Raw genomic sequence first — 72,089 nt, forward strand, 5'->3', positions numbered from 1 at the left:
TATCTTGGTGGCTATGCCCACCCACACCTAAGATTGTAACACAGCACCTTGAGCTTAGAGGCCACGAGCTGCTGACGGGAAGCCAGATGGTGACTGGGGCCCTCCACAATGAAGATTAGAGAATTATCTCATATAAGAAATTCTGTTATAACACGCAAACACACAATTATTATAGGATATATACATTCCAACATTTAATACTTTCTACATCTGTAACTCTAACCTATAAACATGAGCACCCAAGTAAAGTTCAGAATGATGACCTTGAGATACTTTTTTAAATCTCACTTTTTGTACATATTAAAGGGAAAAAATATGTAACCAATAGATGAAGGCTCAACCCCTCCTAGCCCTGGGCATTGTGGGTAAGGGCAGTTTGGCCACCTTAAAGACACAGCATGCAATTCAAAAAGGAATCAGGAGTCAGTCACTTGTAGCCACATGTGACACAGCAATCATTTTTGCTGTTTCTTTTCTTTAAGAGACTTTCTTTAAAAGGACTTTATGGGCACCACCAGAAAGAATCTCTCTGTACCCTTGAGGAAACTCTAAAACACTGAAGGGCAAAGCAACTAGGCTTTTCTCTTTCCTACTGGAAATTATTTCCCAAAAGGACCCATTTCTACTATACCAATTTTGTTTATATTTCCTGAACCAGGACAAAGAGGCAGGCCCTCACACCCACACAGCATTTATAGGCATTACTGTGGGCAGTTTTGGGGGGTTTTGTGTTGTTTTTTTTATGTGTGTGTTTTTTGCCTCTTTTCATTTCTGTTGAGAAGAAAACCCTAAATTCCAACTTCTCTTGATGGTTTTCATCCTAGGCCACACAATTGGCTATGCCTTGAGTTCCAAGGCCTCCCAAAAACACAGAGAGGCATGAGAATCTGAAACAGGTACCACTGATTATTTTAGCAGCAGAGGGCTTTTGTTTCCATTTGCCACTGTTACTTAAACAATTCTTTAAACTTGACTTTTAAGTCCCTCACTTGATCTTTTTTTCCACTGACGGATTTACCCTGATTCTCAACTCCTCTTCTCAGGCTTTGGCTCTTGACATCTCTGCTAGAATTGATATCAACACCCTGGTTGTGTTTATGTCTCCCCTCACTGCCAGGCCCACTGATGTGGTGAGTGGAGCTCTGGGAAGTGGAGCCGGGACGGCTGAGTCATCAGTCATCAGCTCTTGTCTCCCTGGGTCTGACCAAAATGACAGAGGGTCCTCTCACTAAAGTGTCACTGGGAGACCACAGCAGAAAGGAGGTGGAGGACTTCTCCCATTTGACTCTAACCACTTTAAGAAAGGACGCATTTTTGGCAGAGCTTTGGGGAGATGTTAGTATAGAAATCTCAGCACAGCTTCCATTCCCTTTTGTCCTTCAGGCCACAGCTTAAATGTGACCTTTTCTAAATGGATAAACCACTTTGGAAAGCTACAAAAGCCAAACAGAGACATACTCTGTGACCCAGCATTTCTACTTCTGAATATATATGTAAATGCATATATATATATATATATATATATGAAATACATTCATATTCTATACCATATATTTAATACAGAAGGCACCAAAAAATGTATACACATTTTAAGAAAGGAAAAAACTGTATTAAAATTGTAATACTCAATATATACTGACAACAAAAGATGAATACAAGTCATGTTTATACATTTTTGGCACCCCTGGTATATGCATATAGATAATACATAACATAGGTAATATAAATGCATTCATGTGTTCACCAAAAGACATGTACAGGAGTGTTCTGAGCAGCACTACTCATAATAACTAAAAACAGAAACTATCCAAGTACCTACCAACAGAATGGGATAAATAAATTGTGGTATATTCACATGGTAGAATACCACACAGCAGTGAGAATGAACGATATATAACTATACACAACAATACTGATGAATGCCACAAACATAAAACCGAGCAAACGAAAACAGAGAGAAAGAGAGTAAACACTGTATGGCTTCATTTATATAAAGTTAAAAACTAGGCAAAACTAATCTATGCTGTTAGAAGGTCGGGATGGAAGTTACTCCTGGGGGCTGTGACTGGAAGGGAATATTAGGGGGTCTTCTGTGGTGCTGGTAAGTTTACTTATCAAGGTGCTGCCTCCCCACAATGTGTTCAGGTTGTGAACGAGTCATGCACTTTCTCTTTGTGTGTTATATTTCAATTAAAAGCTTTTTTGAAAGTCATCTTCTCATACATGCTAATACAACAGGGATGAACCTTGAAGACATTGTGCTAAATGAAATAAGCCAGACACAGATGGACAAATACTGCATGATTCCACTTTGATGAGGAATATAGTCAAATTCATAGAGACAGAAATGGGATAGTGGTTCCCAGGAGCTGGGGGAGAGGGAGGGGTGAACAGTTATTGTTTAACGGGTATGGAGTTTCAGTGTATGATGATGAAAAAGTTCTGGAGATGGACAGTTGTAAAGATTGTACAGCAATGTGAATGCACTTAATGTCACTGAACAGTACATTTTAAAATGGTGAATTTCATGTCATGTATGAAACATGTCACAATGAAAACAGAAAGTCACCTTCTCATTGCTAACGTTCCTGGTCACCTCACAGAAAGAACAACACTTGCAATCATTCCTATCACAAAGTCATGTTTATTTCCACCATAGCACTTTTACTACTTGCTGCTTTCTTGTTCTTTATCTATTCTCAGCATCCTTATTGTCAATGTCTACTAGAATGTAAGCTCCATGGGGATAGGTATCTTGTCTGTGTCATTCACCTCGATCTGGCAGCTCAATAAATGTTTGATGAGACAACTCGTTTTCTGGGTGATCCGAAGCAAGTTATGAATGCTTCTGTAAACCTTTTATCTCATTTATTCATTCTACAAATATTAAGCATTTATGTACATATTTGGGGGGGATTCAAAAGTGGAATGAGGCATAATGTTCACATAGAAACGAAGCTAGCTCTTACCAGTAGCAATGCATTCCCAGCCTGGCTAGCTCTCAGGTAGAGGCTAGGTCAGAACAGCACATAGATTTAAACTCAGTGTGACAGATCAGGTTGTTTAGTGTTAGCTGCTTCCAGAGTTGTGAAAAGGATTCTGAGGCCCCATCTGGACTCAGCAGAAAAAAATAAATGTCACAAAAATTAGTGATGTCTACCATGAGTCCTTAAAAGGGGAATGATGACATTGGTATCATGGATTTTGTCATTCTTGAGATTGTTGATTTCTTTTCGAGGATGCTGCAGATGTGAATCAGGGATCAAACTCAACCTGAACTAACAGATGACTTCTGAGTCTTTTCCAGCTGGGAGGCTATGAGTCCAAAATTGAGTCAAATTTGGAGGGTATGGCTAGGGAGCACCTCCATAGTCTTTTCACAATATAACATCCAATCCAGGGAACCCACTGAAGGCAGAGAAGAGATGGAGGTATGGGAGTAGGCCAAGACCATGAGATCCACTGGTCATATTACATACTGCTCCATACAGAAGCTGCCAACCTGTTAGAATAATGAAATGACCTGCAGAAGTACTAACTTATAGGCAGTACTGTGCAAGGACAGGGTACCATCCTCCAGGAGGCAGTGCACACACTGAGTCGGAGACCTCTATAGGGTGCTATATCCCTAATAAGAAGAATTCATGGGTCCAAGAACCAAGGGGTGGAAGCAGGAGTGGCCCCACGTAATATCATTTGCAATGACCCATTAGGGAAACTTTGTGCTTCCTGTCCCCCAGCTCTAAGCTCTGCAGGATTAGAGGTCCTGGTTCCAAAAGGGGCCAACCCCTGCAAAGGGGCATAGCAAGGCTTCCACTGATCTATAAGACACAGCTGCCATCTGGGTACTTTGGACTCCTTATATCTAGGACCATCAGGCAAGAACAGGAGTCGGTGCCTTAAGAGGAGTTACTGATCTTGATTGATAGGGGGTGGGGCTACTGGTACAAAATTGGTATGGGAGGAATGTGTGGAACACAGGTGATTCACCGGAGCACTTCCACTGACTCCCTCATCCAACTATGACTGTGAATGGACAAGTGCAGTCATCCTGACCTCAGAAGAATATGGTTTCCAGGGGTTCAGACCCATTTGGGTCACACCAATCAATAGATAAACCACTGAGTCCAGAGAGGTGGCCGTGGAGGGAGAGGGAAATTTAGAATGAATGCGGGAGGGGGACAGACTATGAATTCCAGTTGGAGCCTCTAACTTCCCCATTAGGAAGGGAGGCTCATAGGAACCCTGGAGGATCTGCTGCCATGCACGAGGGGTGGACTGTGACAGCCATGGAGGCTTGTCGCTCCAAATTCCTTCAAGAGACGATTTTCTGGCAGTCTCAGCTATTGTTTTCAGGGTCTGCCTTAACTCTCAAACTAAAGCCATGCTCTTCCAAGGCATCCCCCAGCCAATGACAGCGCAGCAGAAACACTGGAACCCGGCTATTTCTGCATATACCGCTAAGGAGCAACCTTCGCTCTGGAGCTCCGCCTGGGGTTGGCTGAGGTTTTGTCATATCTGAACCATGGTCTGCGGTTCTCCCTACTCCATCCTGCTTCCTCCTCCTCCCCCTTCACAGGTGTCAGAGCGACATCACAGGCCCAAGGCTTTCCCTGCCAAATCCCACTTCTTTCCCCTTTTGTCTTTCACAGATATTACCTTTCCATAAATTTCTTGTACTCCAAACCTTGTCTCAGGGTCTGCTTACTCTAGAACCCAAATGATACAAATGGTTTCAAGTATAAACTCCAAATTTAATACCATAAGGGCCAACACTGAAAATTACAAGTGTTCATTTAGAAACAACTTATTTATTATATTAACAAGTCTATGTGGTGGGCTCCGGGGTGAGGGGGCTTGGGGATTTGCTTATTTAATGATAATAAGCAATTCTTTCAAGAAATGCAGGGAAGGTCAGCTAAAAATAAAGTCACAGTTGAAATCTACTGCATAGTTATTATGTGCCGAACTCTTCACATGAAATTTCTCACTTATTCCTTGCAATGCCTATGAAGTGTGTAGAGTTTTGATTATTCCCTTCTACAGAGAGCAAGTGGAGATTAGTTTGATTGCCCAGTGACATAATTAGTAAGTTAAAGAGTCAGAATTTGTACCCTCAAAAGCCTAAGCGATTAACCACAACACAACTACAGTTATCCAGAGTTGATCTATGGTGTTTCCAATTGAAGAATCCTCACAGATACAAACACTGGCTCTAGGGAGCAAGTTGTAGGGTATAGACCATCATGGAACTGGGCACCCATTCAAATAAAGGTAGCCCATCTAATATGCTTCTGAGCCAAGTCGCCTCAATCTCCATTCCTAAAAAGATTGCTTATCTTTTTTGGCTGATAAAAATTAGCCAATTATGACAATGGTTTCAGAACACAAACTTTCTTAGGAAGTTTCTACTTTTGCATATGACCCCAGCGAAAAATGGGATCTAGTCCTGGTCCCCAGCCTGCTGACAATAGATGTAGCATGACGGGGATCATTAGCCTCCTCTCGGAAGAGAGTGCTCAAGGTGGACAAAAGAACAGTTTCTATAGACCAGGAAGGTAGAACTGGTTCCATATGCAATAAAATTTCAAAGGTGGCTTTTTAAGAGGGATTTGAGTACTTAGAAATCTCTGATTCCTTTTCCAATTCTGATAGCAATCTCGGCCCTAAAATGACAAGAGTTAGAGATTCTTAGAGCATGCTGGTCACAGAAAATTGAGGAATTTCAGTTTGTGACTTCCTGAAAATCAAACTCTGAGATTGATTTTGTAGGCTGTAGGTTGAATTTGCAGGCTTGTCTAGTATCTTATATAACAATCTGGACATTTATTATTAAAGAGCTTACTTAGCTAGAGAATTCATATTCAGTATAACCAGCTAGAGTAACTGGATGCCATTCTAAGAGCGATGGTATACTAGGGATTCACGTAAAGGGCCCTTAGACTTCAAATACCCCAAGGGCAGCTGCTGAAAAGCATATACGAGTAGAATGTATCTTGTTTAGAGTTTATCCTGTGAGGTCAGATGGGTTTAGATGTTTCTCATGCTAGTGTGTGAATAGCGCCAGGAACACATCCCAGCTGTGCCTCACAAAGAATATGTGTATATGTAGGCTAGCTGAGGAAGTCAGCATCCTTGGTCCTGTAGGTTCCTCAAGCCACTGATCTCACAATTCATCAACCAATTTGTATTTGTGGGACCAAGGGAGCCACACTTATTAGATTGGTTCCTAATAAGTCTTTCTAAACGGTCTCATGTCATCTTGCTAAGTGAATACTTATTGAATGAATTACGGCTGTGAGCTTATCACTAACATGAAATCCAAGAGATCACCACCTCCCATTCATTATATTGGTGACAGTGGTGGGGTCACAGTAACTTACCTTAGAAGCGGGGCAAGGCACACAGGAGGAAGGCATTCGTTACTCTCAAGGTTTCATGGTGGCATTGCATTTCAGTTCATCTGATGGCTGCAAAGATCAGAGAGATAGGAATCACGTTGCTGTGCTTGGGCTGCAGCTTTTGCTTACTTTCAGCCCACGCGTTATTCAGGAGTCAGTCAGAAAACAGAAATCACTTCACCTATGTTAAGTGGGAAGAGATTTGAGAAATGCAGACAATTGAGTGCATATAAAATATTGAAAGGGCTGGAGAAGCAAATTTGAGGTGGACCCTCCAGGGATGGTTCCCAGAGGACAGAACTGGCCTGCCAAGGAACCAGCTACCCATCCGCAATCAAGAAGGTTCAGAATCAGGAAACTGCCCTGGAGTTGTTAGTTCCAGAAACTCACAGCCTAAATAGAAATCTGGAAATCATGATGCCTCCATCCCTGCAGCTGTTGCCTTCGAAGTCACACTGTTCCTGCTAGCCTGGCATTAGCCCGAACTGTGTGGCCAGCATCCTACACCTTGACCACCATGGAGTTAGTGGGTGGACATGGTGATTCTACTACAGAAAGCCCAAGCCCTCTACACCATGCTTGCCTGCAGGACACAGAAGCAGCAATAGTGCTTCTCCATGCACATATCTGTCTTCCACACGTCCCACAAGTGCATCTGATTGACCAAACTTAAATCACATCTGGAACCTTAAGGAAATCAGGAGATAGAGTTTTTGGCCTTCCAGCCTATGTAGTAGACAGGCATCCTAAAAGGAGAGGGAAGGGATACTGAGCATTAATGTACTATGACCCCCAGTCAATTTGCTGTGTCCCTGGAGGAAGAAGGGGATGGTGGGTAGTGAAAAGCCACAGGTGAAGACATTTTCTGGCTTAAAAACAGAAATGGAACCAGGAAAGAAGACAGAAAAGCCTAGCTCAATGGAGCTTTTTAGCAGGTTTGACACGGAGAACTTTTTTTTGGTTGTTCAGAATCCCTATCAAATGCTGCCCTCTGATGTTTGTGGAACAAACTACTTTTGAGAAATGCTGCAACACAGCCTGATGAGAGAATGCATCCAGCTGTAGTTTTCTGGGGTGAATAGCAATGGATGTCTGAACTTCACGACAATTGGGGAAAATCCACTAAGCTGGACACCAAAACTATTTCCAAACGATGTAACCAATTGAGATCCAGACCAAGTTTTGCCAAGGTGTTACTGACGCAGACCTCTAGATACAGGTTATTTTTTCCTCCATGATCAGAGTGGGGAAGTTTTAAGTATTCCTTGTGGTTCATGCAATGATCAGGAAGGCAGGTGATCAATCAAATTATGAATCATTTACACGAATTATAGATCAAAGTGAAGACTTCCAGGTAAGGAGTTTAATTTATTGCCAGTATTGTTCATTTGACTTTTCTTGATTTGTAATCTATCTGTACAAGATGTTTGAAACATGCTTTCCCCCAATATTGCATTCGCTGGAATGTGGTTCTCTCTTGTCTTCCTCCCAAGCTGTCAAAATGTTACGGTCTGGGGTCCATGCTCACAGGAAGTGAGTCACAGTCATCTCCGTCTCTGCCCTCTCCTTCCCTCATGGCCGTCTGTGGTAAACCAGAATTATGGCTTGGGATCTTCGGATGGGTCAAGCTGGGTTAGAATAGCCCTCCTCTTCACACAACTTGATGTGAGTTGTCTATATCGGGGTTGGGGGTCAGAAGCACTTGTATCAATCAAGTGTTACTCTGCTTTCCTCTGCTAACCTTCCTTGACTATATGCCTTTCTTGGTTATTCTTTAGTAGAATTTAAATAATCATGGGCCCCTGGCCAAAATAATTTCTAGTAGCCTCTCAATCTCACTCTGCTTTCTAATTGGATCCAGGCTAGAGAAACCAAGGCGAGTCGTGAGAAAAGGCAAACATGGCTGGAGTTGTAGCACTCATTCTGAAAACTCTCCACCTTGAGACCACCATCTCTGAGAACTCCTAAATATCTGGGATCTCTTTGACAGACAGTATGAAACCATCCAAGTCTGAGGCTAGAGCAGAACTAAAATATGACAAGCTGGGGATGCTCAGCAGAAAGCATTTCTTAGGCTGCTTCATGCAGATCCACCTTCCACTTCCAGCTGCCAGAAGTGTCCCCATTCTCACTTCTCAGTTCAGTCCTCTGGCATGGAGGGAAAGGCATTTGCAAACAAGTCACTGCAGAGATCAGAGATGCCCTCTGCAGAGCCTGGGGGCCATGCATCATGCTCTTCCCACCCCACTGTTTGCTTTCCCGCTGGGGAAGAGATGGATTCATCTTCAGGATGCAAGGATGAAAGGCTACAGAAAACAACAAGTTGGAAGCTGTGTGGGGTCAGGGCTGTGTGTAATCAGTCATTAGGGGGCCCTGATCTGCTGAGTTGCTTCAAAGCTTTGGAATTTGACTTAAGGGATGTCATCCTGCTGGGTTCACAGAAGAAATTCCCAAGGGCTAGAGGTGAGGTCTAGCCACAAAAGTGAGATCATAGATGGAGAAACAGAAAAGAGTTTGAAGTGTTGCTGTTATGATAATAGCAATAATAAGTCAATGACAAAGACCCTCCCAAGATTGTCAAATCCCCCACCTCCCATGTTGAATAGTTCAGTCATAGTACAATAAAATAGTGTAGTTCTGAGAGCTAAATAACTGTGGGATACAGAATTTAATATTCACAAACACGAGACAGATTAAACAAATTATGGAAATCCCTACACTAGAAAAATGTGTAGCCGTTTAAAAATCATGCAGTACATACGTATTGCTAGCAGGTATGTCATTGATGTTACCTCCGTGGAAGGCAACTTGGCACCACAGATTAAAGTTACAAATGCATATACCTCCTATCTGCATTTGCACTTTAAGGGATTTATCTTACAGATATATTCACAGAGGTACAAAATAATGTACATACGTGCACAAGACTATTGATGGCAGCATTTTTATAACAGCAGAAGTTTAGAAACCATATTTAGGGAACCTATTTTAAAAACTTATGGTATAGCCATACAATAAAATACAGCGCAGCCTTAAAAAAAATGAGGAGGGGCCGGCTGAGTGGCGCGATGGTTAAGAGCTGGCTTGGGACGCCAGAGGGCCCCGGTTCGGATCCCACATATGAGGGCCAGTGACACTGCCCTCTACAGCTAAGATGCTGAACAACAGCTCGACCTGGAGCTGGGCTGCTGTGAGCCGCTGGAAACGGCGTAGGCTGCAGCCCCTGCTGCAGTGGGTTGCCATGGGCTACCGTGTATAGCCAGCAGCCAGCGTGAGCGGCCAGCAGCCACGGTGAGCGGCCGTCCAGAAGGCGGCGACTGATCGGCCTCGCCCAGGGAGAGCGCAATGATGGTGCCAACTTGGGCCGGTGAAGCAACATCCTCCACAACTAGACTGAAAAACAAAAGGACAGCAACTTGTCTGTTCCCCTTCCCCCAATTCCTCAGCACTGTTCCCATCCCCCAACTCCCCAATTAAAAAAAAATCTTTAAAAAAAAATGAGGAGGAGAAGGGGAAGGGAAAGAAGAAAAAGAAGGGGAAGGAGATGGAGAGGAAGAGGAAGAGGAAGCAGCTCTCTATGTCCCGACCTATTGCTAAATGTAAAACAATAACAACCAAAAAAACCAAGGTGCAGAACAGTCTGCATTTTGTACTGCCGTTTGAAGGTAATAAAGTGAAGGAGAGGGCCTGGGAGGACTATTGCTGGATGGAAGACAGCCAGAGTCCAACCCCGCTCGCTGGCCCCCAGGGCCTTCCTCCCCAGCCAGTTGGGTACTGAGCCGTTCCTGAACGGGGCGGCCTCAGCTGAGGAGGATGCATATGTATGTACTCTGTTACAGTAGATTTTAAATCTTAGTGTACATAAAAATCATCTGGATTATTTGTTGAAAATGAAAATTTAAGGAATCTGTCCTTTAAGGGATTGTAATACAGTAGGTATGGGGTTGAGACCTGGAACTGGTGAGGTTGTTTTTAAATAGACTTTATTTTTTAGAGCAGTTTTAGGTTCACAGCAAAATTAACAGAATGGTACAGAGATTTCCCGTATACCCCCTGCCCCCACACATGCACAGCCTCCCCCACTATAAACATCCCCACCAGATGGTGCATTTGTTACAATAGATGAACCTACACTGACACATCACCCAAAGTCCATAGTTACTATTATGGTTCACTCTTGGTGTCATGCATTCTATGGGTTTGGACAAATGTGTAATGACACGAATCCATCATTATAGTATCTCTCAGAGTTGTTTCACTGCCCTAAAAATCCTGCATGTTCCACCTGTTTATCCCTTCCTCCCCCTTAACCTCTGGAAACCACTGATATTTTAACTGTCTCCATAGTTTTCCTTTTACAAGAATGTCATATAGTTGGAATCATACAGAATGTAGCCATTTCACATTGGCTTCTTTAACTTAGAAATATGCATTTAAGTTTCCTCCATGTCTTTTCATGGTTTGATAGCTACTTTTTGACGCTGAATAATATTCCATTGTCTAGATGGAGCACAGTTTATTTATTCATCCACATACTTGAGTACATCTTGGTTGCTTCTAGGTTTTGGCAATTATGAATAGCTGTGAATAAACATCCACATGTAGGTTTTTATGTGGACATAAATTTTCAACTTCTTTTAGCAAATACAAAAAGATGCAATTGCTGGATTGTATGGTAAGAGTATGTTTAGTTTTGTAGAAACTGTCAAACTGTCTTCCAAAGTGACTGTACCATTTTGCATTCCCACCAGCAGCATGTGAGAGTTCTTGTTGTTCCACATCCTCGCCAGCATTTGGCATTATTGGTGTTCTGGATTTTTTCCATTCCAATAGGTGTGTGGTGGTATCTCACTGCTGTTTTATTTTTCATTTTGATGACACATAATGAAGAGCATCTTTCAATGTGCTTATTTGCCATCTGTATACCTTCTTTGGTGAGGTGTCTGTTAAAATCTTTGGCCCGTTTGTTTGTTTGTTTGTTTGTTTGTTTGTTTGTTTGTTTGTTTGTTTGTTTTAACAAGCACAAAAAGTGATTCTGATACAGAAGATCCTTGGTCCAGTCTTTGAGAAACAATGCTCTACCAACCCCAGACACTAGCAGGTAGTATGAACTGAACGAAGCCTTCTCACTGAGTTGAAGTCAGATCCAGGATCTATGATGGGGGAATCCAGCCATGTCATTTGGCCTCAAGGTCAAGCTCAAAAGAGCCTTGAAATTTTGCTACTGTTCATTGGCAGATTTGTTCACAGACGCGAGCCCCACCACAAATCTTCATTTTGGTCCTTTTGAGTTTGAGGCTGTCTATATCATTTTCTAATAATTATAATTGAACTACAACAGAGGTAACTGCTGGTTACCCACACTTATTCACAGATGGAAAGCTGGATTTCTGAGCACATAAACTTGCTGGTTTTATTTTTATAACCTGCTGGTTTTGTCTCAAAAACACTGAATCAACATCTTTGAACTGAAGAGTTTTTGTTTTTTGTTTTTGTTTCAGACAGGGTACCCTCAGAAAAATCCCTAGAAGGATTTAAAATGTTTAATGAGGGATCTTACAGTCCCAAATAGATACTAACTCTGAAAGTCTTCAGTTTCAAATTGACTTTCACTCATTCTTCTATTTAACTTTTACTGGGTGCTGAGTGTGTGCCAAGTACAATTCTAGGCACAACAGAGAGAACAAAGCAAAGATTTGTGCCCTCACGGAGTTGACACCCTAATGGCAATAAATACTAAACATAATGAGTAAATTGTACAGTATTTAGAAAGTGTTAAGGTCTACGGAATAAAGAAAAGGAGGAGTGGGGTAGAAGAGATGGGAGTGTGAGGATGGAGGTACAGGTTGCCATTTTAAAGGATGTTCAGGGTCAGCATCACAGAAAAGATGGCATTTGAGGAAAGACTTAAAAGAAGGGAGGGAAGCGAGCCCTAGGAGTGAGCATACGGCCCAGTGAGTGAGTGGTGGGTGAAAGGAGGTGAGTTAATGGGTAGAATAGGAAATGACGTCAAATAGTGGGGTGGGGGTGAATCTACAGCAGCCCTATTAGCTTTGGCTCGAAAATGAGGGACAGACTTTTACTACTTTGAATAGGGACGTACGCTTCTTCCTATTTCCAATAAAATTTTACTTTTTAATATTTACAAAAACCTGGAACATATTTTTCTTTACTTTACTGATGTATAATTTAAACTTTTTATTCAATGGATTTTGATAAATGATCACACCTGTGAACTCACCACCACACTCAAGTTACAGAATGTTTCCATCATCCCTAAGAGTTTCCCATAACCCTTTGCAGTCTGTCCCTCACTCCACTGCCAGCCCCAGTAAATTATCAGTCTGCTTTTTGTCACTATAGATTGGTTTGCATTTTCTAGGTTTTTTATATAAATGGAATCATACCGTATATATTATTTTATGTCTGGCTTCTTTCACTTGGATGATGCTTTTCAAATTCATCCTTGCTGATATATATATTTCATTCCTTTTTTATTGCTTCACATTCCATTGTATAAATATACCATATTTAGTTTATTCTTTCACCTATTGATGGAAATTTGGATTTGGTTCCCTCAAATTGGTAACATATTAATGTTGTTTTTATTAATTGTGTTCTAGCAGTTATTATAATGGTCCCACAATCTAAAATTTTTAAATGCTTAAAGCCTATGAACACAGGAAATTTTAGAAGTTCAATCCAAATTCGTATACATATTTTTGCTCCAGAGAATTATGATAGGGTAATAAATAAGAGACATTGAAGCATAAAAACGTATTACATTGGTAGGATAAAATTTTATGGAGGAAGAGGAATGGAAAGGAATGGAAAGGAATGGTGGGAAATTTCCCAGTGCTAAAAAGTTTGTTACATGTTACACTGTGGTATTTACAGCCCATTATATACATTTAAAGAAGCGATGTGACTTTTCTTAAGTCAATATTTACAATATGCTAGAAATTTAATATTTTACAACTCTTTAAACTTAAAAAATATCGTATGTCAATTTTAAGACATAAATGTGAAAATTAAAAACTAAAGGAAAAATATTTGGTTATCCCTTCTCTCAGGTCCCATTCCTAGATGTTGTTCTTTAATTGTTCTGGATTAGTCAAGAACATTATGGTTTTTAAGGTTACCTGGGTTGTGCAGCTAAAGTTGAGAATAACTGGTCTAAAAACAATAGTCTCTCTCAATAGAATGACACCTCACAAGAAGCAGAAAAAAACAAAAGCCACATTGTTTATCATTTGCCTGGGAGTGTTAGTTATCTGGCAAGTAACTATTTGCAAAGTTTATAAAAGTATCAAATCAACAGTCCTTATAGAACTTAACCACAAAAACATTATCTGATGACCTTGGCTGATAACTATGATGTGTTCCAATGATGAAATGCTATTAATTGAAAGGCACTGTGCCAACTGTTGTAAATAAATGGAGTTATTGATATCTCCATTTTAGATAGTTCCAGGCCTGGAACACTAAGTCACCAAGAAAAACCCCAGAAGGTAGTAATTATTCATAAACTGGCCTTTGCCCCTGGGCTCATCTATTAGTCCCTTTATATAGCAGTATTTTTTTCTTACTGCCCCAAATCTCAAGTCTGCGATTTAATTTTGTCTTCTACTTCCCTATTTCTCCATTATTCTCCTTTTGTGCCTTAGTTACTCTTGTTTCTTGTTATGATTTATAGTATAGTGATAAAAGATGGGACTAGGGTTTGGGCTTCAGGCCAAATTTCACAGTTAACGAGCCATGTGACCTAGTAAAATAATGTAAAATAGGGACCATTTTGCCCTGTGAAGTGGGCTGACTGGCAGCCTCCAGAAGGAAATGCTCACATCCTAATCCCTGGGGCCTGTGCACATTAACTTATATGGCAAAAGATGTGATTAAGTTAAGGATCTTGAGACGAGGACCTCATCCTGGATTATCTGAGTGGACCCTACGTGTCATCACATGTATGTCTGTGAGAGGAAGGACTGGGAGTTTTGAGACACATACACAGCAGACAAGGTGATGAGAAGACAGAGCACAGAGAGATACAGCCAACACATGCCAAGGAATGCTGACAGCCAACAGAAGCTGGAAGAAGCAAAGAATAAATTCTCCCCCAGAGCCTGTAGAGGGATTGCAGCCCCACAGAGCCCTTGACTTCAGACTTCTGGCCTCCAGTACTATTAGGGAATAAATTTCTGTTGTTAGAAGTCATCAAGTTTGTGGTAACTTGTTACAGCAACCGGAAGAAACTACTGGGTTGTCGGGAAAGTCATGACATATCTGTCTATGTTTTCCAATGCAAAAATGCGTCATGACTTTCCCGACGACCCAATAATACACTCTGGTTACCTCCCAAAGGCAAAGAATCGGCTAAGGAATGTACAAGTACTTTGTAAATGGAAGTGCTATAAAAACACAAGCTGTCCTTACTGGTCACTTTCCACAAGGACCTCCAAGACCATGCAAATAGCATTCATCATGGATCGGTCTTCATGGAACAGACATAAGGGGGAGTTTCTGGGGCTCTTCTGTATTGTTGTAAAGCCTACCCCCTTAACCCTTTTCTTCCCTTAAAGCTTAGTACTTATTTTGGCGATGGTGTGGGTATTGTTAATGGTAGCAACTCTCAAAGAAAATGAGTTAGAACTACCTAAGCGATGTCTCTTAAATCTTGCTAGCAACTACCTTTCTCTTTATTCCAAGATCTTATGTTAGTCCATGATGTACAGCAGCTTTCTCAACAGCAGCAAGATTGACACTTGGGACCAGATAATTCTTTGTTGTGGGGACTATCCTGCATATTGTATGTTTAGCAGCATCCTGTCATCTATTCACTGAATGCCAGTTGTATCGCCCCAGTTGTGATAATCCAACTCTCTCCAAACGAAGGCCAAATGTTCTGAGGGGCAAATTTGCCAGCCTTCCCCCTCCCCATCACCAGGTCAAGACCACTTATTTAAAGGATGATCAGACAGGACCAGCCAAGATCTGGTATTGCTCCACTCCTGGTAGATAATCTTCATTCATACATTAAGATCCACCCTAGACCTAAAAAGAGGGTATATCTCCTAGTTGTCTGCTGCTTTACTATTAAACTCTTTTTTTGATAGTTTCGTCGGTATTTCTCAAATTATGATCAATATTCCATTTGCAGCAGAATCATTTGAGCTTTTTGTTGACCTAATGAGACACCCATGAATTTTTATTTTATATGTTTTACAGATAATTATTTTAATTTGTTTAGGAGTGATTTCGATGAAACTCAGACTCCAGGTGGATGATACTCTTTATTCTATTCTCTTGGCTTCTGAAATCTGACCCTGGTTCCTTCAATAAAAGTCCTTCATACTTGCTGTCGGTTGGACACCTGGTTTTAGATACTATAGCCTAGCCTCTGCCTATATCGACATCTCAGATGCATATCCTTACTCACGGTGCTGATGTATCACCTATCTGTCCCCATTAGTACTGATCTCATTGGATGCACTTCCAGATTTCCTTGGATTCTGATGCTCATTTTCCTTGGATGCACATTCAGGACTCTGTGCTGAGAACTTAGCTAAATGACTCCATAATATTGCTGCCTTGGCTTCCATTTTGTGGCCAAGTGGCCTGCAAGGGCCTTGAACTGACAATAGCCCATCTCTTGAGTGCATGCTCTAGATAACAGTCCACAGTGTCACAAGTAAATGTAAATTCCTGATATGATTCCCGCAGCTGCCCTTGTGATAAGCACTCTCTCCCACCTTCCAGGACTTTCCCCTTGTGCACCACTTAGGTAAGCCCCCCAAGATGCTTACCTAAACCCAGCTCTTTTTGGTTTGAATTGACCAACCCTACCTTACTTTGGAAACCCCAAAGTACTACACTCAAGGACCCTAATAAAGACATATGGCCCAGGCTGGTAGTTGGCAGCATATATAACAAAAAGTCTGAGTCAAAACTATGTACTCCCTTTCTTCTTCCCCTATCTTATACATGATTAGTGGAGGAGGAGGAATGAAATTGGATAAATTTTAAATTAATACAGGCAAAAAAGAATTCAAATATTTTCTTGCACATCACATATGTAAATCAGAAACCATTATGTAAGAATGGTTTAAATAATGTTAGGGTGATTTTTAAATGTTTATCTTATTTAAAATTCTTGGTTAGGGTCAATTTTTTTACCTCTTTAGCCAGTAAAATACATATTTAAAAAACTTTTAAATGTGCCGTTGGCCCTCCTTATCTCTGGGTTCTGCATCCACAGATTGAAAATATTTGAAAAAAGTTTCATTGTTGCTGATGTGCACTAAGTAGTTAGGCCTAGGTGGTGGTGACTGTACTGAATATGAACTTTTCCTTGTCATTATTCCCTAAACAATACAATGTAACAACTATTAGTATACTATTTCATAAGGGCCTTGAGCATTCACCGATTTTGGTGTTTGTGATGGTGGAGGGTCCTGGAACCAATCACCTGCAGATACCCAGGGATAACTGTATTAGAAAATGATTTTTTCATGTATTTTCCATTAAATATAATCAGTGATTTAATCGATTAGCAAAAGTATTTTATTTGTGAACAATGTGAAAAACTGATCCTAGCTTTGGATAGTTTTACTTTTGTGTTTGGAAAGTTGCACAAATTCAAAGTAATAAATACGTTCATTTTCTTACTCTTTCCAAAGGTTCGATTTTAAAAAGAATATTGGTGCTTTAAAATTTCAACAATCTGTCCTTATAACATTTTCAAATTTATTTGTAAGAGCTTAGTGTTATGAAGAGGACAAAGAGTAGCTGTGAGGAAAGGAAACAAAGGGAGAAAATATTCTTATAGAAAAAATTGATAAAATTAAGAAAAACAACGGATACTATCACTTAACTATACAAAATTTCCCAGTGATTAATTTTAGGTACAGTAAATGTCAGAAAATCAATAAAGTTTGCTACTTTAAATCAACTCAATAGTATTTTAATTCAGAAATTTAAATATACACATTCAGAGCAACTATAAAAAATACAGCTTGTTAAAAAAATGGCATTTCCAAGAAAGGAGTTAGCCAAAAACACAACAGCAAAATTAATTACAGTAGGCGGAGTCTGCACACAGTATCTTTTAAATAAAGTAAAATAATCACACAACCCTGTCACCAAATTATTTCAAAAAATCTAATATTGGTACGCCAATGAACAAAAGTATAAAAATCTCTCTGACTCTGAACAGCATATGCTCAGAACAGCATAAACACTGTTTCTTCAGCATCTTTCCCCCTAGCGTTCCTCTTTAGCTTCTGCAGCAATTAATTTGTTGGGTCAGTTAAGTCTAAAAAGCATGGCTTTATTATGAATTGCCACTGGTTAGTTGTGTAAGTTCTTATTCTTTATAACAATATAGAATTTATGCATGTTGTTAAACTGGATGGCATTTGGTATAAGGCATACCAGTCTTCAACATGTACTGAAGTTTACTAAGAAAGGCATGAAATCAGGTTACCATATTTAAAGTATTAAACATTCTTTTAGAAACAAAAGAAACCAAATAAAATTTGATATTATCATAAAATGATTTTGCTCTCTTTTCACCATTTCACACTTATTTTCCTATATTAAGTTGTAAATATTTGAGAACTTTCTAGACAACGAACTTCCTAATATAATTGAGAAAATATGATTTGATGTGTTCTGTATAAAACAGTATAGGTACTTGAATGCTAAGAGCTCAGAAAAGGTAACTGCACAGATATTTTATACTACGTTTTGTCCTACAGATGTTTACATAACCCATTTCTCTACCCCACCCATCCTATACTATAAACACTGACTCCTGGGTGCTCCCTGGGCTCACCTGAAACACAGAACACAGTAAGTGATTTCAGTGATTTTCTTCATTCTCCTAAGTATGGTACATAATCAGTACCATTCTACAATAAATGCCAAAGGGAATTCGGGCTTAATTCTCTCCTGGAAACCAAACTGAGAAAGACTGATAGACACTAGCACGCCTCTTCTTCTCCAACTCCTCTACCCCATGGTATCTCTCTTTAACTAAGAGCCAGCTTTGACCTGTATTCATAACCACAGGAGAAAGTCGTTTGAAAACGCCCAACTTTATATCTTTAAGCTTTCTGTTAAGTTGTATTTTTCTCTTCAGTCCCTACCTTTGTCAAGTTTGGTCTTTATTTAACAAGTTATCTTTTCATGACTTTGTACAAAATCTTCAAACTTTTTTCTAGAGATCAGATCAGAAATCTAGAATTTCTAAATATTTTGCATAAGGTACATATAAATTTTGAGTTATCCTATTCCTGTGAACTGATGACAAAAGATGAATTATTTTGCTCAGAAAGGTGGTGTGGATTTTGAAAACTTTTACTTGACTCTTCTAAGAGGATAAACAAATGCTAAAAGACGGTTAAGGTTTTTTGGTAGGTGCTAACTGGAAAAACTTTTAAGGTACATTTTACCCAGCCATAACAAATAATTTAAGAGAATCTCATTCCACACTAGATGGATCTTTTTTATTAAACTGCAACATAATTTGAAAAAAGATTATTTTTCTTGCTAACACTGTGGCACAACGGTTCGGTTCGTTTAGCTTCTTTATTGTAATTTGACCTCTTTCCTCTTAAGACAATGATGACAGATTCTAAAAACAAGAACCTCTGAAACAGTCTAAAAACCTATCCCAACACAGGAATATGCTGGAACACTTGTCACACTGCACTATACTGTAGACCATGGATTGGCAAACCTTTTCTGTAAAGGATCAGACAGTAAATATCTGAGGCTTTGCATGCTACTCCCTGTAACAACTACTCAACTCTGTCATTGTTGCACAAAAGCAGCCATAAATAAATAAATGAATGAATATGGCTGTTTTCCAATGAGACCTTATTTATGGACACTGAACTTCACGTAACTTTCATGTGTCTTGAAATACTTTTTTTAACCATTTAAAATTGTAAACACAATCCTTAGCTCACAGGCCATGAAAAGCAGGCAGTGAGCTGGATTTGGCCCACAGGCCAGAGTTTGCTGTCCCTTATATAGGCTTTTATATGTTATATAAAATGTTTAAAAATTACAGATTCCAAGTATAGAGGCTTTAGAGACTTTGTTTTTAAGATCTCTCATTTTAAAACTTACTAAACAAGTTCTCTACTTTTTGGATAAATACACTCACATGAGAGAGAAAAAAATAATTCAGAATACAAATCCCTGCTTGAAAAAAAAAAAAGACAGAAAGAAGCTGTAAAACAAATGTTTCACCTTAAAACATGTAATTATGAAAGACAAAAAATTTATTCTATGCAATATGTAACAATATGCATAGATTTGGTACATAATTTCTTAGTTTTTACTTTAGAAAAAAAGACAAATGTTTATAAATCTCTCCATCCCTTGTACAAAAAGTTGCAACCGAAACCAGGAATCTTGCATGTACCACTATCAACTCTGAATATAAAATGAATCATACCTAGAAATTGGCATTTACTTAGATGAGTTCTTGGTGCTTTATTAAAAATGCACAATTATATCACAGAACACCATGTCTACAATTTGGGATACTTCTGAACAGGAAACCCCTGCTTCCATAATATAAGGAAACAATAGTCTTTCCACAGTCATCAAGTATAAAAAACTTCACAGTCTGATTCACCTTTATCAAAGGTACAATGATTTCTGATACATTTCATGGATTATTTTGATCCCTGGAAGTTCCTAAACAGAAAATAAATTTCGCATGAACTTTTATCTGTTTGGGTTTTCCAAGCAAGATACTAATACAAAATGTATTGAACTGGCAGAAGTTCATGGGTTAAAGAAAAAGGAATTAAAGTATAAAATGTTTACCAACTTTATCCTTTCTAATTGTACAACAGCTTCAGGTATTGAGACCTAATTGGTTTCTTATATCTATCATTATGAACATAATCTTCTATTTAACGCTTCTCAGTGCTTTTTGCCTGGGGCTGCATTTTGCGTCGGAGAAGATCAATACGTCCAACTTCAACCATTTGTTCTTCCCAAGATTTGATTTCATTAAAATAACGAATTTTATCATCTTCAGCAAGTTGAATATATACCTGAGAAAAAGTATAATTTAAAATGATTTCTTTAGAAGAATCTTTGCAATTAATTTCTGGAATACTTCCACATACACTCTAGAAATTACCTTACTATGCTACATGTATAAAGGGGGGTGGGAGAAGGAATGGTTTTGTGAGATAAAAATTAGATGAGAAAAAGGTAAGAGATAAAGATTTTGTATTAACAAAGTTGTTACAATTTCAGGGTTTGGGATGTAGGAAAGGAGCAGAGAGAGGTAGGGTGTGACTGTCACTGGATACAGTGGACACTAAATTCTGTGTGACGTTATTTTAAATACCAATTTTATTTGCAGTCAAAAACTATCAAAAGAAAAAAACTAAACTGGTTCTAAGAATACAAAATTATTTAAAAATACTTTTAACTGTATTGTTAGTAATTAAGGTTGTCACATGAATTAAGCCTTGTCCTAATATAGTCTCTCACAAATATCTAACCAAATACTTGAGACTAAACCATACTACTTACTTGCTTTTGAGAACTAGAGAGATTTTTCCAGCTTTCATTTACAGCCTTCAGCTTTAACTGTAAAACAACATACGTTTAAGTACCAGATGTAGGGGATTCGGTGATTAAAAATATTTTTTATTACTCATTCCAACAACAAAAACTCAGATATCAAGAATCACAGGCAAAGCCTCATCAACTCTTAACATCTTTTCATTCTAAATTGTTAAAATATACAAAATACTTAGAATATATTTATCTTTTTTATTGAGATAATTGACATATAACACTGTATTAGTTTCAAGTGTACAATACAATGATTCAATATTTGTATATATTCTAAAATGATCACAAGTCCAGTTAACATTCATCACTATAAATTGTTTTTTTCTTATGAGAACTTTTAAGATCTACTCTGAGCAACTTTCAAATATGCAATACAGTATTATTAACTATAGTCACCATGCTATGCATTACATCCCCAGGACTTAAATATTTTATAACTGAAAGTTTGTACCTTTTGGCCACCCCCACCCCCCACCCCCCATCCCTGGCAACCACCAATCTGTTCTCTGTATCTGATGTTCTCTGTATCTGAGCTGAGTTTATTTTTTAGATTCCACACATAAGTGAGATCATACAGTATTTGTCTTTCTCTGGTCTGACTTTTTTCACTTAGCATAATGCTTTCAAGATCTATCCATGTTGTCGCAAATAGCAAGTTTTCCTTCTTTTTATGGCTGAATAATAGTCCACTTTATATACATATATCAGTTTCTTTATCCATTCATCCATTAATGGACACTTAGATTTCACATCTTAGCCGTTGTAAATCATGCTTCAATGAACATGGGAATTCAGGTTATCTTTTCAAGTTAGTGTTTTCCTCTTCTTTGGATAAATACCCAGAATTGCTGAACATATGGTAGCTCTTTTTATTAATTTTTTCAGGAACCTTCATACTATTTTCCATAGAAGCTGCAGCAATTTACACTCCCAACAACAGTGCACAAGGGCTTCCTTTTCTCCACATCCTCACAGCACTTGTTATTTCTTGTCTTAGTAACAGCCATTTTAACAGGTTGTGAAGTGAATTCTGGTTTTGATTTGCATTTCCCTAATAGTAACGTTAAGCACCCTTTCATGAACCTGTTAGCCATCTATATGTCTTCTTTGGAGAAATGTCTAATCCAATCCTCTGCCCATTTTTTAATAAGAATGGTTTTTTTTGCTATTGAGTTGTATGAATTCTTTATATATTTTGGATATTAACTCCTTATGATATGCAAATATTTACTCCCATTCGGTAGGCTGCCTTTTCATTTTGTTGATGGTTTCCTTTATTGTGCAGATATTTATCTTTTTTGATTCAGAAATACTAATATTCAAACATAACCTACATTCTGTCACTAACTTCAGAGACTAAGTGTTTTGATTTCTTCCCTGTAGCTTAATGTTTTATTCTAAAATGTGTGCCAAAGTGTTTAGGTGTAGTCATAGGAACAATCCAACACCAGTCCTTAATTCTACTTAGCTGAACTTAATTATGTGACTTTGAAAAAGTTCTATTACCTCCATTGGCTTGGTTCTTCATCTATAAAATTAAAGGGATACAGGAATGCCATGGCAGGAAGAAAGGCAGAGTGGAGAGTCAGCACACCTCACACTGCCTGTGCTGTTGCTCCCGGAGAGCAGAGAATGAAGAGAAAAATGGGTGGGTAGAAAATGAGTAGTAGAAATGGAGACAGAGGGGTAGAAAAGGAGTGTAAGGGAGAGAGAGAAATGGTCTGAAAGTGTCTGTTCAAAGCTAGAAGGAAATCATCAGTGATTTTAAGGAGGTGCAAAGTGAGAATAATGAACTTTATTGTTTTCACCAGATCTCTAACTGAATTTTATTTTCCTATCAACAAAAATAGTGGTACCAGATAGTATCTGAGAGTACATAACAATTATGTTTTGAACATTTTAAACCTACCTTTATGAACACTTCTAATATATTCAGGGACAGTTACTAAACTGCTGACTCTCAGCTTTGGAAGCAATTACTTTAATGCTCTCGATTCTTTCATAACTAATCTTTTACTATCCATAAAGTTTAACCCATAGTTTCATACTCACTGAGTTCAACAATAATTTATGAAGTTGCATGCATAAATAATCTGATCTTTCACTTAAATAAAAATAATTCATTAAAAAAAAATTAAAGAGATGGAAAGATATTTTGCTCCCTCCTAAAACTCCATTAAATGAGCTCTTCCACTATGTAAGGACAACAGTGAGAAGGCGCAAGCTATGAGCCCAGAAGAGGGTCCTCGCCAGCAGGCGACCGCGATGGTGCCTTGATCTTGGATTTCCCCAGCCTCCAAAACTGCGAGCAATAAATTTCTGTTGTTTATTTTAAAATAAACAAACATTAAACGAATAAACAAAAAAATGTAAGGCATAAATCCACATGGACAAAGATAACAGGAGAAAGTATTACAACACAAAATTCTGTAAGCTGAAAAGCAGATGGAGAAATGCTTCCTGGCTTGCATAACCCATGAAAGCGATTCCCAAACTGGCAGTGGAGAAAGCCAAAAAAAGTCAAGTGTTGGCCCCTTGATCCTCTTGAGCCTTGTCTTTGGTCAGGGCCTGCTCCAAACTGTTTGGAGTGTTACTTTTTCTCCTAATAATGCCGCCTTGAGCCTTGGGCCTTGAGCCACTTTTCTTTGTGCTCGGCCTGGTCCTAATTCTTTGGAGTGCACTATCTCTTCTAATAAACTATTTTCACCACTTTAAAAAAAAAAAAAAAAAAAGGAGTGTTTTACAATATAGAATTCCCCAAGTAGCTTAGGAATTGGCAGCACCAGGTAAGCATAAAATAGAGGCGAAGTCAGGTTAAAATCAGGAGGACTGGTTGAAAGTCTTTAAAAAGAGGTTAAATGCCCACTATCAGTAGATTCTAGGATATTTATCCTTAATATTTTACCAATTATTAAGTGGTAAAATAATTATTCTGTGGATACCAGGTATAGTTGGGGGCAACAGTACCATGCTGAAAACAGGGAGATTAAGTGAAAATGTACACTGCATCCCAGAAAGAAAAACAAAAAAGTCTAAGAGAAAACAATACAGGAAAGATAAGAAAATTAAAGTATCAGTTCAGAAGATGCATAAATAAGAGTTCTAGAAAGTCAAAACAAAGGTAAGAAAGAGGGAAAGAGAAGGAAAAAAAAACAGGTCACATTCAAAGGACCAATAATCAAAATGGCTTTATACATCTCAAAAGCAATATAAGCAGCTACTAAATAAAGAAGCATTACTTTTTAAATTTTCAAAAAACATGAAACAGAATTCTATGCCCAAACTATAAAATGTAATAGAGACATTTTCAGACATGTAAGAACTTAAAAAGCTAATTTCCCATGAACCCTTACTAGGAGGGATGCTATAACAGAATCGATAAACCAAGAAAGACAACACAAGAAGCAAAAGCACCACAAGGATGATGATGAAGGAAGATCCCAGGATATCAGCTGTGCCCTGGGTACATCAAGGCAATAACCAAACTGGAACAAATCAAAGGCTCCAGAATGAAACTGACAGAATATCTAATGTATCTAAATGTACTGAAAGCTGGTGAATATTGAAGAGTTTGAGGTTAAATTACTGACAGTACATAAAAAACTAAGCAAACAAAACATAACCAACTTCAGGGAAAGTTAAGTTTTGCTAGAAAGGCAAAATAATCATAGCAAATAGCGCAGCTCAGCTATGAATAGGGTTTACATAATCATCATAATGTAACCAAAATTATGATAACAATATTGAGGTAGGGGATGAAACATGAATAGTGGGATGAGCAACAGTTAAACGTTCATTTTAAATAATGAAAGGTAATGCCTCAAATATAGATAATGCTTAAAATTGAAAAAAATCAAGTAACAATATAAGGATGTTATTTAGAGATATGGAGATAAATACCACAAAATCAGCTAAAACAGTAGAGTTTGCTTCTGGAGTAAGAACTATGACAGGGCAGTGAAAACTAGTATCTTTCATAACAAGCCTTATTTTGATTCTTTAAACTATGAGGATGTATAACCACTATTTTTTAATGAATAAAAATTATATAGCCGAGGTAATTTTCATTTCCAGGGATAGTGCCCAGCCATTAAGCTTCCCAAGTGATGCCAAGATGCAGTCAGAGCTGAGACCACTGATTTAGGAGAATTCTGTAGCACATAACCTTCTCATACTGATAAGAAAACTAAATCCAAGCAAGCTAAGTTAGTGACTGAGTAAATGCCAACTAAAAAATAAACAGGCTTGCATTTTCGTAATGTAGGGCCATAGAAATTGAATTTAAAATCCCAAAGGGACTAAATCAGTAAAAGTACTTAGCCAGGGAAGACTACATCATATGTACACATTATTTAATTATATGTTAAGCAGAATTTGTGAAATAAGCCACAAAACCAAATAACCCAAAGAGGCAAAGTGGCAAAAACCTTCATCTCAGATTGACAAGAGTTAGGGATTTGAACATAAACTCCTCTTAGCATGTCATATTATAAAAAGAAAAATACAATTGTCAATTTGGAGCTTCTAAGGAAATAAGGAAAAGACTATGCCACAATAGGAATGACAAGCTTTTTCTTCTTTGACAGATTCATGTGTATAAAACTTCCCCAGGGGTATAACCAAAATTTTATTAAAGAATATAAAACATGAAGCAATATAAAACATGAAAACATGAAGGTTATATTCAAATCCCAGTAAAAATATTATAGTTCTGCTCTCATTCTTTCCCAGTGACTGTAAAATAGTTAAAAATTGCTGGATAAGTCTCCAGAACTTTAACACCCCTATAAACTTGAAAAATTTATAGTTTGTTTTTTTTTTAAATAAAAAGTTGACAATATATATATATATTGGCATCTGCATACTCATATTAATTGTACACAGTAAGAAAAATGATTTTTCTATAAAAGAGATAAAAGAACGAAGGTCTTATTCATACACAGTACTTGTTCATAGTAATTCACTTACTTTTTTTCACTACCTGACATATGGCATCCCTAAAATTTCCTGGCTGAATATTTTATAAATTAAAATAAAATTTTTAAAAACAAAGGCAGTTCTGTTTTACCTGTGATGAACCATCCTTAGCTTCCTGGAAGCGTTCAGATATATAAATGTTATAAGCTGAGCGAGGTCTTTTCGGTTTTCCAAGCATTGTTAACTCCTGAGTAATAAAAATCGATACAGTTTTAACCTCTATGAGACTTAATTTTACTTACAGAAACTGTATTCACTACTATGCATTATACAGAATGTTCCTTAAAGTAAATGTTACGATTCTTATATAAACTATGTGATTGTTCCCTCCTGGAGTCAGAATTTTTTGATAGCACTAAGTTTTGAAAATTATAATAGATTTTTATGAGTTACTTTCCACATAAAAACATTCCCTTTATATATTATTTTCATGGTCTCCATGAACTGAATAACTGAGCACAAAGGTACAAAATCTTTTTTAAAAGATAAAACAATCTCAGTTTCATCCTTACAGAATACTACCATCTCCTTGGCCAAACCATTACATGCCTCCACAACTCATGAACACTAGAGTGAGTATCTGTTTAATATTTCTCATTTCATTACTTTCTTTGAATGTCTCTCAACCTTTAAACCTCAATAACGTGCTAAATTCTTTTTACTCAGCATCAAGAGGAGGATAAGAAATGATGAAGAAGAATACAAGTATCCCTTGCTGTCTAAATCAATTTAGTTTCGGAGTTCAGAGAATGAGAGAAATTGCACTATCCTACCTAGTATCAGAATTTGGATAGTGAGTACTTGCAATTTATGAAATTTTGTAACTTTTAATGACAGTTTGTTAGTCAATAACAAACCCAACTTTTACTCATCAGTAAAAGTAGGGCTCCTCTGATTTATAGTTAAGTCACTTCCTTCTTCCAGAAACTCTCAGTCATGAAAACTACTGTAGATTCCAGGCACTTCGCAACTTAACTAAAGCCCCTTTTATTTCTAGAATTACTACGAGGTGTTTCACTTGCAACTTTCTGGTTCCCACATGCCTCATCTTATCTCTAACTAGTTGGTACTGGGAAATCTTTAATGGGGAAAAAAATTCCAACAGGGAAAGGGAATGGAAGCCCGAGGGGGAAAAATCCTCAGGCTTCAGGTTTCAGGTTCAACAAGTAAAAAGCTTGGAAGTCACCACTCCATCCTGAAAGTATAAAGCTGAACAGACCGAAATATCAACAGCTCTTCTTGGATGCATGAAAAGATACTGGGAAAACTGCTGCTGCCCCCAAGACTGGAGAGACAGACAAGTGAATACAGAGTTGAGGCTTAACAGAGCAGAGGAGGAAAAAGACTCAGGAGGAAACCGCTGTGTGAACCAGTACTGGGTAAGAAAACCTGAACTATAGTAATGCATTGCTGGAGGCTGTGTTTGGACAAGTCAGAGTTTAAAAACTCTAGGGCACCGAGTCATAGAAAGACCCTCACAATATTGAGATTTACAACTCCAGGAGCTTAACGAGACTCCCACAATAACTATCTAGAAAAATCACCCCCTGGTTCCACCATGGGGAGGGGAAAAGGAACCATTTGGAAATGCAAGAGCACTCCTGTGTTCTTAACAAGGCCTGCCCTCAGGGGAAACTACTTAATCAGACAGGGCCTGACCTGCTGGGGTATTATCAGAGCTGAACGAACTGACCCGAAGGAAGGGAAATAGCCAACTCCAGCCCACTCTAGCCATCCTGTCCCACCTAAGGGGGAGAGAAAAAACTGAGAAACACTTGTGCAGTGCACAGGTCAGAAGCAGTGTCACTGAAAGCCTGGGACCTAATCAAAGGACTAGAAAATGAACACTTCCCTTGCACCCACACCTACCATCACATTAAGGCCTATTTAACAGCAATTCCTTTTTCGCAGTACATCATGTCCAGCTATCAAGAAAAAATTCCAAGGCATACTAAGAGGCAAAATACAGTCTGAAGAGACAAAGCAAGCATTAGCACCAGACAGGGCAGGGATGTTGGAAATATCAGATCAGGAATTTAAAACAACTATGATTAATATGCTAAGAGCTCTAGACAGCATACAAGAACAGATGGAAATGTAAACAGAGGTGGGAATCATTAAGAAAGAACCAAAAATTGCTAGAGAGCAAAAGAGTACTGAAATAAAGAATGCCTTTGATATGCGTATCAGTAGGCTGGATACAGGTGAGGGAAGAATCTCTGAGCTAGAAGACATATTAATAGAATCTTGGCAAACCCAAAAGAAAGAGAATAAAGACTAGGGGGAAAAAACAGAACAGAATATTCAAGACTATGGGGCAATTACAACAGGTGTAACTAAAGCATAATGGGAATACTAGGAGAAGAGAGAGAGAAAGGAAGAAACATTTGAAAAGGAAACCCTTTTTATCTGCCCAATCCTCATTTCTGGTCCTCTCCACTCTTAGCACTGGCTAGGTGCATTAAAAAAAAAGGGAGAGTCAACTTTAGAACTCACATCTCTCCAAATACCAGCTCTATGCAGAGACTCTATTTCTCATTCTTGTTATCTTTTCTGGATCCCTTTTACTAATTGAATCAGCAGCCTTAGATTACCATCACTGACCTGAAATTGGTAGGAGGACTTAAGACATTCGGGTCAGGGACAGATACCTTGGCATGTCACATTAAAGGCTGTAATCTACTTTCTCAGAGAAACAGTTTTAATTCTGATGACGATTTTCTATAGTATATGTACTGGCCAGCAAGCTGACCACCTCACACCTAATATTGGTTCTACAGAAGAATGTCTAAAATTCCATTTCAAACAACGGAATTTATGTGGATTAATACCTTAAGCTGAGACCTACATTTCTGAGCCATGTGAAGGTTTTAATGAGGAAAAACAGGATTTCATCCTAAAGGAACTTCTTATTTAATTAGATACAACAGGTACTTTTCCCTGATGTGTTAATAAATTCAGTCTGTTCAGCAATATTCAGAATCAAACTCACCATTACCTATAGAACAATTCAAATCAGTTAGCTATTCTAGACAAGATCCAAAAGCAAAGATTCTTACTATTCCTGATTTGGCTGTTTCATAATTTTGTTCCTACAGCTTTCATATTTATGTTAAATTTGAATACATCTGAAAGTAGCAACAAGGGTTTCCAAGTGGTCCTAGTGGCAAGAAGAGAGCTATTCCTAACTGAAGTACACCTGATGGCATTCTACCTTATAGCCACACATATCATCAAAATAAGAGAAAACTACCCATATGCAGTTATATAAATTTCATTTTTTTGTCAAAGGAAAAGAATACTTCAATGATACTCACTCTCTTTTTTATTATTGCTTTCTTTTTTAAACGTTTTTGCATGATTTCTTTTTCCAAAGATACCATCTGACTTGGAGTTAGCTGTTCTTGAATTCTGTTTATCTCTTCTTTGTATGCCTGCCAGTCTGCTTTATAGGCATCTTCATATATCTATGAATAAAAAACCAGTACGAAGTCAATAAACTGTTGCTGCCAAATTAAACACAGCACACCTGCCAAGGAAAGACAACTGCATGACTTCAGATAAAGTCAGACTGAACCACTAAATGGAAAATGTGCTCTGCGATCACATTTATATGGATTAAAAACGTGTTTTTTCACATACATGCTAACCAAGGTGAGAGTCTAGCAATTAGCCTTCAAATTGCCGCCAACCCTTTATCACCACCCCCATTCATTCATATTATCATTTAGGTAGATCAAAGGTACGAAATTTGTTTGTAGGTAATGGGTGCTAAAAAAAAAAAAAAAAAAAAAAGAGGCCAGCCGAGTGGCTCAGTTGGTTAAGAGCTCACTCAAGAGTGTGAGCGCTGGGCAAAAGGGTCACTGGTTCGATTCACGGCCTGAGCTGAGCTCCCGCTGAGCTGCCAACAGGTGGCAGGATGGTTCAGCTTTAAAAAAAAAAAAAAAGAAAAGAAACTCTGGGTTATCTGGTCCCTTAAGAGACATGACAATTGTTCCTAACTGCAGAATAACTGGACAGCAATGTTGAAAACCTATATGCTTACTTTTTTCTCTGAATCAGGAAGTTCCCTCCATACCTCGGCGATTTTTTTAATTAGTTCTGAATTTTTTGCATCTATGGATTGAAATAAAACAAGAACAGATGTCACAATTTTATGTCTCAGGATTAATTTCTAAAGACTTTCAAGAAAGTATAATCCATTAGCTCTATAAGTTCTATTAGACACCTCTATACCACACACAATTTATACAATGATTTAGCTTTTATTTAACCAACTAATATATATAATAAATAATTTAATACTTTATCCGAATTGTTTAAGTCTGCTATCTAATAATCAAGGTGTATATCACGTATCACCAAAACAGTCCTCAGAAACTGATTACTAGCTTAAGCAGTTGGGTAGTCCATTTCTTCGAGTTGTTTACTTTATATTCGATCAAAACATTTTTTTCAAGTCTTTTAGGAAATAAGTTCATAAAACCTGACTAAACAACAAAATATAGTTTTGATTCATATACCACCATCTTGTATTTCAATTACAGAAATAGCATTTGCAAACAAACTAAGTTATTCTAAAATCAATTCATTATTCCCCATTTCCTTCCTCATCTTAACTGGAAAGACAGGTGTATATGCTTTAACAAACCACTTAATAGTTTTGATTCCTAAATTTTAAAACAGGTATTTATTTATGCATGTCTCATAAACTAATTCTTTATAACATGAGAAGTTTTATTATAGCTCAGTTGATTTTCACAAGTGTAGTGTGGTGGATAATACTGCATGTGAAAAGGCTTTAGAAATCATAAGCAAAGGTTAGCTATTATTAATTTAGTAATTATCCTTACACAACCCCAAATGAAGGCCCCACAGCCTTTCTAGGGAGTCAACAAATATCCTACCTGGAAATCTTTCAGTACAAAAGCTCTTGAAATTAGCAGTAATTTGTATAGAGCTTTACAATTTACCAACAATTCCCTGAGGCAGAAGGAGCTAAGCAAGAGATAAAATGATTCATCAGTGGTCCTCTAGGCCAGTGGTAACTAGGCCTGAAATAAAGCTTTTCCACATTCTTCCCTGACTGCTTTCCACTCTACATGCTGCTATTTTTTAAATATGTCATTAGTTCTCAGTTATATTTAAAGCATTTATATTTGGTAAAAAATGTTATACCAACTATTTTAAGACCATCAAAAAGAATGGTAGTTCCTGCACTCACTGAATGCTTTGGTAGTGCAAATCAAGTTTGCAGTTTATCTGCTCAGTGGCCTCTTGATTACATCAGAGAAGAGTACAAGCCCCCAAACTCCTTACCTGGGTTCTGAGCTTTAAATATGGGTAGCTGTTCTTTAGAAAATCGAACGTATGAAGTCATAGGCTTCTTTGGGTAACTAATCAAGGTGGATGAAAACCATCTCGGTACATATACAAAACTGCATATAAATAAAAAGAAAATAACTAATGTCAAGTATTTAAGTGCAAATATTCATATGTATAGAAATACCAAATAAGATGTCATCAAGATGCTATCTACACCTTCAACAAAAAGCTAGTGACACTTAAAATCCTGTCCTAACCAGAGGGAAGAGCCTGCAAAACTGAAGTCTCAGTCTGGGGAATATAATCTATAATGTTGTAAATATTTCTTAGAGGGCCAGATGGACTCATGCCTTGCTAGGGAGACCACTTCATAGTCGGTGTAGAGGCCTGACCACCGCAATGTATTTCTGAAGCTGATGTTGAATAATATTGTATGTCAACTATAATTATATAAACATATAGTCACCGGATGTGGAGTAGAGAGTGGGAATGGAGTCAATGGAATTGTAATAGACAAGCATGATATCGGGGGTGGGAGGGCAGTAGATGGGGGAGGGGGGTTGTTTCTGTGTGAAGGGTGAAAAGGATAACTATTGCATTGTTCTGTACACCTGAAACTAACAATAAAAAAAAAAAACCTTAAGTCTCAAAGCCCTTAACTTGGAGGAAGGGCAGAGTGCAGAAAGCACCTGCACGCCAGCTCCTGAGCCCCGCCTCCTCAACGCCTAGATGATGGCGGGAGACTCCGGGCGCGAGTTTGCAGAGAACAACGAACCTGGTGCTCCTGGACAGTGGGGAGGCGGGAAGGTGGGGGATGGCCGGAAGTAAGGTACTACTGGGTCCTACTGGAGTAAGGCCTGATACCAAAGCCACCGTTCCCTTAGCAAGGTCGAGGTCTGAATCTAAGGGTCAAGGTAGCCCTGACCTCCTAGGAGGAGCAGAAAGTGTCAGACGCCGTCTACTTTCCAGCCCCAGGGCGTCCTGAGCTCTACCGCCTCCTGAGGCGCAGGCGAGCTGTCTTACCTGAAAGGAGAGCGCAGTCGGCTCCCACAGTCCGCGCACAGCGCCGCTCCGGACTTTCCCAGTGCACTCAAGACGCCCCACACGCCCCGAAGAAGCGCCATGGCACCCGCCGACAAGGCAGTGACCGGGCCCCAACCTCGCAGAGACTCCCTGGCACCACAGAACCCCAACAACGACAAGCGGAACCCGCGTGCGACCCTCCCGAATTCGCTATCATGCCCACTACTCGCGAGGCACTGTGGGAAGCCTGTTAACTTCCGGTTGGTAAATAGGGGCGGGATAAGGCAGAATTTGCGCAGGCGCCGTAGTGGCTTGCCCCGGTGGGCGGGACTGCAAAAAAGAAGGAAACGAAGAAGGGGAACAGCAGCCCCTCTCGCCTGCGGAGGGCCCTGGCCTGGGGGGGGCGCTGCTGAGCCGCCTCTGCCTCCGGCCCCCGCCTCCGCGGTCGGTCCTCAGCCGGCGAGGAGGTGATGGAGGTCCTGCGGCGGCCTCACCGGAACCGGGCACTGGTTGACGTCTGCCTGTGATGGCCCGAAAGGCTACTACGTAACAGACAGTTGCCCTACGAGAACACCGGATGGTTGTGCCGCCCACGCTGCTCTGAGGTCAGGTTGGCTGGTGATGAGCGCCCAGCAGAGCAGCTCAGTTCAAGCCGGAGCTCGAGCGGAAAACCCTGCCGAGGAGGAGGGTGGAGGATGGGGCGTGTTTTCAAACCTAAAACAGCAGCTTTTCGGGCCTTACCGCAGCGCGATTCAGTGTGTCTGTGTGGTGCCCATGAATTGGCTTTTTTAACAAGTTCCCCAAGGTTGAACAAGGTCTAATGGCAGCGGTCATGGGGCCACATTTAAGGCTATTCTAATTTAGACCACATCCCATCTACTGTAACTAACGCTGACCCAGTCTTCAAGCCTGACATGTAATCCTGTTTAATTTGTGGGGACGAGACTTTGGCTAGCTAGTTATACAGAGATGTGAGTTCTAGCCCCAGCATCAACGTTAACGTGGGAATGTCTCATCCCCCCTCTAAGATTCGATTTCCTCCACTGCGAAGGATGATTTTGTACTAGATCGGTTTTCCCATCTAGAGCCCTGAGATCATGTGTGGCAAGTACGCTTTGAGAAATTGATTGATGTGCTATACAACCATTTTCTGGGTAGGCAATGGCATGAAAAGATTGGAAAGACCAACTAAAGATTCTAAGGACCCTTCCAGCTTTTACAATAGAGTAACTTCAAAGATAGCCACCTCCTGAAACAGCCTTCCCTCTGTTGGATAGCTGTACTTGTTAGAAAATCCTTACTCGTGTAATATTGAGCTGAGAGTCGGCTGCCTTTCTGTAGCCTTGAAACATTGGCCCTTCGGTGCTACAAAGGACTAAACCCACTTCTTCTTTTAAGTGGAAAGCAATTATCGCCACTTCCCTTTTCATACCCTCAGGGTTGAAAGGGACCTTCCACATCATCTCTTCAAACCTCCCATCCTGTCATGGAAGAAACAGCTTCGTTTTTTGTTTTTCTTTTTTTCTGAGTACATGCTATGTACAAGGCCCCAAACATAGATAAAAGATATAGCATTTCCCCCACACCCAGTAAAGTTTAGTGGCAGAGGAAAAGAAATAATTACAATATAGTGCCAAGAGAGAGGTATGTATAGGATAGAATTCCTTATAATTACATTTTGGAAATAAATTTGTTTTCTCTACTTTTCTAGAATGTTTTTGTTTTTTCAGATGTTTGATATAAAGTTAAATTTCTTTTGGATATTAAAAAATATTTTGTTGTTTTAAAGTGTCATTTTAATAAATATGGCTGTAAAGCTCTTATAAATCTGATCTATAACATTTCTGTTTTTATCAGATGCCAGTATTCCTTAAAACTCGTTAACATTGCAGTGATAATTTTATTCCAAATGCAGTATTTACAAAGAAAATATAATTCTACCCACTTTCCCAAACTGTCTTTGAACAAAAAGACATACGGTTTCATTTACATTCACTTGGTAAAACAAGACTGTCCACAGTTTCCCAGGGTTTTGTTCTTTAATTTTGTTTTAAAAGTTCATCCACTCCCATGACTTCAACTATCGGTTCTGTGCGATTCCTGTATTTTTTATGGAATCCAGACCTCTCCTTGTAGTCTCATATCTATGTAACTACCGTCTTCTGGACATCTTTACCATCATGTCCATCAGATATTTTAATTTTCCCTGAATAGAATTCACCAACTCTCCCCTATCTTCAACTCCTTCTTTTGGTAAGAGGCACCAGTATCCCACTTGACTCACCTAAGCCAAAAACTTGATAAATCATTTTATAATATCCCTCATTGACACTCCTCCCCCAACAATCAACCTCTTCTCCAACCTTTTGTTGAGGCCAGCAGTATATTGGTAAACTAGCTGCCCAAAAAGAATGACCTAATTTGTAGTGTTTGCCAACATCTGTGGTTTAAATAGTCCCATCATGGCTAATTTCAAACTGCCAACTTGAGGGCACTGAACATGAAGTTGAGCAAAGATATACGTAATTGGCTCTCTAAGCCAGTACCAGGCAACTCCTATATTCCACCAGTTCAGGCTCTGTCATGTTTTCCAACCTTTTACAGCAGTTGTCCTACTTTCAGTCTTAACTGGCCTTTCTGTTTCCTCTATAACTTCATTCCTTACTTCACCTATGCTTGAAATAATTTATTATTTAAATACCTATTCTTCTGATTTAATAAATAGTTCAAACCACGTCATTTGGCTCTGAGTTTACCATTGCATTTTGTGTGATATGCCAAAGTTATGGAAATTACTGGATAAGAATATGGGCTTAGAATTTAGGCAGACGTAGGTTCAAATCCTGCTCCTGTAGTACTTACTGTGTGACCTTGCCAAATGACAATCTCTCTGACCCAGCGTTTTCCCCTCTATGAAAAGGGAACAATAATGATTGATTCTTAGGATTGTTGTGAAGATTAAATTAGAAAATGTATAAAAAGTCCTTAACAGAGTCCCTGGCACATAGTAAAGGCTTAATAAATGGTGTCTATAATTATTCTCAAATTATTTATAACAACTATTATTCACTTCTAAATAATTATAGGTATAGTATGAATTGTCCCCAAACAAAAAGTCAGATTTGTTTCACAGCTCTGTCATTAATTTTTGGTCATTTCCTCTCCCTATTAAGTAACATGAATACATACATACGTATTATGTACCAGCATTGCTTCTCTTTTTCCTGTTGAACTTTTAACATTTCTTAAATTAGTGTTTGAGCATAAACACTATGGTATGTGATGAAAAATTAAAACAACACACCATTAGGTTGGAATCATATTTTAATGTCTTCAGAACATTTTTATATAACTGTATTTGATTTTGTGATTCACAAAATGAAATAGAGAAAGTATTATCATGATCATGGTTCCCAATTTACAGATGAGAAAAATTAAGGTCAGAAAGCCTAAGTCATAAGGTTACAACAGTTAGCAAGTTATAGGAGTTAAATCATGGTCTTCCAATTCATTGTCTTGTGCTTTTACCGTTATACCAAACTAACCCTCAGACTCAGTCAACACACCAGGTCATTCTAGCCCAAAATATAAATATCTTCCTTGGATCTTCTATAGTGTATGAGCTTGTATTATTTACTTGTGACATATCATATCTGTTTTTGTTTTTGTTTTTATTGGGGGACAGTGTGTTTTTTTCAGGACCCATCAGCTCCAAGTCAAGTAGTTGCTTCAATCTAGTTGTGGAGGGCGCAACTCAGTGGTCCATGTGGGGATCGAACCGGCAACTTGGTGTTATGAGCACTGTGCTCTAACCAACTGAGCTAATTGGCTGCCCTGCATATCTGTATTTTATGTGTACATATATTTTCCTCAAATGGCAAGCTACTTGAGGACAAGACCAAATCTTATGCTTCTTTCTATCCCTTATAGCACCTAGCATAGTACATTAAGTATAATGGATAGATGGAAGGAGGGAAGGAGAAGGGAGAGAGAGAGATAAATTAGTATCTGAACAAATTATTTTTATACAAATTTAGCCCCATAGAAAACAGCAACTACCTGTTAAATGTGTTATTTGACAATAGAAAGGACAGTTATGTATGGAGATGGGAACCATGTAAAATTTTGGAATATACATATGAAAGTAATGAGCATAGTTTATTGATATTTGCACATTTCTAAAGCTGAAGGTAGCACCAATAAATAGCAACAGAAGTCACAGACCAAGATAATTCCCTGCTGAACAATGGAGTTAGATACACAGATACCACTCAAAGGAAAAATACCAAGAGAAAGCAGTCTTGCTTTTCTAATCATAATGAATAATTCAGCTACAATAGAAGCAATCAACTAATAGGGTTAGCATGAGAAATATATTTAAATCTGAGCTCCTAAGTAAAATATAGTTCCAGAAATAAGATTCTACTGACAACACATTTAAAGACAATTTACTCATTAACAATTAAATAGCATTGTTAGGCACTGGAAGAGGCACAATAAGGTAAGACGTTCCTGTGGACACAAAGTATAAACATACGAAAATTACAAAAGTAGAATTCATTGCAGTGACACAGAGAAAAAATTATAACCTAAATATTTCCTAGCTTATCTTTCCTGTAAATCAAGATTTTAATAAATTTTTTTCCTTCAAATTATTTTCATTCACTTAGGGTCTATTATCAATCACTTCAGTGGAGTTTGCCTTTAAAATTAGTATACAAAAGGAGGGGCCAAAAATTAGATCTATTGCATGTTAATAGCTCCCAGATATCCAAATTAGCTTATGTATTATTTCTCAATTAGAACAATGTCTGCATGCAGCCTTAATTATTAAGAGCACATCAGAGTTATTTTTAGCCATTGCTGTAGCAGCATTAATCAAAATAAATATAGCTTTTCTATTTTAAAGCTGATTCTATGAGCCAGCAGGAGGTAGGACAAGCAAAAAGATACCTATAATTTTATGCAGATTTATAAAACCCAAATTCATATTGCTGGATACACCTGAAAGCTGACTTAAAGAGTGAAAGAAATTCATAATGATTATATTGATGGAATAATGCTATTAATAAACAGGATAATCTAACCTGCAGTGTTTGCCCTCACATTACTGTAAAACACCTGATCAATACAAATAATAATCGTAATTTATTGCTGAACTACATGGCAAGCATTTTAATACATTATCTCATCCTTCTATACAGCCTACAAGGTGGAATTATTTCTATTGTACAAATATGAAAACTGGTATTCAGAGAGATATATAGAAAGAAGTATCTTCCTTGTTGCATCTTTTTAAAATTTTTTATCTACAAATCCACTCGCAGCCTTGAAATTATATTTGACTCTATGTAAGCACAATATAGGGAAATCAGTCATGAAGTTGCAGTTTTGTTTTTCCCATACTCTCACATTCTACTGTTTCTTTCCTAACCCCATAAAGACTCTTTCTGGACTTCTTTAACTAATAAGTGGGTTGTTTAAGTAACATCTTAAGTTTCTTTATTCACTCATTCATGCAATCACTCAATAACACTTAGTTTTGAATTTTTTAAAAATCATACATATGCATGGGTGTGCATACATAAAAAGTGCAAAATAATGCACAATTGGATTTAATAGTGATTATACCTTAGTATTGCAGGAGTAGATGGTACTCACTTTTTTACCTAAATAGATAGATGATAGATAGATATAGATAGATAGATAGATAGATAGATGATAATTAGTTTACATTTTTTTCCAAAATACAAGAGTAATATTCATCTTCTGTAATAATTTTTTAACTCAGTTCCTAGTAGAAGCCAGTACTATGCTAGATACTGCAATAAGTTCTAAAAATACAAGGATGACTAAGTCATGATCCATCTGTTTAAATCTGCCTGGGAGAGTAGGGGATAGCTTCATAGAGTAGATGACATTTGAACTGTTTTTTCAAGTGGGGAAGGATAGAGGTGCTTTCCAGAAAAAGGAAACAGTATGTGCAAGTCACAGATATCCATAAGAGCATGGTGTACTTAAAAACACAAAATACATGTGAAAGGAGTGGTATGAGACAAATCCAAAGAGGTGAGGTGGCATTAAGTTGTGAAGAGCTATGTATAATATGCCAAGGAGGTTGTTAGCAAAAGATAGACAAACAACTTTTTAAGGCAGGTTAAAACTGTTTTTAGAAAAATCTCCTGTAGAAATACAGAGAATACAGGAAATTGTGAAGAAGATGAGTTAGGAGGCTATTGATATAAGCCAGGGAAGAGAGGCTGAGTTCTGAACTAAGATACTGCCATGGTTGGCACTCCAAAAGCATTTCTAAGTACAATCAGCAGCATTTCACAGGCCAGTTATGCATATGACTGAGAATTTCTAGTACGACAGACTATTCCAATTTAAATCCTCTGCTAAATAAATATCCCTAAACAAATGCTTTTATTACATCACTTTGCTTATTAACAACTTACACTGACTTCTTATAGGCTATCAAATCAAGGTTTCACATCCAGTACATCTGCCTTCTACACCTAATCTTTTCTCTCACACAGATCTACCAAGGCGATTTTCATTTATTTCTACTTTATTATCTTTGTTTGTTTTCTCTTATTTTAATTAATGTCTTCCCTACTTAAATATGCCACTTAAAATCCTAACTGTCTCCCAAGACCTAGTTCATTCATTTATTTACTCAATAAACACTTGAGTTCTTGTGTGCCAGATACTGTCTATGTCCCAGGCAGTCAAAAATGGGAAACACTAAGGATCTCACAATTAATGATATTGATAATACAGCATGGAAAGTGCAATTATAGAGACACAACTGGGGGTAGAGTGAGCATTGTGGCTGAATAAGCTATCCCTCATTCAAGTCCCCCCCCTCAACAACAATTTGGCATTCATCCTCAGACAAAAGTGCCTTTGTGGGAGCTGTGGGATCTAGTACCATATGCCAAGGGACCCAGGAGGAGTCTCGCCTACCCATGCATTGGGTAACAGGCATGCAGATTTGGGTCCTAACTGTGGACCCTGCAGTGGTCCATGAACCAGCTCCAGCCCCTCTTGGCCACAATCCAGGAGACCCTGCGGAACTCTGTCTTACACAATCAGACAAAAGAGCCACTGTGAAAGTCTAGGTTCCAGCACAGAGCTTCCAGGACAATGTTGAAGCAAACAAAATATGAGTTTGGACACACTGGAGAAGGTAAGATGAACAGTTTGACTGTACCCACATCACTCACCTTCCAAGATGGCACATCATTAGGGCCAAGAGAGATCTTTTGAGCCTGTGATTTCTGTAATGAGGGAAAGTGAGAGTGTGTTAAGAGCACCCGGTTTCCCCAGCTGTGCAGAACACTGCAAGAGGAGCTCAGTTCTCTCATCCCATCCAGAATACAAGCATCATGAACTTGATGTCTGCAGAGTGGGAAGAGCTGGGGGAGCACCAGGTAGGATTTTTAGGGCATTAAAGGGATGTGGATCATACTAACTGTGTGGACTTCATCAAGAAGCCAGACCATGAGCTGCTGGGAATGCCTCACTCATAGTTCATCCTAACTGGCCCATGAGCACCCCTAGTGCTTAGTGCCCACCCTCAGTGCCCGCCACACGCACGCGTGCGCGCACACACACACACACACAAACACACTCACACACACATACACACACACACACACCCTGTGTCCAGTTCCCTGTGGGCACTTCTGATGACAGCAGTGAGAGTGAGATTTGGCATACAGCGGGTGAACACACACAGAAAGCCAGCCAGAATCTGCAGGCCAGAAAGTCCACAAACTTGAGTTTAAGCACCACCTTTGGAAAAACAAAAAGTAAGTAATCAGTATTCAACCTGGTATTACAAGATCAAGAGAACGCATACAAGCTTAAGAATTATGACACACAACAGGGTCATTGGTTCAATTCCTGGCCTGAGCTGAGCTGCTGCTGAGCTACCAACAGGTGGCAGGATGGCTCAGCTAAAAAAAAAAAACAACAACAAAAAAACTGCCACAAGAGGGAGCAAGAAACATGGAGCAGGTGTATCCTTAGATGGTCAGAAAATCCCTAGCAAGGCTGATGGAACTTTTTCTCTCCTGAAGGCAGTTAGTAAAGACTAGAAGAGATGCTGCTTCAAATGCAAAGTCGGCAATGCAAAACTTCAAGGAACATGAAAAATCAAGAAAACATGCCACCAAAGGATCATATTTTTGCAGAAAAAAAATCCCCAAAACATGAGATCTGAAATTTACTTGATAAAATTCTCAAAATAGCTGTTTTAAGGGAACTCAGTGAGCTATAAGAATACAAAGAAAGACAATTCAACAAAATCAGGGGAACAATAAATTTTTAAAATGAAAAGTTCAAGAAAGACATATAAATCATAAAAGACTAAGACAGAAATTCTTTAGCTGAAGAATTCAGTGAAGGAAATACAATATGCAATAGAGAACATCAACAACACAAAAGGAACAAGCAGAAGAAAGAATCTGTGAGTTTAAAGACAAGAACTTTGATATTATCCAGTCAAAAGAGAACCAAAAAAAGAATGCAAAATAGTGAAGAAAACCTATGTGATCTATGGGATACTATAAAAAGAAACAATCTGCAAATTGTTGGCGTTCCAGAAGAAGGGGGCAGAAAATTTATATAAAGGAATAATTGCTGAGAATTTTCTAAATCTTGGAAGGGATTTAGATATCCAAATTCATGAAGGTCACAGATCACCAAACTCAACTTAAAAAGATTGTCTCCCAGATGCATTATAATACAACTGTCAAATATCAAAGACAAAGACAATTTTTAAAGCAGAAAGAGAAAAGAAGCTTGTAACTTACAAGGAAGTTCAATAAAGCTATCAGCAGATTTCTCAGCAGAAATCTTATAGGCCAGGAGAAAATGAGATGATATAGTCAAAATGCTAAAAAGAAAAAAGTGCCAACAAAGAATACTCTACCCAGGAAAGTTGTCCTTCAGAAATGAAGGAGAAATGGACTTTCCCAGACAAAAGGTGATGGAGTTCATCAGCAATAGACCTGCCTTACAAGAAATGCTGAAATGAATTCTTCAAGCTGAAACAATAGGTTGCTAATTAGTAACATGAAAACATATGAAAATGTACAATACACTGATAAAGGTAAATATATAAAATTCAGAATACACTAATATTGCAATATGGTAGTGTGTTAATCACTTAACTCCAATATAAAGGTTAAAGGACAAGAGTATTAAAAATAAGTACTTGGGCCAGTGAAGCAACATCCTCCACAACTAGACTGAAGAACAAAACAACAGCAACTTGTCTGTTCCCCTCCCCTGATTCCCCAGCGTTGTTCCCCTCCCCCAATTCCCCAAAAAAATCTTTTTAAAAAATAATAAGTATAGGTACAATTATATTTTAAATAAATAGACAATATAAAAAGAGGTAAATAGCAATTTAAAAAAACTCATAAAAGGCAGGGGAGAAAGGGGGTACAGTTTTTGCATGCATTCAAAGTTAAGTTGTTTTTAGTACAAAATAGACTGTTATATCTATAACATGTTTCATACAAGCTTCATGGTAACCACAAGCAAAAACTTACAGTACATTCACAAAAGAAACAGAGAAGGGAATCAAAGCATGGAAAATCATCAGTTCAAAAAGGGAGGCAGAGGGGGAGAGAGGGAGAGACAGAGAGAAAGAGAGAGAGAGAGAGAGAGAGAGAGAGACAGAGAGACAGAGAGACAGAGAGAGAGAGAGAGGAAAGCAGGCAGGAAAGAAAGAAAGGAAGGAAGGAAGGAAGGAAGGAAGGAAGGAAGGAAGGAAGGCAGGAAGAAAGGAAGAAAGAAAGAACTACAAAACAGCCAGAAAATAATATGATGGCATTAGTAAGTCCCTTCCTATCAATCATTACTCTTAATATAAATGGGTTAAATTCTCCAATCAAAAGGCATAGAGGGACTGGATGGGTTTAAACCACAACAAAACAAAACAAGACCCTACTGTGTGCTGTCTATAAAAGACTCACTTCAGCCTTAAGGATATACATATGCTCAAAGTGAGGGGATGCAAAAAGATATTCTATGCAAGTGGAAACCAAAAGAGAGCAGGAGTAGCTATACTTATATCAGATAGAATAGACTTGAAGCCAAAAACTGTAACAAGAGACAAAGAAGGTCATTATATAATGATAAAGGGGTCAGTTCATCAAGAAGATATAACAGTCTTAAATATAGATGCACCCAACATTGGAGTATCTAAATATGTTAAGCAATACTAACAGATCCTAAGGAAAAAATAGACAGCAGTACAATGGTAGGGAACTTCAATACACCACTTTCAACATAATGGATTGATCTTCCAGACAAAAATCCATATGGAAACACTGGACTTAAACTATACTTTGTGACCAACAGACATATACAGGACATTTCATCCAACAGCACAAGAATACACAACCTTCTTAAGAGCACTCAAAATACTGTCCAGGACAGATCATATGATACGTCACAAATCTTAGCAGATTAAGAGACTGAAATTATAGCAAGTATCCTTTCAGACCACAATAGTATGAAACTAGAAATCAATAACAGGAGGAAAATTCGCAAATATTTGTATTTGAAAAACCAAGGGTCAAAGAAGAAAACAAAAGGGAAATTTAAAAAATATCTTGAAGTTAACAAATATTTAAATACAACATACTAAAATCTACTGGGTGCAGCAAAAGCAGTTCTAAGAGGAAAGTTTGTAGTGATAAACACCTATATTAAGAAAACAGAAAGATTTCAAATAAGCAACCCAATTTTATACCTCAAAGAACTATAAAAAGAGGAACAAACTAAGCCCAAAGTTAGTAGAAGGAAGGAAATAACAAAGATCAGACAGGAAGTAAATGAAATACAGACCAGAAAAAAAATTTTTTTAAATCAATTACACTAAAGAGCTGATTTTTAAAAAGATAATCAAAATTGAGAAATTTTACCTAGACTAAGCAAAAAAGACTCAAATAAATAAAATCAGATATGAAAGAGGGGATATAACTAAAACCATAGAAATACAAAGGTTCACAAGATACTATTATGAATAATTATATACCAACAAAGTCGATAACCTAGAATAAATGGATAAATTCTAGAAACATAGAGCCTGAAAAAATAGAAAATTGGAATTAACCAATCATAAGGAGATTGAATCAGTAATCAAAAATCCCAGACCAAATCAAAGCCCAGGACCAGATGGGTTTCCCTGGTGAATTCTACCAAACATTTAAAGAATTAATGGCAATCACTCTCAAACTAGTAAAAAAAAAAAAAAACACCATACACACACAAAAAAAACTGAAGAAGGAAAACTCCAAAACACATTTTAGAGATCAACATTACCATGATACCAAAGCCAAATACAGAAATTGCAAAGGAAAACTACAGGACAATATCCCTGTTGAATATAAATGTGAATAAAACATTAGCAAACCAAATTCAACAGCACATTCAAAGGATCATACACTATGCTCAAGTGGGATTTATTCTTGTAATACAAGGATGGTTCAACATAGACAAGTCAGTAATTGTGATAAGCCACATTAATAGAATGAAAGATGAAAATCATATGATCATCTCAATTTGCAGGAAAAGCATTTGACAAAATACACAGCCTTTCAAGATAAAATCTATGAACAAGTTAAGTATAGAAGGAATATACCTTAACAGTATAAAGGCCATATATGGCAAGCCCTCAGCCAACATCATAAAGAACAGTGAAAGGTTGAAAAAGGTTTTCCTCTCAGATGAGGAACAAGACACTCCTATTCAATACAGTAGTCCCAGCCAGATAGATTAGGCAAGAAACAGAAAAGGCATCAAAATCGGAAAGAAGTAAAATTGTCTTTGTTTGCAAATGATATGCTCTTATATATAGAAAATCCTAAAGACTCCACCAAAAAACTAGTAGACTAATCAAGAAATTCAGTAAAGTTGCAGGATAGAAAATCAACATACAAAAATCAGTTGCATTTCTATAAACTAACAACAAAATATCTGAAAAATAAAACAATCCCATTCACAACAGCATCAAAATCAATAAAATACTTAGGAATAAAACTAACCACAGTGGTGAAAGTTTGGTAAACTGAATACTATAAGACTAAAGAAACTGAAGAAGACACAAATAAATGGAAAGATATTCTGTGGTCGTGGATTGGAAGAATTAACATTGTTCAAATGTTCATACCACCCATAGCCATCTTTACATTGAAAGCAATCCCTATCAAAGTTCCAGTCATTTTTCACAGAAATAGAAAAACAAAATTCTGATGGAATCACAAAAGACTCTGAATAGCCAAAGCAGTTCTGACAAAGAACAAAGCTGGAGGCATCACACTGATTTCAAATTATACTATAAAGCTATACTAATCAAAATATAGCTGGTATGGTACTGGTATAACCATTAACACATAGACCAATGGAAACAAGAGCCCATAAATGAGTCTGTGCATATATAATCAACTAATATTTGACAAGGGAGTCAAGAATACTTAGTGGGGAGAAGACAGTATCTTCAATAAATGGTAAAAGGAAAACTGAATAATCATATGTAGAAGAATGAAACTGGACCCCTATCTTACACCACTCACAATAATTAACTCAAAATGGATTAAAGACTTAAAATAAGACTTGAAAATATAAAACTTCTAGAGAGATATAGAAAAAAACTTCCTTGACATTGTTCTTGGCAATGATGTTTGGATATGACACCAAGAGCACAAGCAGCAAACGCAAAAATAAATAAGTGGGACTGCATCAAAATAAAAACTTTAGCACAACGAAAGAAATCATCAAAATGAAAAGGGAATCTAAGGAATGGGAAAAATTATTTACAAATCATATATCTGATAAAGAGTTAATATCTAAAATATAGAAGGAACTCATACAACTCAATAGTAATAAAACTAACAAGCCGATTAAAAAACGGGCAAACTGAATAGACATTTTCTAAAGACATACAAATGGCCAACAGGTATATGAAAAGATACTCTATCACTAATCATCAGGGAAATGCAAATCAAAACCAAATGAGATATCACCTCACACCTATTATTGATAGAATGGCTATCATAAAAAAACTAAAGATAATCAGTGTTGGTGAGAATGTGGACATAAGGGAACTCTTGTTCATTGTTGATGGTGCAGCCACTATGGAAAATACTACAGAGGTTCCTCAAAACATTAAAAATAGAACTACCATATGACCCAGCAATCTCACTTCTTGGTATACATCCAAATGAAATGAAAACAGGATATCAAAGAGATATCTGCACTCCATGTCCATTGCAGCATTATTCACAATAGCAAAGATATGCAAACAGTGTCCATTGATGGGTGAATGGATAAAGATGCGATATATATAGACATTGATATTGATATTGATAGATATATATACACACACAAAATGGAATATTATCCAGCCATGAGAAGAAGAAAATCCTGCCTTTGTGACAAGATGGATGGGCCTTGAGGGCATTATGCTAAGTGAAATAAGTCAGACAGAGGAAGACAAACACTGTAAGATATCACTTATAGGTATAATCTAAAAAAGCCAAACTCATAGAAATAGAGAGTAGAATGGTATTTGCCAGAAGGGAAAAGGTTGGTCAAAGGGTACAAACTTCCAGTTATAAGATGAATAAGCTCTGGGGATCTAATGATAACATGGTTATAGCATAGTTAATATGATATACGTACTTGAAGTTGCTAAGATTAGATCTCAAATGTTCTCACCACAAAGAAGAAGCGATAATTATGTGAGGTAATTGAGGTGTTAACTAATCCTACTATGGTAATCAATTCACAGTAAATAAGTGCATCAAATCAGCACATTGTATACCTTAATTACACAATGCTATGCAGCTCATATGTCGCTTGTAGCTCAATACAGCTGGAGGTAAACAATGCACAGAATGTCATAGCAGCACCAATAAGGACTACTTATTTTCCTCAACTGGTAAAGAAGACAACATGGAAATAGCTATTTAAAGAACTGGAGAAGACGGCATTTTAGGCAGAATGAACAATTTGACCAAAGGCTGAGACTGAGAAGCACCCATCTATACTGTAAGTGGGAGAGGCTGGGAGCTTATGGGAACTGCAGATGTTTGGTGGGGTTCAGGGAGTGGGGGATGAGTCTGGAGACACAATCCAGGTCATATCACCAGAGTAATTAGTACTTTATCTGCTGGTTGATTTTTACACAAAGGAACTAACCTGAGAACCCACAGGACCCTGATATATATAAATCAGATAAAAGTAAGTTTCACGGTTTGGGAATAGAAGCATAGGATCTAAAGGCTAACCCATTAGCATCTCCCTTCTTTCTTTTCTAGGGCCCTCTGCAAAACCAGTGCTGAGGCTGTGAGGAGCTATTTAAAAATTAAAAGCTGATAACCCACAAGATCAGATTTGGGTTTGATGGAATACTTTGACATTTCTGTGGATGACTTAATTTCTATGTTTCCAGATAGAGGGTCCTACTGAGAATCAGAACTGGGTAAAATACAAAAATTATAATTGAAAAGGTATGTGATTGCTCCAGGAGCCAGGAGACTCTCAGAAGGAAGCTCCTGAACACTTGCAGTCCTTTTTCCCTGGAGTCCAGGCTAGGGACTGAGAATTTGGGCTTAGCGCAGGCCGTGGGCCACTGCTGGGGGAGAGAAACCAGTAGAACTTTGTGACTGCACAGTACTGGAGTGACAACACTGGAGACCCAGGGGACCTCAACATGCAACTAGTTTTCCCCTCAAGAAATGTGCCAAAGTCTTAAGCTGTGTTAGTCAGGAAGCTAAAGAACTGAACTTTGAAAACATAGTGTGATTTCCTGCAGTCTCAGTGTTGAGAAGACAAAGGCCTGCCAGAGGACCTGGGCCCCAAAGAACACACCAAGAGTTAGGACTGAAGTGAGGAACTGACGCTGATGATCTGCAGTCCTTCTTTTCTCTGGGGCGCTTGCTGATTGGGATGTGGCGAAGGCTGAGAACTCAGGCTCGGACTCTGATAGAGAGTGACTGTTCATCACAGAAAAACCAGTAGTACTTTTGGTGTTCGCACAGATCAAGTGAGGAAATGGCAGATCTGAAAGGCTTCATACATGTGGTTAGTTCTCCCTCACAATGTTTACCACATTCTGCAGCTCCAAGAAGTGAGAGGCTAAAACTGTGAATCAAAAATATTGAAAAGCAGGGTCTCTCTGTATTGAAAACACAAAAGTTCTAGAGGGCTCTGTGCTATGAACAAGAGTAAACCAGACATAGATAGAATCTGATAAAACTGCAAACCAGCCTCAACTAAGCCAGACCCTGGTTGCCTTAAGGCGATAATCTTCACACATTATTTATCTAGCAGAGGAGACGGTGAGCCCTCTCTGGTGGAAGATAATATCATCCAGAGTCTCTACAGTCTTTATACACAATGTCTGGCTTTCAATAAAAGCACACCCACAGGTGATTCAGTTAACTGAAGTTAGCCAAAGAGTAACCATAGGGACTTCAAAATAAAATCAGAGAAACTAATTTAGGAAAAGAATAGAAAACTGAAATATGTTTAAAAAATCAAATGGTAATTCTAGAACTGAAAATACATTTGAAATTATAATATCTGAAACTGAGTAAATGGGTTTAAGAGCAGATTTGACACACAGATCGGATTAGTGAACAGTAAAAAAAAAAAAAATTCAACACAAAATTTCCAAACTGAAGCATAAAGGTAAAAAGAAAAACACAGAAAATAGGTTAGGAAATGTGCTGGATAGAGTCAAAAGGTCTAATATGTTTTATCCCGGAGTCCTACAAGGGAGAAATAGGACAGGACAGAAGCAATATTTGATGAAATGATGGCATGATGTTCCAACACTAATGAGAAGGCATCAACCTACAGATTGAAGAAGCTCTGTGAACCTCAAGCAGAATGAAGACACACAAAAAAAACTACACCTTGGGCCGGCCGAGTGGCGTGATGGTTAAGAACTGGCTTGGGACGCCAGAGGGCCCCGGTTCGGATCCCACATATGAGGGCCAGTGACACTGCCCTCCACAGCTAAGATGCTGAACAACAGCTCAACCTGGAGCTGGGCTGCTGTGAGTCTCCGGTAATGGTGTAGGCTGCAGCCCTGCAGCAGTGGGTTGCCATGGACTACCGTATGTAGCCAGCAGCCAGCGTGAGCGGCCAGCAGCCGCAGTGAGCGGCCGTCCAGAAGCCGGCGACTGATCTACCTCGCCCGGGAAGAGCGCAATGATGGTGCCAACTTGGGCCAGTGAAGCAACGTCCTCCACAACTAGACTGAAGAACAAAATGACGGCAACTTGTCTGTTCCCCTTCCCACAATTCCCTAGTACTGTTCCCATCCCCCCAATTCCCCAATAAAAATCTTTAAAAAACAAACAAAAAAAACTACACCTTGTACCATCATAGTAAAACTGCTAAAAATAAAAAAGGAGAATTTAAAAAGTAGTCAGAGAAAACAGACATTATTTTTAAAGCATCAACAATAAAACTCAGCTGATTTCTCAACACAATTGTGGAACCCAAAGACAGGAATGTCTTGAAAGTGCTGAAAGAAAGTATTATAGTAAACAATTCCCAGTGAAAATATCCTATAAAATAATAGCAAGATAAAAATATTTCAGGGGAAAACAAAGGAGTACATATTTGTTACTATTATATCAGATTTGCACTAAAAGAAATACTAAAAGGAGCTCTTTAGTCCGAAGGCAAATGACCTCAGGTGGAAACATAAAAATGCAAGAAGCAATGAAGAGCACTAGAAAAAATAAATACGAAGATAAATATATTGGCAATGACATACAAAATAAGAGCATTAATGTCTTGGAGAAGTTAACATATGTAGAATTATAATACATGACAATAATGCAAAATGTGGGAAAGGGGTCGCAGAGTCCAAGTAGTGTAAGGTTCTTACATTTCTGGGAAAATGGTAAAAGTAATAATTTATATTAAACTGTAATAAGACAAAGATAGATCTTTTAATTCAGGGTAATCACACACACATAGAATAAAAGAATGTATAACATGTTATCAGAAGGAAAAATATAGGACTATTATAAAAATTGATTAATCCAAAAGAGGCAAGAAAAAAATAAACATGGTTTAAAAAGCCAGGAACATAGTAGGTAGAAACCCAATTACATCAGTAATGCCTCTAAATGCAAAGGACTGAGTACTCCAATAAGACTAAAATTGTCATACTGGATAAAAAACAAATCAGATAAAATCCAACAAATTCATTCTACATTAACAGAGAAAAGGATAAAAATCACAATAATCTTAATGTAAAAAAAAAAAGCATTCAATGAAATTCAACATGTAACTGAACAATGATAAAAAAATGCTCAATAAACTGAAAATAGAAGGGAACTTAGCAATATGAAGCAAACACCATACTTAATATTGAAATAATGAAAGCTTTCTTTCAGAAATCAAGAAAGGGTGCTTGCTATCACTTTTTAGTCAACGTGATACTGAAAGTCATAGCTAATGCAACAAGAGAAAGAAATAAGAGGCATATAGATTGGAAATAAAGAAATTATCACTATTTGCAGGTAGCATAAGGGCAGAAAACTTTAGAATTCTACAAACTTTTAAAAAGTGAATTCTCAAGGTTGAAGGATACAAGGCGAACATTATAAATTGCTTTTCAGTATAGTAAGAACACACAAATAGAAAATGAGATGAAAAGTAACTTTTATAATAAGTGTAAAAAATTAGACACCTGGAAATAAATTCAATGAAAAATGTGTATGACCTCAACAAAGCAATTAAGCCGTCAGAAATTAAAGACAGTCTAAGGACATCAAATGATATATATACATACATGGAATGGAAGACTCAGTAAGATGTGGCGGTGACCCCAAATTCTTTTGCTTGGAAAGGTAAAGATCTACATCCCCTTCCTTTGAATTTGAGAGGGCTTGTGACTGCTTCACCCAATAAACTACAGGATAGGTCGTTAAAAGGCTGTGCAGCTTTCTCCTCATTCTCTTGGAACACTTGCTCTCCAGATGCTCCCTCTGAGCTGCCAGGTTGTGAAAAGCTCAAGACACATAGAAAGACTTTAATAAGTGCCCTAATAGATAATAATGGTCTAGGTGCCAACATCTGAGTGAAGATGCCTCCAAATGATTTCAGGTGCCAGACATTTAAGTCACCCCCAGCTGAGGCCCTAAGTTTTATGAACAGCCCGGCCATGCTTATGGTGCCTCATCCCTATTCCTGATTCAATAGAATCCATGAACATATAATCAAATGACTTCTTTTACAAGTGAAATTAAATGAATCTCTACCTGCTGTCTTATTTGTATAACACAACAGTAAGAGAAGCACTGCAAAAAACGAGAACTTTCACAAATAGCCTGCATTACATTTTTGGGCTATTAAATTGTAATTTAACTTCCTTTTTTTTTAAGATTTTTATCGGGAAATTGGGGGAGGGGAACAGTGTTGGGGAATTGGGGAAGGGGACCAGCCAAGTTGTTGTTGTTCAATCTTTGTTGTGGAGGGCGCCAGTCGCCATCTGGCTTCCCGTTGGCAGCTCGTGGCCTCTAAGCTCAAGGTGCTGTATTTAATCTTAGTTGCAGGTGGGCACAGCCACCATCCCATACGGGAGTTGAACCAGCAGCCTTGCGAAGAGCACACACTCTATCCACTGAGCCATCTGGGCAGCAGCTCAGCTCAAGGTGTCGAATTCAGTCTTAATTGCGGGTAGGCGTAGCCCACCATAGAACAGGCAATCTTGTCGTTACACCAGCTGAGCCATCCTGCCACCTGTTGGCAGTCAGCGACAGCTCAGCTTGGGCGCAGCGTCACTGGCCCATGTGGAAATCAAACTGGCAGACCTGTTGCTCAGAGCTCATGCTCTTAAGCCAACTCTTAACCAACTGAGCCACTTGGCCGGCCCCTTAAACTTCTGCTTTAAAGGTAGAAATTTTGGAAGTTCTAGTTTACAGTTGATAGAGTGATAGAACTTAACTTTTAAAATTAAGATTTGTTGTTTTATTAATAATCACTTAAAAGATGTAAATAAACATTTTTAAAAAGCAGTACTGCTATAACTGAACAGACCAAATTCAACAATTTGAATACAATGAAGCTCTATTTCTATGACCATGGCTAAAGCATTAATCACATTTTCCATGGCTGGTCCTAAAAAAAATAACAGGATCAATGTTATTCTACTGCAGAACTCAAATTTTAAATCATTCACTGGGCTGGATTTTGAGTCCATTTTAAATTGACTACCAATAAACAGACATGATAGACCAAGTATCTCTTTTAATCTGAGAAAAATAAATTTCCCCAATCTTTCCATTTTAAAATACAGAACTGTGAGAGAGCAGGATCCTTCGACACATCAGTGACTGAACCATGTACAAATGTAAACAGATCATTGTAATAAAATAAGAGAAATTAAAAAGTACATGTGGTATTGTTTTTATCAATAAGTTTAAAAGAAGTTACCCTTTTGAAAATTAACTGCTAGGGTTGCCCTTGTGTTCTGTGTTTGTGACCTAATACCTTTTGATCCTTTGGTGGTTTTTTGATATGAACTTTTTTATTTTTTAATTACATTTATTGGGGTGACACTGGTTAATAAAATTGTTTTAAGTGTACAATTCTATATCATCTATATGTTGCATTGTGTGTCCACCACTGAGTCAGTTCTCCTTCCATCACCATATATTTGACCCCCTTACCCTCATCTACCAACCTCCTTTCCCCCCTTACACTCAGGTAACCACTAAACTGTTGTGTCTATGAGTTGTTTGTCTTGTTCATTTGCTGCTTTGTTTTATATCCCACACGAGTGAAATCATATGGTTTTTGACATTTTCTGTCTGACATATTTCACTTAGAAGGATAATCTCAAGATCCATCCAAGTTGTCGCAAATGGCAGTATTTCATCTTTTCTTATGGTTAATATTCCATTGTGTGTGTGTGTGTGTGTGTGTGTGTGTGTGTATATATATATATATATATATATATATATATCTTGTTTATCCTATCATCTACTAAAGGACACTTCGGTTGTTTCCATGTCTTGGCCATCATGAATAATGCTGTAGTGAACATAGGGGTACATATATCTTTATGGATAAACATTTTCAGATTTTTTGGGGTAGATACCCAGAAGAGGGATTGCTGGGTCATATGGTAATTCCATTCTGAATTTTTTGAGGAACCTCCAGGCTATTTTCCATAGGGGTTGTACGAACTTATATGCCCACTAGCAGTGTATGAGGGTTCCTTTTTCTCCATTACCTCTCCAACACTTACTTGTCTTGTTGATAATAGCCATTCTAACAGGTGAGGTGGTATCTCCTTGTGGTTTTGATGTGCATTTCCCTAATATCTAGTGAAGGTGAGCATTGTTTTCATATATCCGTTGGCCATTTATATGTCTTCTTGGGAGAAGTATCTCTTCAGGTCCTCTGCCCCTTTTTTAATTGGATTGTTTTTTTCTTGTTGACTTGTATGAGTTCTTTATATAACAGGGGTGCCAAAAAATGCATACAAGTGAACACTTGAGTCAATGTTGTTCAAGCAGTTAGTTTCTTTTGCTCTGCAGAAGCTTTTTAGTTTGATATAGTCCCATTCACTTATTTTTGCTTTTACTTCCCTTGCCTTTGAGATCAACTTCAGAAAACCCTAAGACCAAGGTCCATAAGTTTAGTTACCTGTTTTCTTCTATGCAATTTATTGTTTCAGGTCTTCTATGTAGGTCTTTGGTCCACTTTGAGTAAATTCTGGTGTATGGTGACAGATAGCTGCCTATTTCTTTCTTTTACATGTAACTTTCCAATTTTTCCAGCACCATTTATTGAAGAGGCTTTCTTTTCCCCCACTGTATGCTTTTGGCTCCTTTGTTGAAAATTATTTGCCCATATATATATATATGGGTTTATTTCTGGATTCTCAATTCTGTTCCATTAGTCTGTGTCTGTTTTTCTGCCAGTACCATGTTGTTTTGATTATTGTCGCTTTGTAGTATAATTTGAAGTCAGGGAGTGTGACAAGTGGTTAATTTACGAAGTAAATTTTTAATTTTCCATAATGGAGTTCATGGAGGAGTGGGGGAAACAAAACAAAAATTAATAATATATGGTTTACACAGGAATGTGTAAAGCCTGTATTTCAGGAATCATATGCTTTTGAGATCATTGGGGGATGAGGGTGAAGTTGCCTTTATATCCTGTAAGACTGATTTATTGTATGTGGCAGTTATAAGTGCCCAGAATCCAATTTGAATATGGTTTTCAAGTATGTTTCAAAGGATCCAGGACTTCAAGAGGAAGGATCCTAAATCTCCAAAAGACTACCCATTTCCCTCACTCCAGGGAGGTACATAAGTTAATGGTTAATCTATGGAGGGAGGCTCCTGGGTTGGGATTTACAGTTATAAAAGGTAACTGATGTAACCTTCGTTAGAGTTAAGCAAAAACAACACACCCACATGGTGACCTGACTGATCATTATGCCACCAATGAATTCTGAAGATTTTAGTAAAGAATGTGTGCTCCTTACGACTCCGGTTGTACAGTTCAGATGTAAGCAAAGGCCAACAAGAGTTAGGCAAGTTTCAAAACTTTAATAAAGAAAAAAAAGACACTTCAAAAAATAAATGCCACACAAATGAAAGTTTATAAAAAAGTGAAAGATATTCATGAAACAAAACCCTTGACTATCAAAATATACTAAAATCTAATGATGTTAAGTGTTCAAATTCTGGGCGAATATAGCTTATAATAATATAGCTAGTAAAGTAGTGTTCTTCATGATATGGCTGTTTCAAGACATCACTTAATATAATTACTTTTTAAACCTATATTTTCTTAAATATCCATTTCACAATTCATTTAATTATTTTACATTCATTTATAAAAACACATTTTTTAACAATGGGTTATTTTGTGCTTTAATAATAATGAACCATGGTAAAGTACTTAAGTGATTTAAATGACTTGCTAATGGCTACACTCATCACAGATTCTTGCGCACTTATACAATTACTGCAATATTCAGAAGAGCTAAAACTCTTCTTAAAAATGACACTCACTCAAGTTTGGTAAGCATGCTAATAATTAGAGATTTATTTTTCCCGGGTTAAAACATTAGAACTTTCTAGCTTTTTAAAAAATCTGCAAAGATAGCCTCCTTATTTAAATTACTTTTAGCTGGCAATTTATAAAAACAGAGGAAAGCATCATTTTAGATTATTCTCTATAACTTCTATAGTAAAAAATGGATGTCCACTTTCGAACTGCGATGGCACTAAAATTCTATTTTAGAAATTCTAGATTTTAACATGTGAAGAAATACACTGTCGGTTATATCTAGAGGGGTATTTTAATTAATTATCCTAATTATTCTTCAGGTCTATAAAGACTTCTCTTCAGTGTGGGTGACACTACCTTATACACATCTTAATCCATTTTAAATGTGATCCAAGACAAACCCCAACTTACTCTAAATTCTCTTCTATAACAAGAGACCAATGTAAATCGTTTAGACTGACAATTTGGTAAACATACAAACCTAAAGCAATAATATATATATATATATATATATATATATATATAATTAATGGTGATTAATTAGCCAAATCAACAGACCTCATTCTCAGAATTTGGAATTAATTTTCATGCAAAATTTTATATCGAGTTTTGATCCTTAGTTACAAAGTAATTTTTTTAAATTTTTTTAAGTAATCAAGACAAATAGTAGAAAAAGCATTTTATTTATATGGAAAAAGCTACATTAAGATCTGTAAAAGGTATCATTATAATATTGCCTATACAGAAAAAAATTCAAACGTGAATAGCAACAAATAAAAGTTACACATCTCCTACTTAGCAGTGCAATTAATTCACATTGCAATAAAGTTAAGTCAAGTATAACAAAATCAAAACAAGTGTTTCTCCATAATCAGTATACTGAGAATTACAGTGTAAAGATCATTCAGGTTTAAATCTGCAATCGATCTACAGAATACCCTAAAACAAGGGGGACAGACAATTAATTCATTTAATTATCAGCTGTGGGGTTTTTCAATACTGTTCACAGGAAAAAAGTAATGAGTTGACATAATGTAAATAGAATATATTTAGTTTATACAGTAAAAAAATACAAATTATAAAGTGAGCTAACCAAGAATGAAATCTGAATACAGATTTATAAAACGGACGACATAGACAACACATACAGTATTTCTCATGTAAAAACATCTAGTTCAGCAAAAAATAATTTGGTTGCTTTTCAGATGCATTGTAGATCTTGTAACCTGAAGATGCAGATGTCCAAGTATCTTAAAAACCATAATAAATGTCTTTCTCAATGCATATAAAATGATAAATGCTCTCATCACAGTCTTAAGGATATTTTTGGAAGTTTGTTTTGTCTTGCTTCAGAAATACATTTAAAATGGGTAAAAATCAAAGGATTTAATGGTACAATGAAACAGTAAACAGTGCTCAATTTACTGCCTAATATTGAAAAAAACCTAGATTTTACAGTACTCTGGTATATATGAAAATGTTTTATTAGATTTTACATTGCATATTTCTGAGTCCATTCTCTTGCGTGTCTGTTGTATCTGTGGGCATACAAAAGGAGTACAGTAAAAACATACAAACTGAATCTTTTAAAGCTATCTATATAAAACTGTATATTCTACCTTCTTATGCTTAACTGCAATAATCACACATACAGCATTTATTGGGTCAATGTGACTTAGGCTTATGAATAAATAAAACAGGAAACCAAAGTGATTTTAACTGATGGATTTCTCTACAACCTATATAAAAACACATCTAAATTATAAACAACAAAATGAAAAAAAAAACAGTTTCTAATAAAAATATATAAAAGACAATGGGCATTATTTATAAACTGCAAATAAACCACTGGTACCACCAGCAAGATAAAGGGCTTAAAAACTAGGTCAGTTTGGGTGGAGGGGGGTTTAGATAACTTCTCTTCCTGGGAGAAGATAAGAAATATAATATTCAATACTTTCCAATTGTCAAATTCTTTCATTTTATATCTACTATCTAAAATTATACATACTTCTTTCTTAACAAAAATATAACATACTGTACAAATGCAGAACATGTACTATTAAATAGTAAAGGATTGAACTGTATGTGAGAAGGAACAAGACTTTTTTGTAAAAAAACTAATAGAGTTTAAAAAGAAAGGTTTACTCTAGGGCCGGCCGAGTGGCTCAGTTGGCTAAGAGCTCACTCAAGAGCCTGAGCTCTGAGCAACAGCAGTTCGAGTCCGGCCTGAGCTGAGTTGCTGCTCAGCTATGCTCAGCAAAAAAGAAAGGTTTACTCTACTGGAAAGATAAACTTAACATAAGTATAATAAGCATAACTGTACTTAAATATATTGATCATACTTATATTTTGGTGGACTACATAGAAATGCACCCATACAGAAATTAATATAAGTAAACACTTACTTTTCTTTGTCTGATTTATAGATTTGTGCAATATCTGGTACTAAGGGGTCATCTGGATTAGGATCACAAAGTAGAGAACATATGGACAATAAAACTAGATTTAAAAGAGAACATCATATTAGATAATGATATTTCTACTTTATACAATTACATATGTGAAAATGATTTCACTGAATATAAACAATGAACTTTAAAGAAAACAAAATAAAATGAACACATTAAAGTTTTTTTAGACTATTTCTGGTAGTAAGTATTTTTAATTTTTAAAATTATAAAATTACCATGCAATGTATATAACAGAAAATTATTATAACTTTTAAAGTTTTAAATGCTATTTGAATTTTTATGTATTTAAAAAATGTGAATCTCCAAAGTAGCTATTAACAACTTTTAAACTCAAGAGTTCCCTACAAAAATATTTTTAGGTAACACAAATATACCCCAAATGGTACATAATCAAAAAATTTTTAGAATAGCATCCTAACTTTAGATGTTTCTTTTAAAGATACTTTTGTACTTTAATGAGAAAACCGTCCATTTTTTAATCCTATTTTAATGCAGAAAATCTGTGTTCTAATCAATTCAAGGTAAAGCAGTCAAATTACAGTCAACAGTCCAAGCCATTTGGACACTATGTTCATGTGCTTTTTTACTTAGTGCTACAGGCTGTCTACAAAGAAGGAAAATTTGTAACATTTTTTTCAATGAATTTTTTATTCTACATACAATATATTATTTGTATTACATGCATTTAGAAATAATGTGAATAGTTTTATATATGATTTGAATATTTCAAAATACAGATGAAAATTGAAAAAGTAGTCATTTCCTGCCATACATCAAAACACTAATGCAAATAACTACACACACACACACACACACACACACACAAATCTAAATTTCTGAAAAAGTAGGGGACAGGGATTCTGGTTCCTCATTTGTCTATTTTAACTGTGTGCCACCACTTCTGAGGGGGTCCTTGGTTGGAATCTTTGGAACAACCTTCCATCTCCAGCCTCCTCTACTCTGTTCCTTTATCTTTTCCTGTTCTTACAAATCCACAGGTGAACTTATAAAGCAGAGCTGATTATTAAACGACACAGAAAGGGAGTGCTGAGGGCTAATGAAAACACTAAAATATTTTAATTCATCTTCCTTATCTTCTATCTGCCCAATGAAATATCAAGTCTTATGTATTAAACCACAATTATCTAGGCTCATGTGTCCAGAAAGTTCCCAGACTAAACTCATGATAAAAAGCAAAATAAGATGTTTAAAATACAGAAAAGTGAAAAATGTACAAACAAATGAGCAGGTCAAAGCTACCTTATAAAATAAGTAAGAGGCAAGTCCCTCACCTCCCCACTCCACTGTCAAGGGCCATGAGCCCCGATTCCACTGTTACGCACACAAATCAAATGTTTTAAGATAAAGAAAAAGGAATAGTTAACATTCATTTGAGTGCTTACTATGTGCCAGGTACATAGTGACCCTATGTGATAATAATATTATAATCCCCATTTTACATATGAGGAAACAAAGAAACTGTTCTTAAATAACAGTTACCAGAAGCCAACAATGCTAATTATTCTTTCTAAAAAGCTACCAGTGTCAGAAGATAAGTGCTCAACATCTGGCAGTCTGCCATTTCTTTTATATGTGTAAGTGCTTAGCGGCTTGTGCCCAATGAATTACAAGTTGTGATACCATTCCAGGAAAGAGTATATTAATTTGAATAACCCTTTGACACAGAATCTTTCCTACATCTAGCGCATAACAGTTACACTATGTGAAATAATTTAAGAAGACACTAGAACCTTCATGAACATTTTATACAAACATTTTAGATCAGAGAAACTGTCATTCAATAACTAACGGACCTAAAGGGCTATTACTTATCTAATACTTGAAATAATTATGGCTGTGGACCCTGCTTTCTATAAACTTCATCACTTTTAAAAACAAACAAATTATATATTCAAGTAGCATTTATTAATTTTTTTTTAAATCATCAGATTCCTCCCCTGAATCCCTCAAGAGAAATAATTTTCTTAAATTTTATAAAAAGGAAAAACTATCAGTTACTTCAGGGACACATGCTTCTAACTCAAAACAATACTTTCCAAATGCAGGTTCTCTTCTGTTAGAGAAACAAGGCATGAATTAAGAGGGCTGGCACAGCAAACAGTATTGGCTAATGAAACAAAAATGGCTTCAGATGGCCTATGTACACATCTGATAATTTACCAAAGAACACTGTTTTACATCTTGAAAGTTGAGAATATACATGGATTATGTTCAGTTATTATAACAATGCTATTGATTATTCAAAGTTTAAGACTAATACGTTACATGTACTGCATTAAAGTGTGAAATGTCTTTCAATTTAAATCATTTATCAGCCTAATCTGATATTTCTCCTTACATGAAGTAAAACAGATATAAAACTTTACTCATTATGTCAATAATTCCATTTAATGAATGGGACAACTAGCCCTAAAACCCTGTATTTCTCTCTCTCTCTCAAAACCAAAACTAAAGCGTAAAATGTCAAGAGGCTTGTCCCCAAATTTCTAGCTTTAACATTTTAAATTTGTTTTATTTCAACATTAGACTTGCCCATCAACGCCCCCAAGCTAATTTCTAAAAGCAAAAGAGTAATGTAAGAGCTACAAAAACAAAGCAAAATCAAAGCAGAAGAAAACACAGAATATATTTTTTTAAAACTTTGCTCCTTAGATACATCTGCTGTATTTTTCCCGTCTCTCTGTTACCAAATGTTATAAGTCTAATACATAAAATTACCTTTTGATACAGTCAGAGCTGGTGACCATTGTGACCTCAGGATATCAAGACAAATACTTCCATTACTGTTTATGTTGGGGTGGTAAATTTTTGTTGTGAAAGCAATCTAAACATAAAAGATAACAAAATAAAAATGTGACAATCCATGAACTATGAACAAAACAGAAGCAATCTGCTCTAGGGTAAAATGTCCTCAGTTTTATATGACCCTAGTAAAGAAATGTATTCAACAAAAATTGAAAGAGCACCTACTTTGTGCCCACGTAGTTTTAGCTACTGGTAATGGGAATGCAAATAAAGTCAGTCTCCCGCTACCCCCCAACAAGAAATTGAGAAGTATTTCGGAGAGTGCAATAAATAAATCAATAATACCTGGTTGAGTAGCACCTGAAATCTTTAACCATGGCTTTCTTCATCCCTCAAAGTAATTCTTTTCTTAATTTGATATTGTCAGTGATAACTGGAAGTGACAGTAAGATCTAAAAATAGGGTGCTGACCCTGTTCTAGGGGAAAGTTGAGAGGCCTCTGCTTGTTCCCTGTCCTAAGAAATCCACCAAGAATCCTAATCTTCCCCAAGAGTTGTTACATTGTTTCACACATATAATGTTCATCAGGTGTTTTTAAAAATCTAAAATAATTATTTCCTGAGTGACAGAATTTGTTAATGTTTTCTCCCTCCTTGATATTCCCATCATTTGTTTCCTCTTTAGATCTAAATTAAATTTAGTAAGAACATGTTTTTATTTCTCCTACCACACTAAGTGGAGTGCCATATTTACTTTTGTATTCTCCAATGTAACAGAACATGGTAGGTGCTCAGTAAATGTTTGTTGAATACTTAAAACTGAGAAAAAAGAACCAACTTTGGAAAGATAATCCCTTAAATGCAAAAATCGAATTCTTGATAATAAAAATCTTCCTTCCCAAACTACACATATCTAATGAAGAGGAAAAGAAAATAAGGAACCTAATTTATAGCATAACAGATACTGCCTTTTGTTTTACAGACATAGTACAATATTTGAGTAAGAAAGCATATTTTAGGTTCAGTGGTTTTATAGAACAGTTTGAACACGCTAACCTGTCTTGGATGTCACAAAAATCTCTCTGGATATATCCCTGACATAGAAGTCACATGAATCATAAAAATAAAAATACCTTTGGTGGTTTAAAAGGATAGTCTGTCGGAAAATGTACAGTGAGAAAGAAGACTCCACCTTGATATGCGCTATCGGGCTGAAATTACAAAATATCTGCATCAGTGTTTGATTACTGTAGTTATTTGGTAACCTAAAATGATCCTCCCCTCCCCCCAAAAAATGTCAGTTTGAAAATCATGCCATCACTTTGTCATAAGTTCTAAACATTTACCTTGAAAACAGGGTTTCCTTAGCAGGTAGGAAGGAGGATATTCCAACAATCATGACAACATCATAGCGTTTAAAACAAATAAAAGACAGAACACACGCTGTGATGTGACTTGCCCAAACAAATCTGTTTATGAGTACAGATTTTTAAACATCAGTATCCACACAGGACTGCTGTGAGAAAAGAATAATTTTCTGCAGCAGTAATCAATATGAAAAAAAGGGTTTACCTTCTTATTTATAAAACTTAAGTTCTGATGGTCCTTTCAGGGGCAACAATGCTGATGAACTGAATAAGCTATGAAAAGAACCTCAAATCTTCACCTAGTAAGTTTATAGAATAATGTGGAAAATGAAAAAAAAAAAAGTCCCAAACAAAACTAATAATAAATTCAATATTCATGGAATTATCAAATTAGAAATCAACTTAACAAGAGGAATTTAAATTTGGCCCTGTGTCTTCATGATAATTAGAAAATACAATGTTATAAGCAAGGGGAAAAAAGATAAATGTTTTTAAAGGTAGCAAAAATACCTAAAATTCTATTTTAATTCCTTTATATTTAATTACATTTACCCTGTTGTATTAAGATTATCACTACTTCTTCCTTAAGTTTCCGCATACATATTAGAGGACTATACTGTATAATTATTCTTACTATACAGTTTAATTCTAGTTCATCAAAAATTATAAGGAACGTAGAAAAATGAATTATAACTGAGGGAAATGGTCTGCTTAGATATTCAAATGATACTATAAAGTAGCACATTTATATTACTAAAATAAAGCGACTATGAGTAACATAATTGTAATAATATGTTACGTGTAATTCACCTAAGAACTATTTTTGAAGGGCTGTAATTCAAATGGTAAGGATGGGACTTTAAATGATAGTATTTTGAAGGTTCTTAGTAAGCAATGAAGGCAAACAGAATTTACTAGATTTTTATTGAAATTACAAAGTAGTTGTTAATTAAATAAACGTTGCAATTTACCCTTTAAAAAGCTAACTTAACAATTTAGTAATTTGAGACCCTAGCCCAGGACTCCTGCTCTGAAAATTCAATAATTGTTTTGTTTTATAAGTTAAACACAAGTCAATATGATTAAAAACTCTATGGTTTATTAGATGAAGCTTTTTGGGGGGAAGGAGGAGAGAATGATCATGAAAACATGGTACTCTGTCCTGTCACCCAGAAAGCAGATTTGAGTTATTTAGTACCCATTTTTATGCAATCAGATTTTTGCTCATCAAAAGGAAAGCCTGTTTCAAGTCATAACTGCCTCTCAGGTGCACAGAGAGAAATAATCTTAACAAAGGTAATAAGTGTTAAGAGAAGCCAGTCGTAAAATAGCAGGTAATTTTGACTTCAGGATAATGCAACAAACTAAAAGCAGCAAACTCATGGGGTGGCAAAGACAGACCCACTGCAATATTTTATCAGTTCTCTCTCACAAACAGGAACAGTGATGAAACTTACTGCAAACTGGTACTTGTTACTTGTTACTTGTAGGAAGTCTAATGATTGGGTTAATTAGGGTTATTTCTGACCTAATAAAACTGTTGATGTGACATTAATTATGCTTAGTTCTGAACTGGCTTTTTGTGTTTCAAAAAAAAAAAGATAAAGGAAACACAAAGCCTGGTTGCAAATTAGGGGTGATCCACTACTATGTGTAATGGTCAAGGATTTCGCAGAGGAAAACACATCACAGTGATCCTAGTTAGTATTTGCCATCAGTGCTCTAGAAAATTATCATAAACCCTTTAATCACATTTTGCTTCCTGAGTGAATCAGATACAAGAAAATTCAACCTTTGCCACAAACATCTGATCAAAGGTGGAATGGCAAGAATGAAGTATGGCTGAGGGGGTTAATTTCATATATATGAATCATACTTACAGGCCCCATAATAGTTGCTTGCCAGTGGAACACTGAAACAAACAAAGGAGTTTTGGAGTCATTAACAAATGTTCAAACCTATATTATCAATGGTAGCAAAAGCTAGTAATAAAGCAAGCTTACAATCATCCCCGACAGGTCCAGCTGAACAATGAGCAGGTGGGTCGCGTTGTAGATCACTTAATTCCTGAAGCAAAGCAAAAATACTTAATGTTAATTCTTTTTCCAGTGAAATAAGCATAACAATCCATGAAGACACAAACTATCAACTTTACTTTAAAACCATTTTAGGCAATTCTATTCAAAATATGAAAACATAAAATGTGGGCCGGCCGAGTGGCTCAGTTGGTTAAGAGCTCGCTCAAGAGTTTGAGCTCTGAGCAACAGCGGTTCGCGTCCAGCCAGAGCTGAGAAGCCGCTGTGCTGCCAACAGGTAGCAGGATGGCTCAGCTAAAAAAAAACAAAAACAAACAAACAAAAAAACAAACATAAAATGTGCTCTGTCACCAGGTGGTAGAAGAATAAGGAATAAAGTATTCAATTCCTTCATAAGACAGCTCCAAACCTTGAAAAAATTAAATGGATTAAAATGTTGTTTTTCTTTAATATCCCTAAGACAAAATATTTACTGAATATCTACTGCAGGCAAGGTATTGTATGTACATACGTACTAGGTATATAAGAAACAGGTGTTACTTCAACCGGTTTACAATCTAATTTGGCAGAGTGAAGACTCACAGAGAGATGGATACTTAAGGAACAAGCTGAAGGTTTAGTGAAAAGAAAGGAGAGCAGTCAGGCCATATTTTGAAGCCTCGCACATTGATTCACATGCTCTTTTCTGCTCTCAAGAAAGCCAAGGAAGGATCATGGGTATGACACAGCTTTAGAGTCAGCCAGTCCTGGGTTGGCATCCCAGTTCTACTATAACTAGCTCTATGATCCTTGAGAAATGACTTAATTTCCTTGCCTTCAGTTAGGAAGGAACTGATTACTTTCAAGTAGAAGAGATATAAATTCAATATAAAAAAAGTATATATATATATATATATATATATTAGGACTTAAGAACTTAATTTAGTTTGGCAGATCAGGGAATATCTCTGAGAAAGTGAGATTTAAGCTGACACATATTTGAGTTAGTTTGGGGTGAAATAAGTAACACTGTGAGGTAGAGGGGCATAAAATGAGGTTGAAAAAGTAGGCAAAGGCCAGGCAGAAAACTGAGTATACCATATTAAAGATTTGGGGTTTTATACCAGTGCATTGAAAGGGGTTTTAAGAAGTGGTATGATCTGATTTAAAAGATGCTCTACTGGCCTAAGTATTGAATGGATTAGAGATGGGAAAGAGGAGAAGCTACAAGATTAGTTACCACAGGCAAAAAAAAAAATAGACGTTTGGACTGGAGAAGTGGCAACGAGATAAAAGTGGACAAAATCTAAGATATTTTAAAGGGCCTACCTATTCGATTGTTGGAAAAGTCATGATGCATTTTTGCAACGAAAACATAGAAAAATTCCGTCATGACTTTTCCGACAACCCAATATTACAGGATCTGATGATGAATTACATTTGCAGAGGAAGGAGAAAGGTCACAGATACGTGTGATGCAGATTAGTGGTAGCTAACATTTACTCAATGTTATCACCCTAACAGTCCTCAGAGGTACGTGTTATTATGCTCCCCATGTTACGTGTCACGAGCAGAGGTGTCACACTTCACTGTGTGCTCACATAACTAACATGTTTAGGGTAGAACTGGGATTCAAACCCTAGCTAGCAGTCAAATTTCTGGCTTTTCAGCTTCACAAATGTACAAATGTAGATGCCATTTACCGAGATGGGGGAACATCAGAAGATAAGCTGATTTGGAAAGTAGACATATAGAATCTGTGATCCCTGTGACAAGGGAAATTTAGTTCAACATACAGGGCTGGAGCTTAAAAGAGGCCTAGACTAGAAATTGGAAAATCTTTCCATTTTCTATATACCAGGTATTTAAAACCGTGGGAATGACATAAACATTTCCAAGGAACACATGTAAACAAATAATGCATTTCATCAAATCTAAGATACCATCAATTGTAAATCAAATCCCTATTTTATGTAAAAATAATTAAGGACTGCTGCCAATTAATTTTAAGCCACCATCAATTATAAGGTACACCCAGATTTTAGAAATGTTAAAATGAAAAATATGTGCACTTTAGAACACATTGCAATATGATAATTACTGCAATGAGTTTAGTGTTCTAACAGAGACAGACAAGAGGACATGGCGGGGAACGGCTTTCCTAAGAAAGTGATACATGAGATAATTAAGCCAAGTGCAAATTCAAGTCTCCTTCCAAGTCTTCCAGTCGTTTAGGATATACCTTGGTACTTTCATTTTTGGTTTTATGGCTGTTTTTTTTCAGTTAGTGCTGTGCTTCTCTTCCTGACAAAAACTGAGTCAGCAGCTCCTTTGGTCCAGGTTTAGTTAATCAATAAAGAGAAAGATTTCAGTCTTCAACTTTGCAATAGCAGTTAAAAAGCAAGGGTTTGAAATTCTAGTCGAGATGCCACCACTCCCGTACCACATGGTCTCGGGCAAAACATTTTTTTTCTCTCCTAATCTTAGTTTTCTTTAATGTAAAGAGGCATTACTACTTTCATCTATAGTTTCTATGATGAACAAGTGAAATGATGCATGTGATGTGTACAACAGTCTCTGGCACGTAGAAAGCATTCAAATAAATACTGAGATAATATGAAATTGATAACCATCAAATTCTCTAGTAGCAGATTTAACTATCTTAAATGATTAGGGAAGGAGTTCATAAGTCACAGCCCCGTGTTAGAATGTCTCTGCTTCATTTAACAGTTTCTAATGTGGACTTTTAGATTGCTTCTGAAAATATTCATCATGTGGAGTTTTCTAAACAGTATAAATGGGTAAATGGGACTTCTTTGCCCTTATTTTAACTAGAAAGCGAGTTAATTAGCAAATGATAGTCTAATTGTGGTTTAAAAAGCTGTTAATGATTTGCATGTATGTATTTTACATAGATAACATGTGAATAAATCATACATACACATAAATACAAATTTATTTTGTTTACTAACAACAACAAAAAAACACCCCAAACCGTATTTCACTTGGAATAGCCTTGAATCATGTTCAAATTTCAAATGTCACACCGCTCTTCAAATCCCTTTAAAATGTTAGAGTCCTCTAAGCGTCGGTGCTCTTTGTTGTTGGAATCTTGCTGCGTGTCGGCCTGTGCGCGCGTACGCAGACATGGCCTCAAACGACTATACGCAACAAGCAACCCAAAGCTCTGGGGCCTGCCCCACCCAACCTGGACAAGGCTGTTCCCAGCAGAGCAATCAGCCCTATGGACAGCAGAGTTACAGTGGTTACAGCCATTCAGCGGACACTTCCAGCTACGGCCAGAGCAGCTATGGCTCCTACGGGCAGACCCAGAACACAGGCTATAACACTCAGTCAGCTCCCCAGGGATATGGCTCAGCAAGTGGCTATGGCGGTGGCCAGAGTTCTCAGTCGTCTTACGGGCAGCAGTCTTCCTACCCTGGCTATGGCCAGCAGGCACCTCCTAGCAGCACGTCGGGAAGTTACGGTAGCGGTTCTCAGAGCAGGAACTATGGGCAGCCCCAGAGTGGAGGCTATGGTCCCCAGTCTGGCTATAGTGGCCAACAGCAAGGCTATGGACAGCAGCCAAGCTCCTATAATCCTCCTCAGGGCTACGGACAGCAGAACCAGTGCAACAGCAGCAGCGGAGGGGGCGGTGGAGGCGGGGGAGAGGACTATGGCCAAGATCAGTCCCCCATGAGCGGTGGCGGCAGTGGCGGTGGTTATGGCAGTCAGGACCAGAGTGATGGTGGCGGTGGCTACGGGGGAGGCCAGAAGGACCGAGGGGGCGGTGGAGGCGGTTATAACCGCAGCCGTGGTGGCTATGAACCCAGAGGCCGTGGAGCTGGCCGTGGAGGCAGAGGCGGCATGGGCGGAAGTGCCCGTGGTGGCTTCAATAAATTTGGCCCTCGGGACCAAGGATCACGCCATGACCCTGAGCAGGGCAATTCCAACAACAACATCATTTTTGTGCAAGGCCTGGGCAAGAATGTCACCATCGAGTCTGTGGCCGACTGCTTCAAGCAGATCGGCATTATTAAGACGAACAAGAAGACGGGACAGCCCATGATTAATCTATACACAGATAGGGAGACGGGCAAGCCGAAGGGAGAGGCACCGGTGTCGTTTGATGACCCGCCTTCGGCTAAAGCGGCTATTGATTGGCTTGACGGTAAAGAATTCTCTGGGAATCCTACTAAGGTTTCATTTGCTACTCGGCGTGCAGATTTCAATGGGGGTGGCGGCAACGGGCGTGGAGGACCCATGGGCCGTGGAGGCTACAGCGGAGGTGGCTGCGGTGGCCGGGGTGGGTTCCCCAGTGGCGGCAGCCAGCAGCCAGCCGGTGACTGGAAGTGCCCCAACCCTACATGTGAGAACATGAACTTCTCTTGGAGGAATGAATGCAACCAATGTAAGGCCCCTAAACCAGACGGCCCCGGAGGGGGTCCAGGAGGCTCTCACATGGCGGGCAGCTATGGAGATGATCGTCGTGGTAGCAGAGGCGGCTATGATCAGGGAGGCGGCCGAGGCGGAGACTGCGGGGGCTTCCGAGGGGGCCGGGGTGGTGGGGACAGAGGTGGCTTTGGCCCTGGCAAGATGGACTCCAGGGGTGACCACAGACAGGACCGCAGGGAGAGGCCCTATTAGCCACCTCTGGCGGTTCTGGAACAGCTTTTCTTCTAGACCCAGTGTTACCCCCATTATTTTGTAACCTTCCAACTCCTGATCACCCATGGGTTTTTTTGTGTCGGACTATGTAATTGAAACCATCTCTGGATCCCATTAAAAACAATCGTTTAAAAAAATATATATTACAGAAAAATAAAGGTTATCGTGTTCTTATATTTTTGTGCCCTGATTCTACCTCCTCTGTCAGAAGTTAGAGCTAAGGATGAGAAAAATCCAACAACAGAACTGCTACAACCGGGTTCTTAAGTTGTCTACTGAAAGCTCACTTATGACAGAAAAGCAGCAGCTGATGGTACATCAAACATTCCTAACAGTCACACTGACCACTGCTACTAATAATGGAACTAAGGCTTTGGCGAGAAGATGTACACATCCTAGACTTTTCAGGAGGGTCTAAATGTCTAATGTTCTATCCCTTTGTCAAACCATGTGTCTGGAAATAGGCCGTTGTTTGGAAACATGTAACTGAAACAATGGTGCATATGTACAGACAGCATGACCAACAGAAACAAAAGGCATAATACTCTCCCTCACTCACAAAAATACAGACCTTAAATTTGAAAAAAGAAAAATGAAGAATTCTGAGATGTGCTAAGGAGTGAAAATATAAAACAAACCAAAACCCCACCTTTTTTTGCTCTTTGTCTACTCTGTAGTGTACTTTTAGATGAGACACAAGAAATCAAGGAGCACTTACACTTGTTAAAGTCTCCCTTTTAATTTAGTTTACTCCAAGGTTTTTTGGAAACTGCCTTATGATCTGATTTATGCTTTCTCTGCTATAACTGGCATTCTTATTTATTAATATCTGCTTCTAGCATCACAGGCACATATGGGGTATTAAAAATAATGTAGTGATTCTTGCGTTATTCTAAAATAACTGTTAGGATTAGTGATCTCTTCCTCTGCGCCTCTCTCCACTCTCTGTAAGAATTAGCACTGAATTACACGAACTGCTCAAGTCCATAAGGATCCTCCTAAGAGCCGAGGCTTAACTCCACATTTCTTACTGCTAATGGGGGCCCCTCTAAAGTACAGTTTATGATACTGAGGCTCACTTCTTGAACACCTACTTCCTCTTGTTCCACTGCTACCCTGAAATCCAGGAATCATCCCATAGGTAGCCTCCCAATAACTGTTTCACTAGCCCCTCAGGCCTCCTACCTAGGCTTTCATGGCCATGCTTTTACCCCAGTGATTAAAAGTAAAAGGTCTCAAATACAAAGCACTTAAAACCATTCCTTTTTCATTATTATATCGTGTGTGTGTGTGTGTGTGTGTGTGTGTGTTATAATGGCAAAACAATGATTTGTAGGGAAAAAACAAAGAGCAATGGAGGGCCATTTGGTAATAACTGTGAAAATGGGAAATGCATATAGTGTCTGACCCAGTAATTTAACCTCATAGTAATAAATGTCCAAATAGTCAAAGATACAACAGACAGACAGACAGATAGATATAGATAGATAGATGTGCAGTGAGACATTTTGTGTAACTATGAAAAACTGAGAATAACCTAAAGATCCATCAATAAGGGAATGGTTTCATGATATAGCCATATTGTGAAACACTGTGCAGCCATTAAAAAGAATGAGCTAGATCTCTATATGTTGACATTAAAGAATGTTGTGTGAATATAATGTAGTGTTTGAATGAAAAATACAAGTTGCAAAAGAGTATGTCCATTAGATCCCATAATATATACACATATTATACATCCATAGAAAATAAAATAGGGCCGGCCGAGTGGCGCGATGGTTAAGAACTCGCTTGGGATGCCAGAGGGCCCAGAGCCCCGGTTCAGATCCCACATATGAGGGCCAGTGACACTGCCCTCTACAGCTAAGATGCTGAACAACAGCTCAACCTGGAGCTGGGCTGCCATGAGTCGCTGGCGACGGCGTAGGCTGCAGTCCCTGTGACAGTGGGTTGCCATGGGCTACCGTATGTAGCCAGCAGCCGCTGTGAGCGGCCGTCCAGAAGCCGGCGACTGATCTGCCTCGCCCGGGAAGAGCGCAATGATGGTGCCAACTTGGGCCAGTGAAGCAACGTCCTCCACAACTAGATTGAAGAACAAAAACGACAGCAACTTGTCTATTCCCCTTCCCCCAATTCCCCAGCACTGTTCCCAATTCACCAATAAAAATCTTTAAAAAAAAAAAAAAAAAAAGAAAAGAAAATACACACCAAACTATTAACAGCAGTTACCTCTGGGAGTGAGTTGTCACTTTTTATTTATGTCTTCTAAGACACTGTTTCAATTTTATACAGTGGTTTTGCTTTTTAAAGAAAAAACGATTTTATTCAGGTTCTTATGCATTTTAAAAGAGATGAAATGATACTGCTTTTTTTTTTTCACCATATATACTATAAGGATCTTCTCTTTTCACTTAATTTTTTTCTAGGGAAAGACTGAAGAAAAGAACTGTCACAGATCAGAAGATACGTATACTAAAGAGACCCAACAACTAAATCCAACATGTCATCCCAGACTGGATCCTCAAACAGGAAAAAGACAGCAAAAAAAACAGTGAAATCTGAATTAGGTATGTAATTTATAGTAGTAGCATACCAAAACTATTTTCCTCATTTTGATAACTGCACTATGGTTATCTACGTGTAAATATGAGGGAAACTTAGGTGAAGATATTCGTGAACCTTCTGTGTTATTTTTGCAGCTTTTCTGTAAAACTAAAATTACTTTAAAGTAAAAAATGTAAAACATTTTTTATATATTCCACAACTTAACTCACTGTTTTCTTTCCCAAGAAAATAGCTTCATTTCCTATATTCCCTATATCTAATAATGGAATTATTAGTCTCCTAGTCACCAACTCAAAATATCGGCATTGTTTTGACTTTCTCTCATCCTTTGTATATAGTCAGATGAAGAGTAATATAATACATTATACCTCAACCCATTACATTGCTTACCATAGTTAACCTCAAAAAACAATTACAGTTCAACTATAATTGCTTCCCAATACTCTGTATTAATTGCAGAATAATCTTTTAAAAGCACAACTCTGTTTCATTCCTTCGTCTGCTTAGAAAATTTCAGTGGCTCTCCATTGCTTATCAAAGACTAAACTCAACCAATGAAGGTCTTTTCATTATCTAGTCCCAACCATACACTTTAAATTGGGTTTCCCCACAAACCTGTCCAGTAGTTCTCCAAAGACCCGCCTTGGGTTTTCTAAAACACTTTCAGATGGTCTGTGAGGTCAAAATTAGTTTCATAGTAAAACTAAGATGTTATTTGCCCTTTTCACTCTCAGTATCTGATGAGTAGTATACAGTGGCATTTTCCAGTTTAATGACGTGATATTATAACAGGCTGAATGCATAAACAGATGTGAGAATTCAACTATCATCTATAAGTTTAACTAGACTGAGATCTGAACACGTATAAAATGATACCACTCTACCTTTTTTTGTTTGTTTCAGAAAATATAGTTATTTTGAATAAAAATGTTATGTTACTATGTAATGGGTTTGTTATTTTTTAATTACTATTTTTAAATATGTTTTAATTTTTCATATGGTAAATATTAACAGATATAACCCATACAAACAAAGCTCTTTGGGGCCCTCAATACTTTTAATATAAGGAGGTCCACAGACCAAAAAGTTTGAGAACTGTATAGTGAAGTCTAGCCTATGTGGATATCCCCTGTACATGGCTAAGTTTTCTGGCCTTCAAAATTTTCCTTCTCCTAATATAACCTTCCTTCTATCTCGCTATGCCCAACTTTTACCCATCTTCCTTAAGAATGGCGGTCTTCTCAACAGCCACTTGAAAAACGTGAGTTTTGGAGTCAGACCTGAATCAAGTCTGGCCTTGCTACTGATTCTTACTAGCTGTGTGTGACCTTGAGCAACTTACTTAACCTCTTTGAGTCTCATGTGCCTCATTTGGGAAGATCACTGGTAACCTTGAAGAACTACATTGAAAAGTAAATAAAAACACATAAAGTACCTAGCTTAATACCTGGCATGTATAATAGATGCTAAATAAATACTGATTTCCTCCCCCTTCCCCCTCTTCCTCTTCTACCAGATGGTTCTTTTAAAATGATGACTATATGTATTTTATTCATGGATTCTTCCACAATACTGAGCACAATGCCTTTCTTGTAAAGTATTTTATATTATTTGAGTTTAGCAACAAAATGCAAGGAATAATATCATCAGCAGAGCACAGATATCTCAAATTTCTATTTTAGAAATGCAAATGATTAGATCTGGCAATAGAATAAGAATCAATTACTCCCTATGTAGATATGCAGATTGCATATAATAAACAGAATATCATAGCAGGTGTTAATAGTGCAGGTCATTTAAAAACACTGGGGTGGCTTTT

General features: G+C 37.5%; 2 protein-coding genes and 1 pseudogene across 2 annotated transcripts in view; 1 reads left to right on the forward strand and 2 right to left on the reverse strand.

Annotated features, from left to right (window-relative positions):
* Positions 1–17,130: 17,130 nt before the first annotated feature.
* On the reverse strand, positions 17,131–32,633 carry TFAM (transcription factor A, mitochondrial). The gene is made up of 7 exons (XM_019638425.1): positions 32,337–32,633; positions 31,308–31,426; positions 30,034–30,104; positions 29,306–29,455; positions 26,080–26,175; positions 20,967–21,023; positions 17,131–20,476 (listed from the first exon to the last, which is right to left on the reverse strand). Exons 1-7 carry the CDS (start codon positions 32,435–32,437, stop codon positions 20,333–20,335), a joined length of 738 nt encoding a protein of 245 aa, XP_019493970.1. The 5' UTR covers positions 32,438–32,633; the 3' UTR covers positions 17,131–20,332.
* Positions 32,634–53,930: 21,297 nt separating this feature from the next.
* The window catches only part of UBE2D1 (ubiquitin conjugating enzyme E2 D1), a 34,490-nt gene continuing 16,331 nt past the window's right edge, over positions 53,931–72,089 (reverse strand). The window contains exons 2-7 of the mRNA XM_019638438.1: positions 63,026–63,089; positions 62,903–62,934; positions 60,789–60,866; positions 59,630–59,735; positions 56,825–56,918; positions 53,931–55,954 (exon numbers count right to left, since the gene is read on the reverse strand). Of these exons, the coding sequence (XP_019493983.1) occupies positions 55,909–55,954; positions 56,825–56,918; positions 59,630–59,735; positions 60,789–60,866; positions 62,903–62,934; positions 63,026–63,089 (420 nt within the window). The 3' untranslated portion in view covers positions 53,931–55,908. The remainder of the gene's footprint in view (positions 55,955–56,824; positions 56,919–59,629; positions 59,736–60,788; positions 60,867–62,902; positions 62,935–63,025; positions 63,090–72,089) is intronic.
* On the forward strand, positions 66,133–67,762 carry LOC109380645 (RNA-binding protein FUS pseudogene; annotated as a pseudogene).

Source organism: Hipposideros armiger, unplaced genomic scaffold (assembly GCF_001890085.2).
Source record: "Hipposideros armiger isolate ML-2016 unplaced genomic scaffold, ASM189008v1 scaffold_39, whole genome shotgun sequence".
NCBI lineage: Eukaryota > Metazoa > Chordata > Mammalia > Chiroptera > Hipposideridae > Hipposideros > Hipposideros armiger.

Bases quoted from the DNA above. Each gene is read 5' to 3' on its own strand.
- TFAM (XM_019638425.1), bottom strand. From the start codon at position 32,437: ATGGCGCTTCTTCGGGGCGTGTGGGGCGTCTTGAGTGCACTGGGAAAG. The intron at 30,105-31,307 runs GTAAGGAGTTTG...TTCAATCCATAG, and splicing joins ATTTAAAGCTCAGAACCCAG to ATGCAAAAAATTCAGAACTA. The intron at 21,024-26,079 runs GTAAAACAGAAC...GTTGTTTTACAG, and splicing joins CTAAGGATGGTTCATCACAG to TTAAAGCTGAAGGCTGTAAA.